Source organism: Protopterus annectens, chromosome 12.part0 (assembly GCF_019279795.1).
Source record: "Protopterus annectens isolate FY-2018-M chromosome 12.part0, PAN1.0, whole genome shotgun sequence".
NCBI lineage: Eukaryota > Metazoa > Chordata > Ceratodontiformes > Protopteridae > Protopterus > Protopterus annectens.
Genome location: NC_056746.1, coordinates 1,420,155,377 through 1,420,227,465, shown reverse-complemented (window position 1 = coordinate 1,420,227,465; position 72,089 = coordinate 1,420,155,377).

Genomic DNA, 72,089 nt, shown 5'->3' with positions numbered 1-72,089 from the left:
ACACACACACACACACACACACACACACACACACACACACACACACACACACACGTTTATGTTTCATTTACTTTTACTCTCGCTAAAGAGCAAAAGTGCTGCTTAGTGAGTGTCAAATAGTGGCTTGATTGATCTTGATTACTCACACGCATGCATATATTAACACAACACAGACAGATATAAACACACACTTTTTTTTTAATTTTCTTTGTTTTTTTTTTTTTAATTTTACTCTTGCTAAACAGCAAAAGCCATGCTTAGCAAGCATATGATAATAGCAGCCATTTGATTACTTTTAATCTGAGCTCCATGGCAGCTTGATATGCTACAATGAAACATTAGACTTGTTTTTCAGTGGGCATTACCTGTAGATTAACACCCTGCTGCAGAACATTGGTTCTCCAATCAGGGTGCTGATGTAAATGTCACCCGTTCTCTAAAGTCTAATAATGAGTCTTCTGTGGAGGGGTAAACCTCCAGATGTCAGTCAGAGGTGGCTGATGTTACCGAAGAAGAGGAGGATTTGGGCTTGCAGACTGGGATGTATACGGTAGGTCCATCATCAGTTAGCACTATGTTAGTGTAGGAGGCACCCTCAGCCTATTTGGCTTAAACAGTAGAACTACAAGAATGGTCTAAAAAAAGTAATGCAAATCTGCACTTATCGCACAAGGTGTGGGATCCAGGTGGATTAGATTGATGATTTGAATCCAATGCATGGCAGTCAGACAAAAAAGTGTGCTGCCAACTCACACCCCCCCCCCCATGGCACAGTGCCCTAAGTACAGACAACCAAAAGCCAATATAGTAGCCAGAATGGATTCATTCAGTATTATGTAGGAGAAAGATCTAATTTCTTTTCCATCTTGCAAGACCTTGACAGTAGAAGACCTCCACTCACATCTCCCAGATATTTATACTGATCTGCTGTACTTCAGCCAACTCTCCCATGTATTAAGTAGAAATAATGCTAGTAATGGAGTGAGTCACTGCCTGATGAAAATATTATTCTACTTTACCCCTTGGAATAAGGAAATTAGTCCTAGGTTCTTAAAAAAAGGTTAACAATATTATGTTGTCACTTAAGCTCAAATGTTCTAACTGTTGCAATTATGAGATTCCAAACAACTTGTGGGCTAGATGTTTACAAGAGGCACATGATAAGAGATTACCAGAATGATCTAAATTTTCATTATAAAAGCTTATCCATAATTGGCAACTTAGTCTCCAGCAGTTAAAGTGTAGAAATGCACATTACTGCGATGCATGTGTTGGAGATGTGGGCATACACCCTCAGATTATATTCACAAGATGTGGCACAGCTCTGAAGTATATATCCTATGGCAAAATCTGGCTGTGGGAATTTTCCATGTGGTCTCTAGCTTGGTACCCAAGACACAAAAACATACAGTTTTGGCTATTGGAACTGAAGTCGTAGTCAGCTCTCCCAGATAATAAAATGTCTTTGTGGATCAAGAATGTAGTATCAGCAATGCTGACTTTGTAGTTTCAGCACTGGGAATCAATTCCCAGTGAATGGTTCATACCCATTAATATACTCAGTTATAAGCTTAAGATATTGCACTGTAATTGATTGGATATGCACTGGTGGAACAATGCTTGGTCATTACTACTTTTTCTATTGGACATTTCTTAGGACTGCAAATGGATCGTCTACCATCTAATGGTATCTTGATGTTATCTAATGACATAAGTCTTGTTAAGTGTTTTCAATTTCAATATTGATGCTAAGATAGGTAAATTGTTACATATTTTGAAAGAAAGTTGATTACTTCTGGTTTTATAAGTGTTTTCTAATTATCTGATAAAAGTTTTTCTATAGAAGAAATACATAAATAGATAAAAATATCCCCTCTTCTTCTCTGCCCCCATTCTTAGTTCCACTTTGAAGGGTGATCAGCAATACCCAATTGATTTCTGGGGAGTGTGTTGTAATGCTACTTCTTCACACTGTAATGCTTGAATTGTCCCTGTCCTTTTCATGGCTTTTACAGTAGCCTTGGAATGGAAGAGAGTCTTTACAACCTTATAGTGCATCCAGTAATTCAAGCCTTTGAGAAAGTCTTGTGTTGAAGATATCTATGAACTTGCTAGAGAAAGTAAACATCCTAGAAAATTCAGTTTAAATAAACAAGAAAAGGCAGTCCTAGATTCTGTGACTAAGGATAGGACAGTTCGGATTATGAAGCCTGATAAGTGTGGAGGGACTGTCCTTTTTGAAGCTATTGACTATACATGTGATATGTTTAACTTTCATCATGACACCAGTACATATATTCCAGTCTCAAGAAATGGAGTTAATATTGCCTATAATAAAACTGACATTACATTGTATAACTTTTTATTAGATAATTGAATATGTGAAGCTACTTATGAATTTTTGAGGATTCATTAACCTACAATCCCTATAATTTTTGGCTTTCTAAAACTCCAGAAGGATGTAATAAATCCTACATTTAGAGCAGTTATAGAAGCAGAAGGGTCTAAACATGTCCCTTGATTGTATTTATTGATAGGCTTTTCTTAAGCCCACGTTAAAGTACTCATTAGACTTCCTTTGTACGCTTACACCTGACTTGTGGAATAATGACATAGAATTTCTTCCCATAAATGCAGTGAATCTTTTCACCATCATGCCGATTGAAGAAGGCTCGAACCTATTTCATGATCGTTTGGTCAACTGTGACTTTTTATTAGCATCTAAGATTAAATTAATGAAGGAAATGGTTTCCTTGGTACTAGATAACAATTTCATATTTTTGAAAAGGAGATTTTCAAACAGATCAAAGGCATAGCCATGGGGAACATTTGCACCCTGGTTGTTGCAAATTTGGTTTTGATAGCTTGGGAGAAGCTTTATGTGTTTAATTCCATTTTTTTAAGTATTGCAGGCTTTACTTGATGTATACCTTGATAATATTTTTTTTCATGGGAAGGTCCTGAGAAGACTATTCCTAGTATTGTTGATTACCGCATCTGCTCAACTAATTATTTTATATTCACTTTTAATTTTGACAAGAATGTTATGAATTACTTAGACAAAACAACTCTGTGTTCCAATGAAAGAGTTACATCTAAAATTACCAGGAAACCAACTTTTAGTAACTCCTACTTACATTATACAAGTGCCCACCCTTTCGCTTAAAAAAAAAATAGTAAAAGAGCAATGTATACAAGTTGTTAGAATGACCTCTACATTTGGAGAGGCTTGTAAAGAAAGGAAAGCCTTTGCAATAGGTCTCTGTATAGTGGTTACCACAGTGACCTTGTTAAATATATTAGTAATGAACTGTTGGGGGAATGTGGTAAAAGATACAAATCCATTTTAGGCATAGGGTTTTTGAAAATCAAGAACCTAGTACTGTGCAAGTTAAAGAACATGATCCAATTTTTGTAACAGCTCTGGTGATACAATGCAAATATTGTAAATAAGAACTGGAGTATTATGCGGGCAAACTCAATGGTATATGAAGTGGTGGGAACATATCCCGATTTTGTGTTTAAAACAGCATGTAATTTGAAGATTATTTTTGATAGTAAAAATAGTAGTGATTTTATTAAAAGTAAAAGTAAAAGAAAAAAAACAGGGACCACTAAATGTGTTTCCTGTAAGCAGTGTTCATTTATTTTGGAAGATGAATTTTTAACACTTGACAGTACATTTAATTCCATCTTTTTACTTCAGAAATGTAATTGTTCAACTGCAGGCATAGTGTTCTGCCTGCTCTAGTTATTATGTGGGCAAGACTGAAAGTCCACTTAGAAAGAGAATTTGTGAGCACTACAATAAGATAAAGAATATAAACAGTAATAATGCTTTATTTAAAGATGTGTAACTGAGTGGTGGAAATAATGAATTCATATTTGCCATTTTAGAGAAAATTAATATGAACCTGCATAAGGGAGACTGGGAAACAAAACTTGAATAAAACAAATAATGTTGGTAGCTCCAGCTTAATGCCAACACCCCACTGGGTTTAAATACATTTTTGCCCATTCATTCAGTGCTGAAACTTCATTCAGCAAAATTGTAATTTATTACTTTTAAAGTTTTAATAACTATTTGATAGTTGTTGATTATATGGTATATTTATATGTTATACTAATTTTTATTTATGCTTTTGCTAGTGTGTTGTATTTTATATTAACGGGGAAGATAGCTTTAAATGTCTAATTGATGACATGAAGTACTATTATAATAGGAAGTGGTGTATTATTTGTCTTTGATCCTGATGAAGTCCCTCGGTTGTTTTGGATGAAAGCACTCAAATGGATTTATTAAAAAGTGTTTTCTGCTTCAGCTGCACCATTTGATTAGTGACCTCCCCCTTGTCTTCCAGAGTGTTACTCTCAGTTTGGTTGCTTAACAAATTATATCAGGAGCTGGAGTGCAAAGAAGGACTTAAAGCAGATATGTTCAGTGCCAAGATAGTCTTTTTATATAAAGTTACAGACCAATTTCACTTTTAAGTCTAGAAGTAAAGATCTTTGCAAAGATTTTGGAAAATAAATTAGAAGTAATCACATCCAAGGTTATCTCTTGTGATCAGCAGGGATTTTTCAAAGGGAGAGTTGGCAGTCCTGATTTAATTAGATTGTGGCTTAATATTCATTCAGACATATGCCAAATCAATGAATATCTCTATGGCAGCTCTGAGTGTCGACTTTCAAAAGGAATTTGACTCCGTAAAATGGGACATTTTGTGGTGCACACTTAAGGTATTGCAATTGCCTGAGAATTATAGAAAAAAGCTTCAACTCCTATATAAGGCCGCAAGTACATATATGATCACCAGGGGGTGAGGTCAGATATCATTTATCTTGAACAAGATACTATCAAATGTGTCCACTACCAGCTATGGTCTTTTTGGTATAATTGTTAACATGACACTTCAACAACATTTATGGCATATGGGCATAACAGTTCAGGGTATAAGAACTTTAATTAGATCTGATTTCTGGATAATGCAGTATTCTCTATTTCTAAGGCTTGCAAAGATTTAAGTGAAATATTAGAAATTTTAAATAATGTGATGATGATTTCAAAACTCAAAGTTAATATAAAGAAAATTGTATTGTTTCCTATAAATGATGCAGGATCCAGAAAATGGCAAGGAAAACACAGACATCTCCTTCAGATAATGGATTAAATGCAATATTGGGTATTTATATTATGTGGAATTTAGGGATAATTGTTCAAAGGAATGCTGAGATATTGATAAAAGATATAAAAGAGAAAAGAAAATGTTGGAAAAAGATGTGTTTGATTTTTGTGAGTAGAGAGAGAGCAATTGGAATGTAGTTACTGCCCTGATATCAGTTTTTGGGTGGGCATCTACCTCACATTGCCCTCACCAAATACCCACAAAAGTTTCAAAACCTCAGGATGATTTTCTTATAGGATGCTAAGATACTGAGAACTGGCAGAAAGAAGTTATATGTTCAGTGGTAATTCAGACTTGGAGGCCTACTCAGCTGCAACAGCAGGCGGTAGATATAGAGGAGATAGTAAACTGATCTGATATATTTCAGAGGCATGGACTATATTCATTTGGGAAAATAACACCCAAAAAAGTGAAGATACTATAACTTGGGATCTGGGTGGTATGAAAAGTTGGTTTGAAGGGAAATGGCTTCAAAATGTTCTATGAATTAAAGTTTGGAGTAGAAAAGTAACTATAAGGAAATAAATAATGCAGATTAGAATACAGAATAATTTACTGGAAGGATAGGGCAAGGGTATTTATCACATAAAGGCACTGTCAAAGGATGACACCTGAAACTTCCTAATGTGCCAAGAACTATCCCGGAAGCTGGCTGTAAGTCTGTCTTCCATGGTGGCAGTACTTTCAGTTATGAGCAGCAGCTCAAAATTTGGCTTAAAAACAGCAAGAAGATTGATGGAAAAGATATTAAAAAGTATAGTAAGATTTTAACTATGAACTATGAACCCCTCATTTGAAAAGCTGTCTGCACAAATAAGGGATGGTATGGGAAACCAGTTACTGCAATTAAAGAACAAATGGAAAACGATGATGTGGGATATTATTGACGATGAGCATTAGGGAAAGATAATATGGAGATCCACAGACAGCAACACACCTGTCGTTACATCCTTAATTCAGTTTAAGATGGTATACAGATGGCACCTGACACTGCTTCAGATGAAGGACAGAGGGGGGTCATCAGATGATGGTTGTTGGACATGTAGAGAAATTAAAGCAGGATACTACACATTATATGGCATTGTAGGGAGGTACAAAAGATTTGGAAACAGATAACTGAAACAATTAGAATGGCCACCAAAGATTACATCTAGCAGAAGACAGAGATGTACTGCTTTGGTTGTTTGGTATTAAGACAAGGGGGAACTGATAGATATGCCATGAGGACATGGATCTTACATATTGTAGCTGTGCTTCTTTCAGCCATATTTAAACACTGGGAAGCTCCTGGATAATTAGGCAAAGGAATTGCTAGTATTTTTGGATAATTTCCTGTTTCTTCTTTCAAAAAAACTAGAACCACTTAGTTTGAAAAATGCAATTGCATTTTATAAAATGGTTATACATCTAAAAATGGGAGGGAATTCAAAATGGAAGGGGTGGAATGTCTAATCTACTCAACTGTACAACTGCTTACTAATGCTTTTTCTTCCTTAAGTGCAAATGTAGTGCATGTGGTTAATTGTTTTATGTTTTGTGTACATGTTCAAAACATTGGTTGGACTGTTATGTTTGTTTTTTTTTCTTTTATTTCTTTAATAAATATATTTTATCTTTAAAAAGTCAATACAAAATTAACTCCAGCAGATCAAAGGCAGTTTTACAGGTATTTTGATGTTAACTTTTTCTTCATGTAATCCAAATAATTTTAAGTTTGATCTCAGAATCAGTAGATTTCTGCACCCTTCCTGATGAAAACACTTCCTTTCTTTATAGGCTTACAGATATAAACTCAGAGAACATGCAAGGCATGTTTTGACCCACATTAAGTGTGTTGTTTAATTATAATTATTGTTTCAATCTCTGTCTTTTAAGACTTTCTATCTAGATTTACATGTGGTAAACTATGCATATCATTTAAAGATTTTTTTCGGCTACCGCATGACCCATACGATGGCTTCCCTACCTACATGCTCATTTGTTCCTTTAATGAGAGTAAGAGCCAGGTCTGTTCATTGCCTGTCTCCCTTATCAGTAATCTCCTGATGTGCTGAGATGGTTGACCCAATAAAACTATTCCTATTGGAAGATCATAAAAGTCAAAGACACCCCTTTCAGCCAATGCATTCCCCTGGAGATGAGACTCAGGTGTGGGGAAGTGGGCTGGCAAACCACTCGTGTGTTTTTTATAAATGTTTAAACCATCCTCATAGTGACCTCTAGCTACTCTAGAGAGGTCTTCTTTATGCTCTGCACATATGTGCCTGAATCTGTAGCTTACATGTGGCACACTGTCATACCAGCTGAATGGCTGATGACCAGTCATTTGGTCACTAAAGGAATTTAAGCCCTAAGCTGGGGCAAAAGACCGGGTCTGTCCAAAGTGAAGACAGTGCCAAGACTCAACTTGGTGAGGACAGTTTAGGAGGTATTATTCATTATTGCCTGAATATGGTAATGGGCTTACTGGAGAGTCACAGACTAGGAAGTAACTTTATAATGAATATAGGTTGCACCTCAATTTGGTCCATAAGATGTTGAGTCAGTTGGTGAAGGACTGCATCAGGAAGCACAGATTCTGTACACAGCCTTAATCGATGCTGAGCTTCTCATTGATGTCCACATTAAGATACCTTTAGCCAACAGTGATAATGGCACTGAGTGATTTAAAGTAATGGGGAAGGGTATGAGTACAAAGATGATGGTGTTGCAGCTTAGAAAAGTAGATTGTGCTTTGTTGGATAAATAGTCAAGAGTGAGAATCTGAGCAAACTGAGAGAGTAAAAAGGAAATGGGAATGGGTTAGTAATGGAATTCACAGGGTTGTGGACAAGGTAGTAAAGAAGATGCAAGAAGTCAAAAAAGAACTCCAATGTGTTACATAGGAATGTGACAGGAGCAAATATTGGAAACTATAAGGCTTACAAGATATGTGAATGATATGGTGGGGGGGTTGAAGAGGTGTATTACTATGAACTGGGCAGAAAGGCAACAAAGATGTTTAAGGTAGCAAAGGCAAAAGGTAAAAGTGAGTTAGCTGAAGGAACGAGGAAGGTAAGCAATGACTTTTTATGTACATAGCAGAAAGATGGAAAGGCTGGACGCAACTGACTAGGTTGAACAGAGATGTGATGGATATTATGGAAGAGCAGTGGTGCTGAATAATTACTTTGATCTCCTCTTCACAAAGGAAGGCATATGGTGAGTGCCATGAAGGAAGGAAGGCCAGAATGTGGAGAAGAGCACTAAGAAAGCAGGATAAAGAGAAAACATGTAGGGAGAGAACTAGTTGTGGTTAGAGAGGACAAAGCACAAGGACAAGATGCTCTGTTTCCCAGAGTCCTACGAAGTTTGGCTAGTGTGCCAATAGAACCTCTGAAGGAGATGTTTAACAGATCACTAGCTAGTGAAGAAGTGCCAGATGATTGGAAGGCAACAAGTGTTGGATGTCTGCACAAGAAGAAGCAAGAAAAATCTAGAGAACCACAGACCTCTTATCATACCAATAGTGACAGCAGAAGTCATGGAAAAATCCTGAGGGGGAGAATGGGAGCATTTCTTGAGGAAAACAGCCTTTAGTATAGTAACCAGTATGGGTTTATGACCAAAAAGAGTGGTCAGTGGATAACTGCTGAAAGGGAGTACCATCAGATGTTGTCTAGCTGGACTAATAATGAGACACTGGATAGCTGCATAGTTGAATGTCAAGACTAATAGGGTTTTAGTGAGAGGTACAATGTCAGTACTGCAGGAGTTTGTCCTGTGATCATTATTCTTGTTGTTGAAGATACATGTGAGGGGCAGTCAACAGGATGAACATCTCAGTAAAGACACATAGCAAATGCAGCAGTGCAGGATGAGGTGAAGGGTCTAGGGAAGGCTTGAAACCATGATCATGCAGGGAGAACGGTGACAGCTGAGGTGCAAACAAATGTAAATTATTGCATTTAAGCTACAACAACCTTGTTGTCCAGTATCAGCTGTGGTCAGAGGAAATGACAGCAACAAAAGGAGGAAATGGATGTGTTGGTGTTGATCACGCTTGGATTGGAGTGAGATGAAAGTAGCAACAGCAAGAGGAATGTCACGTTGCATCCTTAGGGGTATGGATTCCAGAATCAAGTAAATAAAACATCTACACTACAGGTCCCTGCTTAGATTACATCTTAAGTACTGGAAGTAGCTCTGGATGCCATATAAGAAAAAAGGACAGCGAGCTGATGTTGGTAATCCAGAGTAAAGCAACCAAAAAGATTCATGAAAGGGACGGTAAGGGATATGAGCAGAGGCTAGAGGAATTGTGGCTCTTTTCCTCTGAGTCCAGAAGAATTGTAGGAATATGATATTGATGCAGCCATCCTGAACATTAGGCACCATGTGGGGAAAGTAAGGAACACAGGCAGTATATTATAGAGATGAACTGCTATCTGGGGTACTTTTTTTACAGACAGGGTTGCAAAGCAATGAAACATTCTGTGACAAGGGTGGTAGATAGGGAATCCACAGAGGCATTCAAGATAACTTGGGACAAGTAGAGAAAGGATTAGGGGAATAGTATTAGTGGATGGGATACAGCATGTTCAATGCATTTATTTATTTATTTATTTATTTATTGCAGTTGGTTTACCAGGATAGTCCAATGGGCCAGAATGAACCCGTTTTCAATGGAGTCCTGGGGAGAAAAGCTCCAAACAATCAAGATTACAGTAGGTTATGAATGATAATTATACAAATGTAAAAATGTAAAAAATATGAAAGATAATTATACAATTTAAAAAACAATTCAAGCAAACAATAACAAATAGTACACAAAAGTTACAAACTAATACAAAGTAGTGATTGAAACTAACAGATGATACAAACTAAAAAGGAATAGTGCAAGTAAATATTTAGAAGTCATTTTGTCCTAGGATTCAAACACTTAAATGAGCAGCATCATATAGTCATGCAAATATCATAATAATATTCATGCAGATATCATAATAATAAGAATGGATGAGTTAGGAGTAATGAAACAGAGAAATGCTGGTGTAATCAGGGGAAGTAAGGAAGATGGGAAATGCCAGTGCTAGTTATGTGGGATGGGAGCAAGAGCATTCCCAGAGGGATACTAGATGAGAATGAAGAGATTTTTTAAAAGTAAAACGGTTAGAGCTGATATGAATGGATGGTGGCAGGGAGTTCCAGAGGCGAGCCAGACCATAGGATAGAAGATTTTTGCCTGGGGGACGAGTTGGTTTGTACACTTCTAGAATATTTTGGTTATTAGACCTTAATATTCTACCAGGTAGGTGCATTTTAAAGGCAGTAGAAAGGGAAGGACAGAGAGAGGGGTTGAAAATCAGTTTGTGTGCAAGAGTTAGTTGAGTATAGGTGAGAAGATTTGGTAGTTCTAGCCATTTTAGTTTTTGGAGAGAGGAGCAATGGTGGGTAGAGGACTTATGGCTGGTGGCAAATTTTGCAATTTTGTTGTAGCAAGAGGAAAGTTGTGTTTTCAGAGAGGACTGCAGATTAGTCAGAAGTGGAGCTCCATAGAGAAGGGAGGGGATAAGAAAGGAAGTCGAGAGAGTAATTTTGGTGGCAGGAGTAAGGTAATGATTTTGTCGATAGAGCATACTGAGTTTTTGATGTGTTTTTTTATATTTAGTTGTAAATGAGAGTTGAATTTGAGCTGGTTGTCAATTTGGACCCCGAGTAATTTGGTCTCTGAGACCAGTTCCAGAGGTGTGTTATTTTGACTAGTAATAGAGAAAGTGTTTATATTGAGGGAGGTGACTTTAGAGGGTGTAAAAACCATTAGTTTGGTTTTAGAGGCATTGAGTGCTAGGTGATTTCATTTCATCCATTGCTCAGTGTTTGAAAAAGCATCTTGAGTAAGCTTTAGAAGTGTAGGGATAGATGTGGCAGAGCAGATGATAGTTGAATCATCTGCATATTGGATGATGTTTGAGAAAGGGATAGAGTTGCGGAAGTCATTTATGAATATGTTAAAGAGGAGGGGACCCAATATGGAACCTTGGGGAACTCCGGTTGGGGTATTAAGAAATGAGGAGGTGGCCTTTTTCCATTTTACTGCTTGAAATCTATGGGATAGGTAGCTGGAGAACCAATTCAAAGATGAAGGAGATAGGTTAAGTTTTGAGAGTTTAGATAAAAGCAGGCTGTGTGAGATAGTGTCGAAGACCTTAGAGAGGTCTAGTAATAGGGTAGAGACAAATAGACCAGAGTCCCGGGCTTTGTTAATAGTTTCAAGGAAGGAGAGGAGGGCTGTCATAGTGCTGTGATTAGGTCTGAATCCATGTTGTGTGGATCCATCTCAAGTGAGAACTGCTCTCTCCAAAGCAAAAAACACAGCATCCATGGGACCTGATGGTGTCCCCGGCTGTGTGCTCCACGAACTCAATGAGGAATTAAACCCACAGCTAGGACAGCTGTTTAATCAAAGTCTTACCTCTGGATACGTACCCAGGGAGTGGCACACTGCAACAGTGGTCCCACTTCACAAAGGCGGTGCCTCCACCGACCCTGGAAATTACCGGCCCATTAGCTTGACAAGCCTTATCTGCAAAGCCATGGAGAGGATCATAATGGACCTCATAAATAAAGACATTGGGAATTTGCAGACTTTGGATCCAACCCAGTTTGGCTTTGTCAAAGGAAGATCATGCCTTTTAAACTTGGTTGACTTCTTCGAAACAGTCACCAAAGCCATTGATGAGGGAAAGGCAGTCCATACAGCCTACCTCGATCTGGCTAAGGCCTTCGATACAATACCCCACTCGGGTATCATTGAAAAACTCATCAGCTTAAATGTTAACCCATACATCACAAGATGGGTTGCAAACTGGCTGAGTGACAGAACCCACAGAGTCAGAGTTGCTGGCGCCATGTCAGACTCAAAGCCTGTCACAAGCGGTGTCCCACAGGGCTCAGTCCTGGGCCCACTCTTGTTTGGCATCTACTTTTCCGAAGTACAAGCAAACACAGAAGGGTTATGGCTGACAAAGTTTGCAGATGACTGCAAACTGGGCGCCATAGTAGAAAACACATCTGACACAGATATCCTTCAGAAGGGTCTCACAGAAACAGATAAATGGTGCCAGAGCCACGGCCTAAAGTTAAATGCCAAAAAATGCATAGTCATACCCTTCGGGAAAATCAAGGTTACCCCTAGCTACCAAATAGGTGGCAATCCACTGAGCACAGAAGAAGTTATCAGGGACCTGGGGACCCAGGTTGATAGTAGTCTGTCATTCGACACCCATGTAGCTAAAGTAGTTAGGAAGACCTTCTACATTGCCCACCTTATCATGAAGGGATTCTCATCTAGATCAAGGGAGGTCATAGTCTCCCTTTACTCATCACTCATCAGACCAATGATTGAGTACAATGCCCCATTCGGAATGTATCTGACCCGACACTTGCAGCAGCTGGAGAGGCCACAAAAGTTCCTCACCAAAAGGATAAAGGTTCTCAAAAATCTGTCCTATGCTGCCCGACTGAAAGAACTCCAGCTCTATTCAGTCGCCACGCTTGCTCAGAGGTGACCTTTGCCTGACATACAAGGCCATGTCAAACCCAGATTTGATGAATATGCTTCACCTCAAAAAATCTAGATCCATCAGAGCCACAAGGGCGGGAGACTTAAACCTTGACACGGCTATTAATAGGACGTGCTGGAGGGATAGATTCATCACCCAAAGACTCCCTATGCTGTGGAACAAAATCCCAGTACATGTGAGGCAGAGCACCTCGCTGGCCTTGTTCAAGAGAAATCTTGACCAATGGATGGGAGATCGCAGCTATACCCCAGGGATTACCTCAGTGTCACTGCTCGACAGAGGCACAGCAAAATAACGGGTATAGTTCCCCATACTTAAGGGGTGGCGTAAGCCACAAAACAATGGGCTAGGCTTGCAAATGCCCTCGGGCAGATAGCCTAGTATGAACCTATGAACCTATGAACCTATGTTGTGTGGGAGTTAGTAGGTGATTATCTAAGAGATGTGGTAGGAGTTGAAGTTGGATACACTTTTCAAGGAGTTTAGAGATGGGAGGCAGGATAGCAATGGGGCGGAAATTAGTAACATTGTTATTGTTGCCCCCTTTATGTAATGGTATGATAAAGGCTTTTTTCCAGATTTGGGGTACTGTACTTTCTTGGATAGAGTGGTTGATTAGAATGCTAATGGGGTAGGCAATCACTTCAGCTGCTGTGCTAAGAAAGAAAGAGGGGATATTATTAGGAGCATTAGTGCATGGCTTCAGTTTTAGAAGGAGTTTTTTGATGGTAGAAGTGGGTATAGGCTTAAGTGAGAATAGTGGGGAGTGGGAAGAGGGGATATTAGAGGGTGAAGAAGGTGAGGAAGTGAGAGTAGGAGAAGAGGAAGAGGGTAGAGAGTTAGTGAGCGAGAATGAGGGAGTGGTAGGGGGGGTTGGGGGTGAGTTGGAGCATGTGATATTGTTAGGGAAAGAAGAGGTTAATTTAGAGATGGATTCAATGAAAAACGAGTTAAATTGTGTGGCTAGGTCAGTATCAGGAGTATTAGGGTCTGGGGTGGGGGTGTCTGGTTTGCTGGGGTTGAGGAGGTTAGAAATACTTTTCCAGAATTTCTGAGGATTTGTTTTGTTATTGTTTTGGAGTATGGAGAAGTAATTTTGTCGATCAGAGATGATGAGTTTTTTTACTTTATTTCGAAGTGTTTTGTATTCATTATGGTTGAGGGCGGTTCTATTTTCCCGGAAGTGTGTCCAGGCTTTATCTCTATGCCGCATTATTGCTAGTGTGTTATTGGTAAGCCATGGGGCAGTTTTAATTTTTATTCTCTTTGTCCTTAAGGGAGCATGAAAGTCTAGAACTTTTAAGAATGTTGAGTTGAAGTGGGCAACTGCATTGTCTAGAGACAGTGTTTTTAGACATTTCAAAGGATAAATTAGACAGACCTTTTTCCTTCGGCTATCAAGCAAATGTAATGTAATGCAATTGTTAAGATTAATTTAACACATAAGTGTACATTATTTTGTCTTTAAATTGAAATGGAATGAAAGCAAAAAAGAAAGCTGTTGAAGCAGAGGAAGAAGGGCAGGACAACATTGTGAAGGGAAAAAGAAAAAATGGGAAGAAAAAGTGAAGGGTATTCAGAAAGGTAGGAAAAAGAAACAGGAGGGAAAGAAGAAAAAACAGGTGGGAAGGTGATGCTACGCAATGCTAGGATTCTAGAAAAAATGAAAACAAATAGCAAGCCATCCTAGAATTTGGCAAGATGGGCATTGTCAGTATTACAGGGCCTTGGGAAAAAGTGGAAGAAATGGCTTTGGGATGGGAATAGAGGAGATTGCGGAGACTAGGTAGGCACAATGCAAGTCAAGCTTCACAGAGAGAGTGGTGAAAATTGGTTTTTGAACAGCATATTCTATCCTCCATGCAAATAAGTGGTGGAAGACATTCTGGTGGAGTTCTGAAGCTGGGAGCACAATGGAAGTTCTCTTTTTTCCAGAAGCAGATTCTTTAGTTGCTATTTTCAAAGTATAAAAGGAAATGCTTCTGACAGGAGCTCTGGATGAGGATGAATTTATTGATTTGGTAGAAGACGGTATCACTCAAAACAAGATACATACTTAGTCCCCAACCACTTGGTGATGCTCACAATGTGCAGGTGAGATCATCAGTTACCAGAAATGACCATACTGCTGTATGGGTCACAGTGGACAGAGCATCTGTGGCCCTGGGGACAGAGGCATGAGCGTGGAAGTAGAGGAATTAGAATTACAAGCAGCTGAGGGGAAGTATGTAAAGATCTAGGATATTGGGAATAAGTGGAGGACAGAAACATCATGAATAGGGATACCTTACTCCCACTCTTTCCCATGGTGGTGAAACTGTGTCTAGCTTGCAGTGTGAGTTCTGGTAAAGCCACACATAAAATAATGTAAAAGAACTGAAAAGGACCTAGAGAAGGGCCACGATGTTTATTAGGGAATGTTAGGAAATGAGCGCAAACATTCCGCAGAATTGATGTACCTGAATTCATTAGGCCCCAAAAAAGAGAAAGGGGGACTATGAGATCGGAACACAAAATGCTCCATGAGAAAATTGAAACTTGGGCACAAGGACAGAGGACAAGAGGCATCACATGCAGTTTGAAGGTATTCACTGTAGCCAGGGCCTGAGAAAATTTTGTCACTGACAAGAGTTACAGAACCTTGAAGACACTACCTTAGTGGCTTATGATTTGCAGGGATCTTTAAGCATGCATCTGGTACAGTTGGAAGGGGTTGGGCAACACAAGGTGGGATGAGGCAGTACCTGCATATCAGATGCAACTGAGTGGGCACAGAGTGAGCAATCTGAAGAGACATAATTCCCCTTTTGCTATCACATTATGGAATATAATACAATCTGGAAGAAAAATGTTTTTGATCTTGACCTTCGTAGCTTTTTTTCATAGTTTTGTGTTCTCATGTTGCTAATCTGCCGTAACAACTTTTAAATGGTTAAACTCTAGTTTTAAATAAATCCGTTTCCAAATGGTAAAATAAATAAATAAATAAATATAAAGATTAGCTTTAATTTTTGCCATTTTACAACTGTTGGTTAGCTTTGCAGCTAGCAGTAATGTTAATTGACTGTCTCATGTATACGTGTTTTTCAGATTGATATTTTGGTGGCTGTGACAAATTGCTGCCATGCATTTAGATGTGATATAGTGGAATCACACTGTTGTATTATTGTATGACAAATCAGATATTACTAGTGAGTACTTATTCAGGATTATTTAGTTACACAATAAGTACCTCAGCAGAGCAATTCAATGGAGCTGATTCAGAGGCAGCTGTGCTTTTGTGTTTGTCTAGGCTCTCCCTCCCTCTCTCTTGTTTAATGTGTAGTGCTATGACAAATTGCATACTCCTGAATGTCAGAGGACAGACAACATAAGAATGAAGAACACCACTTAATCCAGGTCATGCACAGTGCATTTGTTTATCATAGGTCATTCTTTTCAAACTTCTCAAACCAGGTGAATATTTGCTGTGCCAAGGAATCAAGCAAGTGAAAATTGCTGTATTTTATGAGGTTATTTTATTTATTTTAATTTTATTTTTCAGAATAGAGTACTTACTGGGTATGATCACTTTCAGGCTCAGCCCTGGGTTACATAACAGAGATGGCAGAAAGAGGCACATGCCAATGTAATCTTACCTTTTTGTATTCTAATGTATTGTAGATAACTCTTCCTTGTCCGATTCCCAAGTTCGACACCAGTTCTAGGAAATTTTCAATGATTCCTGGGTGTTGCAGTCCATGATAGTGCCTGATAACCTGGTCAACTTCTCCACCATTCTTTTTCAAAAAAGTACTTTTCTAATATGCAGACTGTAGTCTGTGTCTTAAATTTGGCAGCTGTGTTTCCGTCACCCACCTTGTCTTGTAAAACATCTGACTTCACACTGCTCCGTCCTGATGTTATGGATTAATGTCTTGTACCCTATCTCCTTCCTGCCCTCCAACATACAAAGTTTACCTCCTTTAGTCTCTCTTCCTGTCTGTTCACTACCAACCCCTTATCACCCTGGTGCACTTCCTCTGAAAATTAGTCACTTGGCTGAGAATCTTTTCTCATTGTAGGCAGCCAAATCCCACTATGCACTCCAGCTGAAGAAAAACTATCATTGTTATAGCAGGGTGAAGAGGGTGGAGTGAGTGCAGAAACTGCACTCATTTTTGCTTAAATGAATGTGTCTGGTTGTATGTGCATGCTATAGCAAGGATCTAGTATAAGCCTTTTGCTACAGTTGCAATGGGACCTTTTTTCCCTTTCACAGTCAATTTGCATAGTATGAAGCATGCCATGACATGAGAAGTGACTATGGTCAGGTATGCTGTGACTCATAGTGCTAGACAGATCTGTGCAGCAGAAAGCAAAACAGCATGGACAGTGGTTGCACCAATGACTGCATATCGACATGCAAATTAGGGCATGCAGTTTAATGAATAGATAATGAGATGTAACTGAACACCTCTGAAAGCAGGTCATAATTCCTAATTAAGGGCACATTAGGTGGGCAGCATTTTGCATGTTACTATAAGACCAAACCATATGGAAAAACATTTTGAATTGTAACACGTAAATGTGTTCAGAATCGGAGTATTCTTGAACCAGCACTTAATGGCTATAACTACTACTACATGTCGCAGCAGGCAATGTGAAGGAAAATGGTACAAACAATGAATTACATTTCATCAACTAACCAACCAGCAGATGACAAACCACTCTTGTGTGGACAGAGATATCATAAAGGCACTGAGTAACAAGATTAACCCACAAACAAGATTGGGAAGATGGAATATGTAGTTCTCACCATGTTGACTACAGGGTGTAAAGCTGTACAGCTATAAATATCGAACCTAAGAGAAACAAACAAGGACACATTGAGTATGTCTCAGATATCAGCCTGCAGAATACAAGCACATTTCTTGGTAAATTACTTCCACATATGGATGTTTATATCTGTTTTCTTGCAAAGTAGGGAGAGCCACACCATGTGTGACTTTTATGACATCACCTACCTAACAGAAGTAAGTAATGGAAACTATAGATTGGATACATGTGACAATGAAGATCCTATGTGGGGTCCATAGATGGTGGTAGCACAATAGGAAGGGCTGCCTTTCCATCAACTGCCAAGTATTACAAAAAGCACATGAGGTGCCAACATGTTTAACTTGACCGAGTCTCTGATGCCCACACCTGGCATACAAGACATTTATATTACTGCTTCCTGCATAAGGAGATTTCACATTGCTACATGGCTAGTAAGTGCAGGTACTGTGGTAAGCTACAGGGATGCTGTGTATACATGTTTCTCCCTAATGTGTTCCCTCTATATTACAAGTGATGTAGTACATTCAATGGAGCCCTGGTTGATGATGTGTGTGTGTGTGTGTGTGTGTGTGTGTGTGTGTGTGTGTGTGTGTGTGTGTGTGTGTGTACCCATGCGCATGCTCGCATGCACATGTTTGCATGTAGGTGTGTATAAAATAATGAAAGAATGGTTCTGCTGCCAAAGTATGGCTCTGGGAGGGTCTGCAGTATACCATTCCACCACTTCCAAGATATATGTTGCATGCAGATATTCATCTGTCCAAGCAATGTCTGGATCTACTATCCCTATCACATCTTGTGTGCCAACATCATTTAGTGATGAATGCTAATTCTAGAGACAATATGTATTAGCCACATCACGCTACAGGCATTGGTAGGTACCATACAAGGCAACATAGGCAAAGTGGCAGCATGTGATCCAGCTATATGAGCTACATGGAGGCTGATAAGCCCAGAGTGACTGTGCAATTTAACACATGATGTACGTGATGCATGCAATGTTTGTTGAAGGCTAAGCTAGTAAAACATGGTTGAGTCACACTATCCATCAGGCGTTTCCACATACGTATATCACTCAGGAGGAAGGTTATAGTGGATCATAGTCATCATCGTTTGCTCAGGTGCCAAGAGACACAGAGATACATGTCTGACAACTAAACCTGTGTGAATGGATGTCATTGGGGACTGAGATGTGGGTCTTGTGACAAGGTGCTCTCTGTGACATAGATAGTGTTGTCTAATGATAGGTAAAGGGAGGAATCACAAGACTGTGACCAGAAAAGAGTACTGCTATATGCCTGTGTTCCGAGTTCACTACACTGGCATGGTGTTGCAGCCCTACAAGGCTGCTATGACAGGGATGTTGTGCTACTGTGAGAATGGGGCCTGAATATACTCCACTGGCAAGGTGTCCTGCCATTGGAGGCTGTCAGTTATTGCCAGTTATGACATGTGGTAGTGGAGTGAGATAGCTCCTACCTCAGATCAGCAGACTGTGTACTCTATAGGGGACTCCAGACATGATGATCCCATGTATCAGCACTTGACCATGGAGGACACAACTAGACAGGGTGCTGGGTACTGATGGTGGCAATTTCTGTCCTTTACACTGAGGTGGGTATGGAAGCAATGTCTTCCAGCACAGTCTAACATCGTATCATCCATGGACTTCACGGCCTCACCAAGGCATTGTCAGTGATGGATGACATCCTCATAGAAGACACTCACTACATCAATTATCCATATAATAGTATGGGTAACAGAAAGCTGTGCCCTGTCAAAGACCCGCACATCTGCTGATTAAGCCCTAATACTACCTGCATATCAAGTTGCATCTGTAATGTGCGATGGTGCTGGAATTCCCTATTAGGCTGCCCGGTGATCACATGTCTACACTGCATGCAGTGAACTCCTTCGCTTCTGCCACTACAGGGGGAGCAACATTGATGCTCTTATTCATTGTGGAGTGTCCACCAGTCAGAACGGTAAGCACTCATATTGTACAGGCTGTAGATTAGGTGTGGGTGAAATTATACTTTTCCCATGAATAGTGGAGGACCTTCCACAAGGGAAACAGACAGCATCTGTGCATTATCAGACTATACATCATTCTGTATCATGGAATCATCATCAGACCCTGCATAGGTGCTCAGATCAGACTGTTTTCCAGTCCTAGCCTGTAGGGGTGCCATGGTGCAATAGTCTGACTTATGAATATATAATACAAGACAGACTACAGAGAATCTGAGGACCCAGGCTACATGTGAGGCCCTGTGTTATGCATGCAAACAGAGATACAGACTATACAGCTATATTACAGAGACATAGCTCTGCTGTCATTTCAATATGTCTGCATACTTGAGGTACTTATGGGAAGCATATGCAGTAGTATCTGTGGCCTGATAACACAGGGCACAGTTACTATACAGACGTATGCAGTAGTATCTGTGGCCTGACAACACACAGCACTGTTACTATACAGATGTATGCAGTAGTATCTGTGGCCTGATAACACACAGCACTGTTACTATTTAGACACGCCTTATGGTTACTGACCTGGTGTGTTCGCCTCTAAGACACACAAGAGTTGGCCATTCCTGAAAACATTGCTCACTGTTCCAGGTATGGCACCTGTGCCTTCACCATTTCCATGCAGAAGCACTAGGAGCCCCTCTTTGTCAGTTAGGCTTGCAGAAGGAGATATCCCATTCCAGTGGCTGACTTCTCTGCTGCTGTGCTGTATGCCTTCTTGCAGCCCAACCTGATCCTCTTGGTGACCTGCCTCTCACATTGCCATATTATGTGATTTTTTTTTTCTGTCAGCAGTATTGCTATCATGGACCATTAGACATGGTCTTGTATTAGGCCCCTGAACACTCCCTCTCCCTATCTAGAGCAACTTATCTTGAGTATCTGTAGCAATATGCCATTTTCAGCTCAGCTGAAGTCCTCCTCTGCTGTCTGTCCTCTGTGGAGGACAAGAGGACACTTCTGGGAATAACAAACATAGCTGTAGGCCAGTTATGGTGAGGAAAACTATGCTACCAATTACAAACAGTGATTTGCCATAGTTATACACAAAGCTACATGCTTGGACTGGGAGAGGAACACAGCAAGTGTTACAGATATGCTATGCTATGCTTCTCTATGGGCAGTGGGGTACTCCAGTCATACTCCAAACCAGAGACAGGGCAGATATGTGTATGCTCACAGCTAGGGTAGTTGTCACACAGACTTCCACATGGATATGCAGGTGAAGGACAAGCTTCACTGAGAACATGCGTAGCAGGTAATCATGCTTTAACCTTTGACATTATGATGTCATGGTATGAGGCAGGGTTATAAATGGGCAGCTCATGACAGGCATCTCCACGTCATAAGCTTACAGCACATAGATGCAAGTATAGGGATAGGTACTCCTGATAATGGGCTCCCTTCCTTCACCTACAATGTGCAGGTACAATTTGCAAGAAACAATAATACAAATTAATATATGTACCAAATTCTGTTTCAAGGCAAATGTTCACATGCATAACAGCAAACATATACCTGTTAACACAGTGCTGCAGGTAACTGTGCAACTCTTTATGGCTGAGTCTTCCAAAAACTGCATCCTGCTAAAAGAGACTTGCTTCTGGGATTAGGGTGGAATATGGAGATTGCACTGTTTGCTGGCTTAGAAGGATGACATCTGGATACAGAAGATGGTTCTCCTGCTGCAACTGCTGTGGAGTCTGCATGTCCTTCCTTTGTTTGTGTGGGTTTTCTCTGGGTGCTCCAGTTTCCTCCCAAATTCCAAAGATATGCAGTAATTGGATTAGACACTCTAAATTGTCTATAGGTGTGAGTGTGTGGTGTGAATGAACTACCTTGGCAGGGCTAGCCTGCCAGTGGTGTAAACCTTAGCTCTAGATGATTGTCTCTGGTGAAATGGCACACTTACCCCATGTGCAAAAATGGGAAAAAGGGAATGTGGATGGATGGATGGTTTTGTCATTTAAAATTGGGGATCATCCACTAAAGCTGCAAATAAGTAATGATTTGTACTATATGCTTTCAAATTAGGATATTTCCATGTATGCTTATACTTGCTATATTTTTGAGACATGCAGGGTAGAGGGGCACCTCCAGGTTCTTTTTCTTGCCGAGGCACAAGAGAGGCACAGTAGCTAGTTGGTGGGGCATGTAGGGTATGCAAAAAAAAAAAACACATACAGTTAAAGTATACAATACATAATACATGGCAAGAATCACCAAAAATCCTCAGTTAAAAATGAAAGACCATTTCTATACAAAAAAATATAAATGCCATAATCTTTCAAATACTGGCAATAGTCACAGTAAAGAGACACTACTAATTCTCAGGCTCAGAAATTATAGTTTGGATGAAGTAATAGTATTCTTTGTGTAACAAGTCAAGGGCGTATCTACAAAACTACAAAAGAAGTGGGAAAATGCGATGTGCAAAAATATTTATGCTCAGTAGAAAGAAAAAAATATCATTAATCTAAATTCAAAAATAGAAAGTAGGACTTGTTTTGCTCTTTGCTGTTTAGTAAGGAAATATTTCTATAACAAATACAGCACATTTTGCCAACATTCAACATAAAACACATCTCTCCCCCTGCAGACACTGGTGAAAAGCAAAGTAGTTTATACGCCTGTTAATAGTTCTTTGAAATAGGTGACAGGCTGAGAGTGCAGTTATAGCATGGATTAACTCGGCAGTTTGTATTTTATAAATAGGTGGGAGCTGTAGGTTTGACTCTCGTTTCCTCCTCTTTTTACAGTAATCCTCGTGTACACAGTACTGAAATTGCATCAGCAACGAGGAATCTGCAAAATGTGATATTGTATTTCATGTCAAGACTAGCTGATAAATTATACCCGTACCTCTTAACTGTCCCTGATTTCCAGGGACGTCCCTGATTTTGACTCAAATTCTAACTCTCTCCCACTTAATCCCTCCTAAAACTAGTGACCGTTGGAGGAAAGGTGGTGAATTACATGTAATGAATAATGACAACAATTAAGAGTTATAAGCTTAATTTACCTCAGAAAATGTGCATTAATTCATATGCTCTGAGTCTGTCAATGTGTCAAGTTAATAGCACTAATATTTTAAATGTGTCCCTGATTGTCCCTGATGTTGTCATGACTTGTCCCTGATTCAGTTGATATTTGTCCCCAATCATTTGAGAGGTCTGATACTCACTATTAAAGAAGTTGAGGGTTGGCATAAGGGTTAAGCTGTTTACCTCACAAACAAGAAGTACAAGGTTTAATTCTCACTAAGGAAAGCTAGCTCAATTTATAAATGACCACAAGGACAGCCAGCCTACTACTTACTTAGGGCTTTTTTGTTCAAGACCCCGAAAGGTGTAAATTACAGGTCTTTCATCAAAAGGGAAGAAAAAAAGCTTTTTTATTTAAATTCTGCTTAAATGTTTTAAGTAGCATTTAAAGTGACCAGTGTGGGGATACGTTTTGTACTTCTCTGCTTTTTGTCCGTGGTTTAGCCAAAAAAATTTGCATTTTTTACAGTTTGTTCTGGGCCCTTAGTCTTGTAGCTTCATTTGCAGTTGTGTGAAGATTGTTTATTACTGAAAGACGTTAGCATTGTTTATAAATTATACTGCATTTCTGTTTCCATCATCATCAGCATCTCCTTTTTGTCCATGGTTTATCCAAAAAAAGTTGTTTGCATTTTTCTTAGTTTGTTCTGGCTTCAGTAAAAAGCTTCAGAACTTTTTTTATAGCTGTATTTACCTGCTCAAAGTTGCATTGCAGTGCCTTTTGGTTTAACTTGCTATTGTTTTTTCCCCTGTTCTTTGAGTTTTCTCCACCCTAACTGAGACATTAAACTAAACGTTTCTGAAGTTCTAACCATAGGACTAGAGCTCCAGTTTGACTTTTTTCCAACCCACCCATTTCTTGTTGTAGTTTTAAAAGGCTGTGTCTCTGGCTTCTGCCCCCTATGGTAATCTGACTTTCAAAGTCCCAACCTCACTCCCCTCTTACATTGCCATTGGCTGTTATGTAACCTCTTTAAGTACTTTCCCACCCATTGTTTTCCATATATCCATAATACTTGTTTGCTGGCTGGGCACTTAGTATTGCACTTGAGTAAACCTTCCTTACAACATACTGTCTCTTGCTCATTTTCCCAGAGATCCTGTTTGCTTGGTACCCTCATCATACTCTGAGGGGTTTCTGAGTTACTCCTGTCCCATCCATGGCAGACAATAAATTTATACTATTGCTTTGCACTTCATTTAACCGTTGAGAGTGCTACTGCTTTATTTTTGCTTTATTTGTTGACTTTGCCTTTAAATCAACCTAAAAATCCCTAATACTTGAAATTGCCTTGTCTAGGTAGTTTGTTTAAGTGGTTTTGTTGAAGCATTACACTCGCAAGCAATCTTCAATGGTGTTATTACATGAAGAGGTTAGCAGTGCCCTATAAAGATATGAACACCCAGAAAGTACATTTTATTTATATAGCCTCTCTTAAAACTGAAACTCACAACCTAGTGTGGCTAAAACAAAGCCTCTGCATGGGCAAGTTTAGAACAACTAGTTTGCACATTAAACAGCACTACTATCAAATCTTAGCACAATCCAATCTAGTCTGGTGCCATACCCCAGGGACCACCCAAGGAGACCTTTGTATAACCCAGTCCACGACCTGCAGAAGCCCACCCAAACATAGCTCTGGACAACATAGATATGCAATATCCAAATGTCTCTGCAGCCAGCTTGGTAGATATGGACATCCTGAGACAGCGTTGCAATGGGTCCTTAAAAAAACAAACAAACACAGTATGTAAGAGATACACATACACAATTTCACTGCAGGCAAATATTTTGCATGCAAACAAGGTTGTCAAGAACACACACACTATGTCCACCACACATAATGTCCACCACACACATAGACCAACCTATGCTGAGGGAGTCTATATTAGGTGATTGAAACTTTAGGAAATCGAATACCTAAAGATTGACACCTAAACAGAGAAAGCTGTGAATATTGAATGGCCACTTCCGCAAATTCTTTCGTAGTGAAAGAATTCACTTGGTCGTTATCGGGGATCTGCCCTTTTCTCCACTGCAGAGTGATCTCAGAATTGGTATATTTAGTTGGGGGGGGGTGTTAGGGGGGCAAAGCCCCCCACTCAATTAGGGTTTGAAAATTTTATTTTCTCTGGCCAAGCAAATTCTTTCCCTACAAAAGAATTTGCGGAAGTGGTCATTCGATGTTTACAGCTTTTCCTGTTTAGGTGTCGAGCTTTAGGTATTCGATTACCTAAAGCTTCGATTTTATAATATAGACCCTGCTGAGGCACTAAAAAGCTATCTTACCATTCCTCAAAGACCTCCTAAGCCTTTAAATGAAATGCCTATCATCAGCAATCTGTAATGCACTATCCACAAGCAACACCAAATACCACACATATACCTGCATTCAGTGAGCCGTAAGAACAAAGCCCATAAGGCAAGTCATCGCATTACCCAGCAGTCTTATCATAGGGGACTCCATTGTACAGCACACGGATGTCCCACTCAGTAGCCTGAACAGGGAGAAGATAAGGAGTTATGCGTGCATTCAAGTCACTACATGACAGGCACCAGTACGTTCTATTACAATCCATATTTATTTATTTTTTGACATTTGATTACTGGGAAAGCCCAACTGGGTAAAATCCCATTTTCAGCTGAGGCCCAAGGATTAAAGTTCCAAACTATTACAAAACATTTTAATAACAATTTTACAATCTTTAAAAATAAAACAAAAACATCTGCAGTTTAAATAATTATAACAAATTAGACATATAAAAACATTGGTTAAAAGTGTATATAATTTATATGACAATCATTTAATAGTTAGAGGATTTTTAGACAGTTTATACATAAATTAAAGGTAAGTCTAATACAAACAGGAATTGCAATATGAAGTGAGGGAAAAAACAGGTTTATGGTATATTTAGAGAGAAAGTCAGGGAAGAGAATTTGATAGAAGTAAGGAAGGAAGTGAAGAAGGGAGAGTAAGGAAGTATAAGGAATGAAAAGGTACTTGTTCATATTTAGGGATATAGTTTATCCTGATTTTGGATGGGTGTTAATGACCTGAGGCATACTTTCCTGGACTATATGAAGAGAAGCATTGTTGATCTCTCTGAATATGTATCTCTGGTAGGTACATGCCTTGCACTGAGTGGCATTCAACCTTCACCAAGGATGATGCCACAGTATGAGAAAAAGGCGATTGACTTCAATAATTATCTCAGTTTCTCATCTCTTTTCAAGGGGATTCAATATTTATCAGCATGGGAGAACATGGTTAACTGACCACATTGGTTTGCAAAGGATGATCTGCACCTGTTTCCCTAGGCTTCCAAATATTGGCTAAAACTTTAACCGTTGCCTTAGACGGTTTTCATGGAATGACAAATTGATAAACCTACTGACATAGCAAATAAAACCCAAACAAACCTAAAGGTGCTGCTACTCAATGTTAGGAGTATAAACAAAAAGCTCTACACCCTACAAGTCTCTCTACTCTGGGGAATTTAGACATCCTTGCCATTACTGAGATGTTGTTTAAATCTACAGAGAGTACTCTGTCAGTGCAAGGCTTCAGTGCTTTCCACACATTTAGACCATCAGTTGCACAGACAGGGAAAATAAGATGGAGTTGTCTACATCCATATTTGCAACAAGCATAAGTCTACTTTGGTAAAACTGGATGATGCCCTGGAATTTATCCATGTGCAAATCACCATAGACATATCCTAGCAAGCTACAGGCAGTGAATGAGCACATCCATTCGTGCATAAATCGTGCCATCCCAAATAGAACCAAGATGCTCTCCTCCAAAAAAAAGGAAGCCAATCTGGTGGTCCCTGCCATAAACAAACTTTACAACAAAAGGAAGAAACTGTTACAGAAAATAGGAAAATCCCAGGATGCAAAAAACTCCCTTACCACCCTCAGTAAGAAGCTGGGCTCCCTCATAAAATCGTCCAAAGCTAGTTATGAAAATAAAATTGCCAAAGATTCCAAAGACAACCACAATGCATTCTATAGCTATGTCAAGAATCTAAATGCCAATCCTCAGATCTGCTCTGAGCTACAACAGAATGGCATTGAATATACTGATTCCCAAGGATATTGCCAATATCCTGGCAGATCGATTCAGTGCCAACTTCACCCCCGTCTCACCCCCTAAAGAGTCCATCTCAATACTTAAAGATTGCCAAATTCAAGTAATAATGGCCACACAGGTAAAAACCACACTCTCCAAAGCTAAGAATACAGCATCCATGGGACCAGACGACATCCCGGGCTGTCTACTACATGAACTACAAAATGAACTGATACCTCACCCAGGTGTCATGTTTAATCATAGCCTCACCTCAGGCTTTGTGCCCACTAAGTGGCACACAGCTACAGTTATCCCACTCCACAAGGGGGGGTCTACCTTGGATCCTGGGAACTACTGCCCCATCAGTCTGATGAGCCTGATATGCAAGGCCATGGAACATATTATCATGGAACCTATAAACAAAGACATCAGCAACCTTCAAACACTGGACCCCACCCAGTTTGGGTTCATGAAGGGCTGATCTTGTCTCCTGAACCTGATTGACTTCTTTGAATCAGAATCCAGAGCTGTGGGCGAGGGTAAGGCAACTCACACAGCCTATCTGGACCTTGCCAAGATCTTCAACACTATCCCCCAGTCTGGAATCATAGATAAACTTATTAAGCTGGGCATTAATTCCTACATCACTCGATGGGTTGCCAACTGGCTTACTGACAGAGCCCACACTGTAAAAGTATCTGACTCCAAATCCAGCTCCAGACAAGTGACAAGTGGAGTACCTCAGGGTTCAGTCCTGGGACCGCTCTTGTCTGGCATCTACTTCTCTGAAGTACAGGCCAACACTAAGGGACTCTGGCTAACAAAGTTCACAGATGACTTTAAACTGGGAGCGATTATTGAATCCCAAAATGATGTGGATATTCTACAAAAGGGCCTTACAGAAACAGATGCTTGGTGCCAGAGCCATGGGCTCAAGCTCAATGCCAAGAAATGCATAGTTATCCCCTATGGGAAAAAACATGTACCCATGAATTACCACATAGGTGGCAGTACACTAAACACTGAAAGTGTGATAAGAGACTTAGGGACACAGGTGGACAGTGGTCTCACCTTCGATAACCACATCACCACAACAGTCAGGAAATCCTTCTATGTGGCACACCTCATCACTAAAGGCTTTTCATCCAGAAAAAAGGAGGTCATTGTCCCAATGTACTCATCCCTCATTAGACCCATTATAGAATACAACTCCCCGTTTGGTATGTACCTCTCAAGACATCTGCAACAACTGGAAAGACCGCAGAAATACCTCACTAAAAAAAATCACAGGCCTAAAGCAGATGCCTTATGCTGACCATCTAAAAAAACTCCAGCTATACTCTGTTGCATATCATCTACTCAGAGGTGATCTCTGCTTAACATATAAGGCCATGTCAAACCCAGCGCTGTTGGACATGCTACACTTAAAGAAATCCCAATCCCTCAGAGCCACATGCTCCAAGGATCTAAACCTTGTCATTGCAATGAACAAAACATGCTGGATGGATAGGTTTCTGACCCAGAGACTCCCCAGACTCTGGAATAGACTGCCCATACATGTCAAGCAGAGCATCTCTTTGGCCCTCTTCAAAAAGAACCTTGACGATTGCATGGGAGATAGGAAATTCACCCTGGGGATCACGTCAGTTGCCCTGCTTGACAAGGGTACAGGGAAGTAAATATTGTGGGAAGAAATAGCCAGGGAATTGTTATGGCTAGGCTTGTATAGGCTCTAGGGCAGATAGCCTAGTACCAACCTATGAACCTATGAACCCTCTATGTCCCTAAAATCCCATAGCTTGTACCTAGACCTACTGAAGCCACTCACCATTAAACCTAATACACTATTCGTGGGAGACTTTAATTATCCCCTATAGATTGGGAAACATGCACTGCCTCATACTGTCAGGTGCAACAGTTCCTGGTGTTTATTAACATAAATACCCTTGACTAGTTAGTGCGCACACCCACCAGAGGTTCAGACATAATGGACATGGAACTCACAAATATGAGAGAGCACTGAACTCAGGAGCCACAGCAAACTTTGTAACAGTTAGGAACCATTCCAAAGCAAACTACTTCCTATTAAACAATAGTTTGTCAAAAAAATAACAAGCAAATGACTGCTGTGCAAAGCAATGAAGGGTGCTGGAAAGTCTCAGTTTCTATCACAAATTCAAAATGACAGTCCAAATTCTCGCTGTAAGATGCTCCAAAGATGAAGTAGTCAGATAGTATAAAATACTCAGGTTTATTATAACAGAGAGGTAAGCGCTTTCGCAAATGCTTCTTCAGACCTTACTACATAAAAAGCAAAAAGCTAGCGATTTAAATATATAAAAAGGCGCCAAAACAGAATACAATATTTAAACGGAAATGCAATAATTAAAAAGACAGGACTCATTTACAACATCATTTAAAACAATTCAAGAAGATCATAGCCAACTATTTTACTAAACAAAATCTATAAAAAATTCTCATACAATAATAACACTGTATAGTTAATAGTGAATGAATAATTAATGAATGATAACATATCAACATCTATGATGTCCTAGTCTCCTAGCTTTCAAGAGTGGGCGTATAGGGACTCTGCCATTCAACCCTGGTGGTAAGTCAGCCCTGAACTTAATGATCCAATTGATTTCCCTAGTCTCCGTATAATTCTCTATGTCCCCTCTCCTATGTGTGGTAAAAATCTGCTCTAAAATTCTAAACTTAAACTGATGTTGTATACCTGCTTCACATGTATGTTTGGCTAGTGCATTGTGAAGGTTGCCCTTCCTGGTGTGGTATACATGCTCACGTATCCTGTCTCTCAAAACACGGTTCGTTTTACCTACATAGTAGGCTTGGCATGAGGTACAGGATGCGAGGTATACCACATCCTTGGACATGCAGCTGCCCTTAGTACGGATGTGAAAAATGCCTGGTCCATGGGGGTACACAAATACTGGGTCAGACTGAATGTATGAACAAAAATTACATCTGTGACAAGGAAGCATTTGGGGCCCCTCTCGAGGGGGACTAATATGATTAATTCTTGGATAACAAAGTAGTTGTTTCAAGTTCTTCTTATTCCGGTAGACGAATCTAGGTCGGTCACCGGTGAGTCTCTTGACAATGGGATCTACTGAAAGGACATGCCAGTGTTTTAAAAAGATGTCCTTAATAGCTCCAATGTCCCTAGTGTAAAAGACTGGAAACACAACACCACTGCTAGTGGAAGTGTGGCCCTCTATCCGTTGTTCACTTCCACTATTTTGATGTACATCCAAGGCCCCCTCAGAGAAGTATGGTTTCGCTCTATCTACCCTAATGGTAGAAATGCCTTCCATCCCCCTTGCCACATCTAACTCACTGTATCCACGTGCCATGAACTTAGTTTTCAAATCCTCCAGCTCTTCCTGAAAATTAGAGTCTATGGGTGTATATCTAGACACACGCATAGATTGGCCCCTAATGATGTTACTATAGACAAAGCCAGGATGCATGCTGGAGCGATGTAGTAGTGTGTTCCTATAACAGGGTTTCCGATAAACACCTGTATTGACTATCCCACTAGGTAGTTTGTCTACATACACATCTAAAAAGGGGATTGTGGTATTGGACCATTCCATAGTGAAATTCAGGAACTCTAGGGAATCATTCACTTGTTTGAAAAAGCATTCCAATTGCTCAGGACTACCCTTCCAGATCAAAAAAAGGTCGTCAACAAAACGCCTATAAAAGGGTACAAATTCCCTATACAGGGCATTCTGAAATAAGTGTCTGTGTTCCCATTCAGCCATGACTAGGTTGGCGTAGCTATTGGCACAAGAAGTGCCCATAGCTATGCCATCCCGCTGCAAATAAATGCTGTCATGGAAACAGAACAAGTTGGACTCAAGCACCAGCTTCAGCAATAACAGAATCAAATCAACATCTTGATTCATGAGAGGGATGGACCTCCTCAAATGAACATTGATCATCTCTAGTCCCTCAGCATTGGGTATAACGGTAAATAAAGATTGAACATCCATCGTTACCCATAATAGACTATCTAGGTCATCATAAGAACTCAAAAACTGATAAAAATCCAATAAAAACTGTTTAGTGTCTCTTAATATAAAAGAGTTGGCATCAACTACAGGTCTAAGCTGAGCTTCTACAAAGATGGATAAGGGTTCCGTTGACCATCCTCTCCCTGCAACAATGGGTCTCATCGGGGGGTGGAGTGAGTTCTTGTGAACCTTGGGAAGACCCTGAATGGTTGGTAACAGGGGGTGTTTAACTAATAAAAAATCATAAAGAGTATTATCAATCACTTCAATGCTTAAAAGCTCAGCAAGAGTGCACTGTATTTTATTAATAACTGCATCAACCCTGCTATTAGTAATAGGTTCATAGAACTTTGTATCTGCCAACATACGCATCATGTCATCCCGATATCTTTCTACATCTAAAACAACTACCCCACCCCCTTTGTCCGCAGGACGAATAACTATGTTATTGTTGTTGCGGAGGGAGTCTAGTGCCTCGCGTTGTTTAAAACTAAGATTGTACCTTTTCTTGCTATTGGGGCCATGATTCTTATTCATCTTATAAACATCGTCCTCCACTAACTTGCTATAAGCTGCAACCAGTGGGTGTACAGGTGGAATAAAAGTACTTGGTTTTTTAAAAACGGCTTCACCATTGAAATTTCCTGAGTCTCTAAAGAAAATCTTTAATGACAAATTCCTAATAAACAATTTAAAATCCCTCAAGGTCTCTTCTTGCCTACTAAACATAGTAGGAATAAACGTGAGTCCTTTAGAAAGAACTTGTGTCTCATAGTAACTAAGGGAATAATTGGATAAATTAAAAACTAAGTCTACTTCTTCCCTTCCCACATCTTCTTGATGCTCTGATTGGGAAACTTGTCCGGAGATAGTTTCCTCTTGTATCGCCCCTTCTGATGCGATTGCATCCCCTCCTGGTCGGTATACACTCTGATGGGAAAAGGATTCCTGCTTCCAGAAGGAACTGGAGTGTTCTGAATTGGCCGATTAATGCCACGATCAGAGTTGGCACTGTCATTGGCTTTGTTCCCAGAGGAAAAAGAAGTGGTTTTCCTCCGGACAACTGGTTCTGAACAAGGAACTGGAGGTTCACGTATCTGTTCATTAGTCTCCACTTGCTCATTCAATGGCACATTCAAAGCATCATTAGTGACAACTATATTCCCAATAGATTCACTCATTATAGACTCTACAGCAGGTTCAACAGAATCAACAGAATTAACTGCATTCACAGCAATCATATTGTCGTTCTGAATGCGCGTCACATAATTACCATCTGTGCCTTTAACAGAAACAGCATCAACAGCAGAATTGTTATTACAGTTATTAATACTATTCAAGCTATCATTATTTACAATCACTCTGTTAGTGGAACCAGTGTTCCCATTATGTCTGGGCCAGGTGAAGATATGGCCCAATCGAAAGTCTGTGCAGTCTCTTTGAAGCTTCGCTCTTTTCTGGTTGAAAAGGCGTCGCTCATACAGGGAAACATTGTCCAACATTGAGTTGAGTGCAAGCTCTGCCGCTGAAGCAGGGAACTCACTGAATATTTTAAATTGCGTTGTTTTAATGTCTGCTCTAAGTTTCTCTTCCAAAGGAAGAAAAAAGTTGTTCAATAACCTCATATAGTTGAGGCTTACCTCAATATTGAGTTGTTGCCAGTCAAAAAGGAGGTCTGGATAAAGGGTGCCCGTGGTCGGCATCTTGAGCACCCTAAGTCCTCTAGGTACAAGCCGACGTTGGATGCAGACCTCGAAGTGTTGCCGCTGCGTCTGCATACGCTTCAGCTTAAACAAATCCTGTTCAAGTGTTCCTATAGCCAAGTGTAAACTCTCCCGATCAAATATCAAGTTGCTAGTAGTGTCTACATCCTCCACTTGTTCACCAAATAACGCCAAAGGATTACGCTCCATTCTCAAACAGTCAGCAAACCGGTCAGAGGTCAAGCGTGACATCACTGTAGGTTCCTGTTCCCTCGATACAACGTACGGTAGTTCTATAGATGGTTGCTCCCCTTCTATCATGCCTCCACAAAGCTAAAAAAGCTCACTGTAATAACCAATATAAAACAAGCCTTGCGGAGTAAATGCTCAGCAGCTAACAGCAAAATTCAAAAAAATAACAAGCAAATGACTGCTGTGCAAAGCAATGAAGGGTGCTGGAAAGTCTCAGTTTCTATCACAAATTCAAAATGACAGTCCAAATTCTCGCTGTAAGATGCTCCAAAGATGAAGTAGTCAGATAGTATAAAATACTCAGGTTTATTATAACAGAGAGGTAAGCGCTTTCGCAAATGCTTCTTCAGACCTTACTACATAAAAAGCAAAAAGCTAGCGATTTAAATATATAAAAAGGCGCCAAAACAGAATACAATATTTAAACGGAAATGCAATAATTAAAAAGACAGGACTCATTTACAACATCATTTAAAACAATTCAAGAAGATCATAGCCAACTATTTTACTAAGCAAAATCTATAAAAAATTCTCATACAATAATAACACTGTATAGTTAATAGTGAATGAATAATTAATGAATGATAACATATCAACATCTATGATGTCCTAGTCTCCTAGCTTTCAAGAGTGGGCGTATAGGGACTCTGCCATTCAACCCTGGTGGTAAGTCAGCCCTGAACTTAAGGATCCAATTGATTTCCCTAGTCTCCGTATAATTCTCTATGTCCCCTCTCCTATGTGTGGTAAAAATCTGCTCTAAAATTCTAAACTTAAACTGATGTTGTATGCCTGCTTCACATGTATGTATGTTTGGCTAGTGCACTCTTGAAAGCTAGGAGACTAGGACATCATAGATGTTGATATGTTATCATTCATTAATTATTCATTCACTATTAACTATACAGTGTTATTATTGTATGAGAATTTTTTATAGATTTTGTTTAGTAAAATAGTTGGCTATGATCTTCTTGAATTGTTTTAAATGATGTTGTAAATGAGTCCTGTCTTTTTAATTATTGCATTTCCGTTTAAATATTGTATTCTGTTTTGGCGCCTTTTTATATATTTAAATCGCTAGCTTTTTGCTTTTTATGTAGTAAGGTCTGAAGAAGCATTTGCGAAAGCGCTTACCTCTCTGTTATAATAAACCTGAGTATTTTATACTATCTGACTACTTCATCTTTGGAGCATCTTACAGCGAGAATTTGGACTGTCATTTTGAATTTGTGATAGAAACTGAGACTTTCCAGCACCCTTCATTGCTTTGCACAGCAGTCATTTGCTTGTTATTTTTTTGAATTTTGCTGTTAGCTGCTGAGCATTTACTCCGCAAGGCTTGTTTTATATTGGTTATTACAGTGAGCTTTTTTAGCTTTGTGGAGGCATGATAGAAGGGGAGCAACCATCTATTGAACTACCGTACGTTGTATCGAGGGAACAGGAACCTACAGTGATGTCACGCTTGACCTCTGACCGGTTTGCTGACTGTTTGAGAATGGAGCGTAATCCTTTGGCGTTATTTGGTGAACAAGTGGAGGATGTAGACACTACTAGCAACTTGATCTTTGATCGGGAGAATTTACACTTGGCTATAGGAACACTTGAACAGGATTTGTTTAAGCTGAAGCGTATGCAGACGCAGCGGCAACACTTCGAGGTCTGCATCCAACGTCGGCTTGTACCTAGAGGACTTAGGGTGCTCAAGATGCCGACCACGGGCACCCTTTATCCAGACCTCCTTTTTGACTGGCAACAACTCAATATTGAGGTAAGCCTCAACTACATGAGGTTATTGAACAACTTTTTTCTTCCTTTGGAAGAGAAACTTAGAGCAGATATTAAAACAACGCAACTTAAAATTTTCAGTGAGTTTCCTGCTTCAGCGGCAGAGCTTGCACTCAACTCAATGTTGGACAATGTTTCCCTGTATGAGCGACGCCTTTTCAACCAGAAAAGAGCAAAGCTTCAAAGAGACTGCACAGATTTTCGATTGGGCCATATCTTCACCTGGCCCAGACATAATGGGAACACTGGTCCCACTAATAGAGTGATTGTAAATAATGATAGATTGAACAGTATTAATAATTGTAGTAACAATTCTGCTGTTGATGCTGTTTCTGTTAAAGGCATAGATGGTAATTATGTGACGTGCACCCAGAATGATAATATGATTGTTGTGAATGCAGTTAACTCTGTTGATTCTGTTGAACCTGCTGTAGAGTCTATAATGAGTGAATCTATGGGGAATATATCTGTCACTAATGATGCTTTGAATGTGCCATTGAATGAGCAAGTGGAGATTAATGAACAGATACGGGAACCTCCAGTTCCTTGTTTAGAACCAGTTGTTCGGAGGAAAACTACTTCTTTTTCCTCTGGGTATAAAGCCAATGATAGTGCCAACCCTGATTGTGGCATTAATCGGCCAGTTCAGAACACTCCATTTCCATCTGGCAGTAGGAATCCTTTTCCCATCAGAGTGCATACCGACCAAGGGGGGATTCAATCGTATCAGAAGGGGCGATACAAGAGGAAACTATCCCCAGACAAGTTTCCCAATCAGAGCATCAAGAAGATGTGGGAAGGGAAGAAGTAGACTTAGTTTTTAATTTATCCAAATATTCCCTTAGTTACTATGAGACACAAGTTCTTTCTAAAGGACTCACGTTTATTCCTACTATGTTTAGTAGGCAAGAAGAGACCCTGAGGGATTTTAAATTGTTTATTAGGAATTTGTCATTAAAGATTTTCTTTAGAGACTCAGGAAATTTCAATGGTGAAGCTGTTTTTAAAAAACCAAGTACTTTTATTCCACCTGTACATCCACTGGTTGCGGCTTATAGCAAGTTAGTGGAGGACGATGTTTATAAGATGAATAAGAATTATGGCCCCAATAGTAAGAAAAGGTACAATCTTAGCTTTAAACAACGTGAGGCACTAGACTCCCTCCGCAATAACAATAACATAGTTATTCGTCCCATGGATAAAGGTGGGGTAGTTGTTTTAGATGTAGAAAGATATCGGGATGACATGATATGCATGTTGGCAGATACAAAGTTCTATGAACTTATTACTAATAGCAGGGTTGATGCAGTTATTAATAAAATACAGTGCACTCTTGCTGAGCTTTTAAGCACTGAAGTGATTGATAATACTCTTTATGATTTTTTTTAGTTAAACACCCCCTGTTACCAACCATTCAGGGTCTTCCCAAGGTTCACAAGAACTCACTCCACCCCCCGATGAGACCCATTGTTGCAGGGAGAGGATGGTCAACGGAACCCTTATCCATCTTTGTAGAAGCTCAGCTTAGACCTGTAGTTGATGCCAACTCTTTTATATTAAGAGACACTAAACAGTTTTTATTGGATTTTTATCAGTTTTTGAGTTCTTATGATGACCTAGATAGTCTATTATGGGTAACGATGGATGTTCAATCTTTATTTACCGTTATACCCAATGCTGAGGGACTAGAGATGATCAATGTTCATTTGAGGAGGTCCATCCCTCTCATGAATCAAGATGTTGATTTGATTCTGTTATTGCTGAAGCTGGTGCTTGAGTCCAACTTGTTCTGTTTCCATGACAGCATTTATTTGCAGCGGGATGGCGTAGCTATGGGCACTTCTTGTGCCAATAGCTACGCCAACCTAGTCATGGCTGAATGGGAACACAGACACTTATTTCAGAATGCCCTGTATAGGGAATTTGTACCCTTTTATAGGCGTTTTGTTGACAACCTTTTTTTGATCTGGAAGGGTAGTCCTGAGCAATTGGAATGCTTTTTCAAACAAGTGAATGATTCCCTAGAGTTCCTGAATTTCACTATGGAATGGTCCAATACCACAATCCCCTTTTTAGATGTGCATGTAGACAAACTACCTAGTGGGATAGTCAATACAGGTGTTTATCGGAAACCCTGTTATAGGAACACACTACTACATCGTTCCAGCATGCACCCTGGCTTTGTCTACAGTAACATCATTAGGGGCCAATCTATGCGTGTGTCTAGATATACACCCATAGACTCTAATTTTCAGGAAGAGCTGGAGGATTTGAAAACTAAGTTCATGGCACGTGGATACAGTGAGTTAGATGTGGCAAGGGGGATGGAAGGCATTTCTACCATTAGGGTAGATAGAGCGAAACCGTACTTCTCTGAGGGGGCCTTGGATGTACATCAAAATAGTGGAAGTGAACAACGGATAGAGGGCCACACTTCCACTAGCAGTGGTGTTGTGTTTCCAGTCTTTTACACTAGGGACATTGGAGCAATCAAGGACATCTTTTTAAAACATTGGCATGTCCTTTCAGTAGATCCCATTGTTAAGAGACTTACCGGTGACCGACCTAGATTCGTCTACCGGAACAAGAAGAACTTGAAACAACTACTTTGTTATCCAAGAATAAACCATATTAGTCCCCCTCGAGAGGGGCCCCAAATGGTTCCTTGTCACAGATGTAATTTTTGTTCATACATTCAGTCTGACCCAGTATTTGTGTACCCCCATGGACTAGGTATATTTCACATCCGCACCAAGGGCAGTTGCATGTCCAAGGATGTGGTATACCTTGCATCCTGTACCTCATGCCAAGCCTACTATGTAGGTAAAACGAACCGTGTTTTGAGAGACAGGATTCGTGAGCATGTATACCACACCAGGAAGGGCAACCTTCACAATGCACTAGCCAAACATACATGTGAAGCAGGTATACAACATCAGTTTAAGTTTAGAATTTTAGAGCAGATTTTTACCACCCATAGGAGAGGGGACATAGAGAATTACACGGAGACTAGGGAAATCAATTGGATCATTAAGTTCAGGGCTGACTTACCACCAGGGTTGAATGGCAGAGTCCCTATACGCCCACTCTTGAAAGCTAGGAGACTAGGACATCATAGATGTTGATATGTTATCATTCATTAATTATTCATTCACTATTAACTATACAGTGTTATTATTGTATGAGAATTTTTTATAGATTTTGTTTAGTAAAATAGTTGGCTATGATCTTCTTGAATTGTTTTAAATGATGTTGTAAATGAGTCCTGTCTTTTTAATTATTGCATTTCCGTTTAAATATTGTATTCTGTTTTGGCCTTTTTATATATTTAAATCGCTAGCTTTTTGCTTTTTATGTAGTAAGGTCTGAAGAAGCATTTGCGAAAGCGCTTACCTCTCTGTTATAATAAACCTGAGTATTTTATACTATCTGACTACTTCATCTTTGGAGCATCTTACAGCGAGAATTTGGACTGTCATTTTGAATTTGTGATAGAAACTGAGACTTTCCAGCACCCTTCATTGCTTTGCACAGCAGTCATTTGCTTGTTATTTTTTTGAATTTTGCTGTTAGCTGCTGAGCATTTACTCCGCAAGGCTTGTTTTATATTAATAGTTTGTCAAAGTCCAGTGCTCCTCCCACCTCTGAGTTCACAGCAACCTCTGCAGAATGTTTCACAGAGACCTTGTTCCAGCACGTAAGTTCATAAAAAAATTTTAATATAATTTTTTTGTAAAAGTTTTATAAATATAGGTACTTAGTATCATTTTTAAGTTACTGGTCATTATTTGGGGTTGGCTTGTCTAATAACTGGTGTTACTGGTACTGTTTTGTGATTTGGAGACATGGAGAGTTTTACTTCCTCACCTCGGCAGGAGCAAGGAAGGAGGGATGATATCGGTGAAACTAGAAAGCTAATTGGTCAGCTTTCCCAACTTGTCAATCTTCTGACACCTATAGGCCTATCACTGGCTTCAAGTTTTAGTAAGGGCTCCCTACCAATGAACCAGGAAGCTCTAGGAAGTGCTACAAATGGAAATACCCTTTTCAACGGCTGCAATGGATCCGGGGAGCAAGGTACAGTTACAGAACCACCTAATAACCCTGAGAACAACAGGAACAACTTTGAGAGCCAAGACAGTGGCATTCCAAGGATATTTTCTCTGAATAGTAATGCTGGGAAAGCAAGTGACGGTACATGTACTGGAGGAATGAGATCCAGATCTCGGTAAGGTGACTGTCAAGTTTTTTCTGTTGGTTTTAACTATGGAAGTTGTACTAAGAAAGATTTTTGTGTTTGGTTAAATGATAAACAATTCTTTAGGTCTGATACTAGCACAGTAGATAATAGGACCACCATTGAGCTGGACACATACAATTGTTTAAGTAAACTTTTCAACTTACTAGGAAAGTTTAAGTCACTGTAAATTGACAATGAATACCTTAGAGAATGTTTAAACAGAGAAATTGTTCCCAAAGGGTTAAGGGTATGTAAATACCTAAATAACATCGTGAAGGGTTCTGAATTGTATAACGAACTACTTGAAATTTTTGACAGATGTAGTCTTGACATTGCTAAAGTGATTATTAAGCAAAATAAAAGTTGTATGGTTGATTTACATATGCATACAGAGGTACTTAATAAACAAAATTATTACTGCTCTCATGTATACTATTGAATTGGAAAAGATGAAATACTTAGCCATTATGGAAAGAATAGATGAGAAATGTGCTGTGATTACTAATAGAAAGATTAAAAAATTGGATAGGGATATTCGTGAATATAAAGAAAGAAGAGGTTACCCTGAGCCCAAGAGAAAGACGAGGGTGGGTTACAAATCCAATCCTGGTCAAGTAGGAGATTTCTGGACCAATCAATGCAACAATTTGAGAGACAATAGTAGGCAAGAGGACCCCCTGGACCCTTTGGAATATCCACCCCTTCACAGTTCCAAGAGAGTACTGAACATCAAAAAGACAGCTTGGAAACATCAAGGCAAATTCTCTCTCAGTTTAATTCTCTTTCAGTTTAATGAAGTGCTTTTCATCTTGCACATGTGGCAAGACTTCATCAGACAGTCTGATGAAGTCTTGCCACATGTGCAAGATGAAAAGCGCTTCATTAAACTGAAAGAGAATTAAACTGAGAGAGAATTTGCCTTGGTGTTTCCAAGCTGTCTTTTTGTTTTTCGCTAGTTTGTCTGACTTTGGTTTCTGTCTGTTGGAGAATACTGAACATGACCATCCACCATTATTACCAGACTCACACTCGGAGTGAAAAGCAAGGAGGGAGAAGAGGCAGAAGGAGGTTCTGATACCATCTACTGACTTAATAGTGAACAACAATTGTAGATATACTTACAATAACTTTAACATTTTTAACTACAGTAACATCGAATTGGCCATTGATCACTTTAAACTCTTTTCTAAAGAGTTTAAATTCATTCCAAATGGGAAGTGTAATATTACTAGGTTGATCTTAGGCCTTAAACTTTTTGTAAGGAAGGTCAACTTGGAATTGATGTTTCAAGGGCAAGGCAGGGTTATTGATTTGGGTATCATTAAATGCAAAAGTATATTCAACCCACCACTGCACCCACAATTAAAAAAACTTTGAGCAGTTGGTTGATAAGCAAATTAGGAAAAAGATCCCTAACAGCAGTAAAATTAATTTTAACCTCAATAAAAATGAATGGAAAATCTTGAAAAATATAGGATCATTCGAGTGATGAAACCTGACAAGGGTGGGGGGAACGGTACTCATGAATTCTCTCATGTATGAAGGAAAGGTGTTTGACATTTTAGGTAATACCAACACATACATGAGGGTATCGAAAAATGAAATCAACATAGTATACAAAAAAAAAGACCTAGCCCTAAGTGACTTACTCCTTGAAAGGTTGATTGACTTGAACACGTACAACTATTTGACCAACACTAGGCCTAGGATAAGGACTATTTTCAGTATCCCAAAGGTGCGCAAGCCAATTGTTGCAGCCGAAGGGTCCAAAACAGCCCCACTTGCAAAATTTTTGGATAACAAACTTAAACTACTATGGGGGACTGAAAACCAGATCCTTAAAGATTCATGGGATTTTATAAGGGGGATAGATGTTACTCAAAATTTTGAAAAGGTCATTTTTGTCACGATTGGTTTAGAATGGTTGGAGGTCATCTTAGTGGATAAACTTAATATTTCATCAAATGACTTGCATGTTGTACTGCATTTAGGTTCATAGGTTCATAGGTAGGTACTAGGCTGTCGGCCCAAGGGCCTAAGTAAGCCTAGCCAAAGAGATTCCCTGGCTTACGCCACCCAAGAAAGTTATTTTCCTGTGCCCCTGTCGAGCAGAGCCACTGAAGTGATCCCCGGGGTGTATTTTCTATTTCCCATCCACTTACCAAGATTTTTCTTGAAGAGTAATAATGAGGAACTTTGCTTGACATAGATGGGTAGCTTGTTCCAGAGTATGGGAAGTCTCTGGGACAGGAATCTATCCCTCCAGCATGCCCTGTTTATTGTGGTGACAAGGTTTAGGGATTGGGATTTCTTTAGATGCAGCATGTCCAACAGCTCTGGATTTGACATAGCTTTATATGTTAGGCAGAGATCACCTCGGAGTAGGTGATATGCTATGGAATAAAGCTGGAGTTTTTTGAGACGGTCAGTGTAGGGCATCTGTTTGAGGCCAGTAATCCTCTTTGTGAGGTACTTCTGTGGTCTTTCCAGCTGCTGCAGATGTCTTGTGAGGTACATTCCAAAAGGGGCATTGTACTCTATAATGGGTCTAATGAGTGTTGAGTAGAGGGGAATAATGACCTCTTTTTTCCTAGATGAGAACCCTTTTGTGATGAGGTGTGCCATGTAGAAGGATTTCACTGTGGCGATGTGATTATCAAAGGAGAGACTACTGTCCACCTGGGTCCCCAGGTCTCTTATCACACATTTGGCATTAAGTAGACTGCTGCCTATGTGGTAGTTCATGGGTACAGAGTTTTTACCAAAGGGGATCACAATGCATTTTTTGACACTGAGCTTGAGGCCATGGCTGTGACACCAGGCATCTGTCTCAGTGAGGCCCTTCTGTAGGATGTCCACATCATTTGGGACTCAACTATGGCTCCTAGTTTGCAGTCATCTGCAAACTTCGTTAGCCAAAAGCCTTCTGTGTTAGCCTGTACTTCAGAGAAGTAGATGCCAAACAGCAGAGGTCCCAGGACTGAACCTTGTGATACTCCACTTGTCACTGGTTTGAAGTCAGATTTGGAGTTTGCAACTTTTACAGTGTGGGTTTTGTCAGTGAGCCAATTGGCAACCCATCTTGTGACATAGGGATTTATACCTAGTTTAGTGAGTTTAGCTATAATTCCAGAATGGGGGATGGTTTCGAAAGCCTTGGCGAGGTCAAGATAGGCTGTATGAACCATCTTACCCTTGTCAACAGCTTTGGTGACTGCCTCAAAGAAGTCGATCAGGTTCAGGAGGCATGATCTGCCTTTCACAAACTTACAGACCAAGCTCATCAGGCTAATAGGGCGATAGTTCCCGGGATCAGTGGTGGCTCCCCCTTTGTGGAGTGGGACAACTGTTGCTGTGCACCATTCAGTGAGCACAAAGCCTGATGTGAGACTAAGACTGAACATGGTGCTTCGGTGGGGAGCCAGTTCGTTCTGAAGTTCGTGTAAAAAGCAGCCTGGGATGTTGTCCTAGCCCTAATGGTTTTTGGCTTTAGAGAGTGCAGCTTTTACCTGCGTAGTTGTGATTACAGGGACTCTGCAATCTTCCTGTATAGATATGGGCCCTTTAGGGGGTGAGAGGGGGGGTAAAGTTAGCACTGAACCTATCTGCCAGGATGTTGGCAATAACAGGTGGTTCTGCAATTTTCATGCCGTTGTGCTGTAACTCAGAGCAGATCTGGGTGTTGCCATTGAGATTCTTGACATAGCTATAGAATGCTTTGTGGTTGTCCCTAGAATCAGTGGTGATTTTGTTTTCATAGCTTGCTTTGGAGGATCTTATAAGGGATCTCAGCTTCTTACTGAGGCTGAGCAGTGACTCCTCCAATCATGGGATTTTACTCTTTTTTGCAACATTTTCTTCCTTCTGTTGTAGAGTTTGTTTATGGCAGGGGACCACCAGAGTGCCTTCCTTTTTTTGGAGGATAGTGTCTTGGTTCTGTTTGGGATAGCATGATCCATGCACTCGTATAAGTGCTTATAGAGTGCATCTGTGAAGGATTCAGCAGTTGTAACTGTACTGTCCATCTGCATGGGTGTCATGACGTTCGCCACTTCTGTCTTAAGAAGCATGAAGTTGGCTTTGGAGAAATTTTTTACCATGATTTCCTTAATGGGGAGTGGGGTGGGGGCAGGATGAGGACATCTAGGGTGATTAGCTTATGGTCGGATGTGACTAGGTCTAGGATATTGTTGCCCCTGGTGGAGGTGTGGATAAGTTGATCTAGGGCATTGGAATTTATAAATTCCAGAAAGTGTTGAGCAAAGGAGTTGGTAATGAGTAGTTTTCCCAGTTAATGGTGGGGTAGTTGAAATTGTCCATTATTAGGGTTTTTGATTGAACCCTAATATTTTCCAGTATATCAAGAAAAGAGGAGTGAGAATCTTGGGGCATGGTGGGGGATCTGTAGCAAGCTACAGTTTGGATTGCAGTTTTTCCCAGAGTTAGTTGCACTTGGATAACTTCGGATGCATTATGCTGAGCAACTAGCCTGGAGGTGTGGATATCCTTAATGAATATGGACACACCCAAGGGAGCCCGCAGGATTTTTTGCAGGGGGGTGCAAACCCAGAGCCCCACCCACATAGTTTTCCCCGCCCCCTGCCAACACAGCCCCGCCCACATCCACCCACCCCAAGCCCCGCCCACACAGCCATTCCAGTGTCCCATTACTTGGCTATTTCTCCCCATTTGCCATAGACACTGTTCAAATCTCTGTGTGCATACTGTTTTATGCTTTAGTTGTACAATGATTACAAGCAGTTGGATTTAATTTACAACTTTTATTTCAAACATTATAGCCCAAACACTGAGACATTTACTAAACCTAAACAAAGCAATAGTCTTACAATGAAAACAGACTTGGCATTAAAGCTTCTCTACTTTTGAAACTCACATTCAATGAAACAGCATTGAAACCCACATTCAAAGAAAATGCATCTGGCCAGTGGCAGGTTATTTACCTTTGAACTGTTTTCAAGCAATAGGCTCTTTGCACACTGTTAAGACCATGCAAAAGATTTGGTTTACCTGATTGTATTAATTATAATATGTAATATATAATTGAATTATATCCCTTGTATTATACAGCAACACTTGTTTGTCTCTGCCGAAGTAAAAGTAATCTGAATAATTCCACATTAAAGATATCTGAAACTAAAGATGTTGTTGCTAGAAAACTGTATATTTCAGTGTTTCATCTACAAATTCAGTGCCTGCTTCCGTCAAAGAATAAATTGCCTATGTTAAATTAAAAAATGGTAAGCTGGTATATTGCAATAGAAAATGGATGGGAAGCTGAAAAACAGGTTCATAGTTATTAGGCATCTCATCCAAAGGAGGACATCCTCAAGGACTGCAGCATACAGATGTACATGCTGTAGGAATAGAACCTCAATCCTCTCCATTAAGATGCAAGTATTCTACTTGTGGCGCTACTAACATAGCTTTAAAACTTTATACCACAATAGAGATACCATTTGCTAAACAAAACAGTTGCACATTATAAATAGACTTTGCATGAGCAGCAGTAAACTTCGCTTCCCTTAAAACTTAGTTCCTTGAAAATTTACTTAATTCCACCTGCTAACTCTAACTTGGGCATTTCGCTTTCTCTCTCACAAACATACCACACAACCCTCAAGGCCTCAACCTTAGTGCAAGAAATCTGGACAAAGCCTAAAATAAATAGGGACAGATTATAAATATGGCTCTCATAAACTTAGAAAATTGCAAGAGTAACAGGACATCTAAAACTGAAACGTCTCATTATTTAGCAACTTCAATCCTTTTTAGGAGGAATATGGGGCAAAAATCTGGACATTCTGCAAAAAACCTGGACAGCTGAGGGGTATGCTACCTCCCTCCTATACACACACACACACACACACACACACACACACCAAATAATTCTGGTCAGACTTGAATTAGTTCTGGGAAGGTTGCACTGAACAGCACCGTGCTTGATCTGAAGTGGGTGAAATACTGGTAGCCAGTGATAACTGATCTGCAGCTCAGCAATGTGGAGCATTAAAGCATTTTTAGCAGAGCATTGTTTCATCACTACCTATTGTGTTTGTACATAAGCTGTAGCCATTTCAAATATTTGCCTTTTTTGATTACTACAGAGTACATTTACCCACCAGAGCTATTGTGTTTTGACTTCAGTGTGGAGCTTACCTAGTTGTTGCAGGGCTTGGCTTTTAAGTAAGGTAGCAATGCTTATTTACCATATACCATTAAAGCCACCCAACTACAAGTGTACTAACACACAGACACTGCTATAAGACACTGGTCTCCAATAAAACGTAATGAGCTTCTGAAAATACTGTAATCCTGTCCTTTTATTACAAATACTGTCATATGCATTTCAATACCCAAGGCTTATACATTATCTAGTTATGTAAATATTCTCTGCATGGCAACAACGAAAAGGCTTTCAATGCTGGTAATTCTTTAACAATATGCTTACTAAAGCTTACTGGCATCTTACAATCTCCGACAAGCTTACCTGATGTTCATTAAACCATGGCTACTTATACAGTGCAACAGGGCACTGTGACAGCATGCAGTTCCTGAATAATAAGAAGCATTAATCAACAGTATAAAAATCTGATAGAAAAACAGAACATTCTGCAAAATCAAGGACAGATGAAAAGCCACGGTCGTATTTGTGATCTATCTTGGATGGGGGAATACTCTGCACACTTACACTGCATAACTACTCCTTGCCTTCCTTGGACACATCCAGAGCCACTACAATGGGGGATGGGGTGCAATAAGTATGTCATAATTTGAAATGTCTCTGGCTGACAGTGATGGCTCTGACACTCATACCTCTCAACTTCAGAGCAAGAAATCTGGACAAAGCCATACATAGAACTAGAAGTGGGACACAGGCCCAAAAATAAGGCCAATTTTTAAATAGAACAGTAGTAGATCTTGCATTAGTACGAATTTTCTGAAGGGTATAAAATCTGAAACTCAAATGTCTGCCATTATTTTCTAACTTCAATCTTTAATGACTTGCCACTAATTTGCCAGAAAACCACAATTTTATGAAAAACAGACCAAAATGTGATGCAAAAATACCTGTCAAAAAAGGGACACCTTTTTAATATTAACACTGTTAACTTGAGCAGCTAACAAAATAAGAGCATCTACATGCATTTCTGAAATTAAAGTAATCTACAACTCTGATCATTACAGTTATATATAATTGTAAACTCTCCACATTTTCTTCAAAAATTGCCATTTTGGATGAGGGATTGTTAGGGAGAGCAACATTTTGAGCCAAAATTGGGGACAATTGAGAGGTTTGGATATTCCTAATCTACAAAGTGATTTGCACGTACCTCTTAACCTCTTAATGCAGGAAATCTGGACAAGGCCCAAATATGTTGGGGGGAACATATAAACACTACTAAAAATTGCCCTTGTATAAACTTGACAGTCTTGCATTAGCAGGCATTTTTTTCTGAAGGTTATGACGTCTGAAATTCAATGTCTGTCATTTAGTGACTTAATTCCTAAATGATTTGCTAGAAAACCACAAATTTTATGAGGAACAAACCAAAAATAAGAAGCAAATATCTATTCATTCTGCAAAGATGGACAACTGAGAGGTATAGTTCAACCGGGCTGTCTGAATTTGCTACCCCTCACAAAATCATGGTCAAATGGAGCCTCCCCCCTGCAGCCATTCCAATGTCCCATTCCTTGGTTATTTTGCCCCATTTACCATAAACACTAATGTGCATACTGCTTTACTTCTGCGATGATTTAGGATTTCATTTGAAAGTTTTATTTTGCATTTTACAGCACAAACCCTAATACATATCTGTTAAACAAAGCAATGCAGTCTCACAATGAAAATAGACTAACATTAAAACTTCTCTGCCCTTGAAACTCACATGCACTGAAACAGCATTGAAACCCACATTCAAAGAAAATACATTTTGCCAGTGGCAGATAAACTCTGGGCTGTCTTCAAAATCATAGGCCCCTCGAACATAACATACACATGCTCTTTGATACACCTTCCTGACTGTATTACATTATATTCCTTGTACAATACAGTACAGTTGTTAGAGGGCATTTTAAATTTGTTTTGAACATTTTTCCAGTAAACAATGAAACAAAATGCACAAGTTAGTAATATCGCAATAGGGAATGGATAGCAAACTGATAACAGGTTCATAGTTACTAGGTATCTTTGCCAAAGAACTGCAGCATCCACCCCCTTTACAACACAGTACAGTATCAGCAATGCATCTACCTACTGTGGGAGTAGAACCCACAGCCTTCAGCATCAAAAGTAAGTATACTATCCTGTTGTGCTATTAACAGTGTGAACAGGCTAAACATAAGCAGCACTAAACTTTTGCTCCCCTGCAGCTCTCAGCTCCTTGTAAAATCTACTCGACACTCAGCTGTATCTCTGAACATTGCAGCACAAGAAATCTGGAAAAAGCCAAAATTTATTGGGGGGGGGGGGCAAAAACCAAACATTGCTTGTATAATGTTGGAAAGTTGCTAGAATAAAATGCTGCATTACCACCATACATTTCACTGCCACGTCTTGAACCCAGGGGACCCTGTGCAAAACAGTCAGAGCAACATACCACTACGCCAAATCAGCTGTTTTGTGAAAGAGGAAGACTGAAACTTAAATGGCTATCATTTAGTGAATTCAGTTCTCACCATAGCACAGCTGTCAACCTCTTAGCACAAAATACCTGAACAAAGCCAACAATGGGTGAATACAACCACCAAACATTCAGTGAATTCAGTTCTCACCATAACTCTCAACCTCTTAGCAAAAAAACACCCAGACAAAACCAGTAATGGGAGAATATAGCTCTCAACCTTAGCACAATACCTGGATGAAGCCAATAAATACCTGACTAAAGCCAATACTGGGTGAATACAGCCCCAAACATATTCATTGAATTCAGTTCTTACCATAGCTCTCAACCTTAGCACAAAACCTGGATGAAGCCAATAATGGGGGGAATACATTTCAAATATCCATCTTGTACACTTAGAAGAAAATTGCTAAAATAAAAGCTTTTGTTACCATGCACTTTCTGAAGAATATGTAGTCTGATATTGAAATGAGTGTCCATTTTTTTAACATTTGTTAGCCAGGAAAGTCTGACTTGGAAAAAAAGCTAATTTTTAGCAGAGGCCCAGGGAGAAACACTCCAGACAGCCAAGAATCAAACCAGAGAACATGTAGCTTTCAGGCAACAAGGACACATACAGAAACCACAGATTTTATGAGGAACAGAAAAAGTATGAGGGAAAAACCTGCAACGTTTTTACAAATGGTGGTGGGTAGGGAATTCAGGCTTTTGCCACTTGGGCCCAAGGTATAGGGTTCAAGCCTTATTCTCTACCCACCACCATGTAACACCTGAGGCATTTTACACACACACACACACACACTGTTAATCCATCTTGCAATGCAACTTTTCTTCCTTTTGTCTTTCTGCAGCTTTGCTCCAGCTTCTGGATTCATTAAGCATAAGTGCATTTAATTCAGTGTTACTGCATGTCTGTATGTACTTAGATACAACTTTCAGAATGCCTTATATTAAATACCAACTGTTTACTTCAGCTGCATTTTCAAATTTCTTTTGTTGGGTAAGCTGGGTCACTTCATTATTGTGATTGAGTTTATGTACAGTTCTTGACTTTGTTTCCAGTCTCTTAGAGTTGTACCTTAAGTAACTTACTCTCAGCTTGCACATTCCAACAGTTTAGTTTTTAGATCATGCAGAGCACTGTTAACATTAAGTTCCTGTCGCAGTTCTTCATTTTCACTCTGTAAATACGTAATACCAACCAGAGTCTGAAAAGGACTATTTTCTTTTTCAGGTTCCAACACTGGGTCATGTCACTCTTTTCTCAATTTATACATTGCTCTTTTTCTAACAACTTTAAATAGTTTTTTTCTTTTTGTCTGGTGTGTCAACCTAGAATTCAGGTTTACTCTTATGTTACTCTGATTCAATTTGTACAAAATGGTTCAGGCAGTCTTGGTGGAGTAAAATTTTCTGATGGCAAAGTCAGCCAATAACTTTTTAAAACTGCCACTTTATTTTTATTTTCAGAAACCATCTATTCCAAATTAGGTATTCATCCTCTTAACTCCTTCCAACTGACTTGGCATTTTCTTACCCTTAAATAAGGTTTCACTTTGCAGTGTTGTAACACTTCACTGTAAAACAGCCATTTGATTCTACTATAAAAATATGCTGATATAAGGTGTTCTCATTTTGCTGTACCATACACTATCTGTGACTGTGACCAGGCCAGTTAGTCAGTACCACTTTACCGTGGTATGTGCTATGTTGCTGTATCAAAGCAGCACCTAACATCTATTTTCCTTCAATGACAACAGCACATATACCACATATAGAGTCATGCTTCTTATCTATCTTGCCTTTCATGTTTCAGTAAAGGCAATTCACAATCAATTTCACCAGGTTTGCACAAAACTAACTTTCTTGCTGTGTATCATGACAAACCCTTTTTATTGTCACAGGGTTTGATGTTTAGTGGCAGCATCTTACAAACATAGTTTCACAGACTGTTACCAGAAAGTTTTGACATAATACACAACACAGTCTAATCAAATGGCAATAAATAAAGTCCTTTTCCAAGCAACCCTTTAATGGACATGAAGACTCACTTTACTGCTATAGCAAGTCTTCATACAGGCATGGGTCAGTATTTCTTGAAGGTACAACAGTTTTGCACTACTTACAGTTCACTGCCCAGGAAGACTCGTTTTTATTTATGCTTCTCATGCATTTTGAGAGAGATTTATGCTATTGTTTACTAAACAGAAGCAGATAGAGGTATAGACAGCACTTAGTAAGATTCAGTGCTGTATGAAGTTCCAACACTTGTAAAGAATTTCAACCCACTGCACATTTTTATTTTATTTTTCCCCCCGCAATCCAGCAAGCTTGCTTACAGACAGACAGACAGACACACACACACACACACACACACACACACACACACACACACACACACACACACACACACACACACACACACACACAGACACACAGACACACACACACACACACAGACACGCACACACACACACACACACACACACACACACACACACACACACACTACTCACTCTGAAAGTGTCCCATCTTCCATCCGTTTCCTCCCGCTTGCAAATCCATCCGCTTCAGGTCCCATCTTTCATCCGTTTCCTCTCGCTTGTAAATCCGTCCGTTTCAATTCCCGCCTGAATCTTCCCGCTTGCGAAACCGAAACGTCCGTGAGTTCCCGCTCGCAAACTTGTAAATATGAGCGAGAGGCCGAGAGCGATGATGTCAGCACGCCTGCGACTGGACTGTCAGCACAGACTTTTTCTTAAAGAAGAACACACTAAAAAAAAAAAAAAAAACTTTTTTTTTCAATTTACAGCATTAACTGGTCAGCCGATTCCAGGGGGGTGCAAGTGCACCCCCTTGCACCTGCCTGCGGGCGCCCTTGGACACACCTCCACCTTTGGTGTTCCGGTGAAGGTTAGGTGGCCGAAAAGTGTGGTATGAGTTTTAGCCTGGTAATGCAGGGGTGCTCTCTGGAGCCTTGAACCAGGTCTCAGTCACTGCACAGATAATGGAACTTGTCCTAAAAAAATTATTTTATATTTTTTGGTGGAGAGTTCTTCCATCAAACTAAGGGGGTTGCTATGGGGGTAAACTGTGCCCCCACCTACGCCAACATTGTGCTGGCCTGGTTGGAGAAAAAATTAATTCTTGAATTGAAGTTCAATTCATGTTGGTCACATTATACAAGGTTTATTGACTATATATGTTTATTTTGGGTGGACACCGAAAGAAAACTTGAAGAATTTTTGACTTTCATTGACTCTATGACTGAATTTTTACAGTTCACTAGTACAGTTTCACATGGCATGTGCATTTCTTTGATGTTATCATAGAAAAAAACAATTTTATTGTCAAATCCAAGGTAACTCGTACTTGCACTTTAGAAGTGCACGTACTTTTTTTCAGAAAAATAGTTTCCTCAAGGGTTAATACATACGTGTGAGTAGGATGACCTCCACTGACACTTACTTTGAACTTGAATGTGACTATTTGGGAGAGCTGTTTACTAAAAGTGGTTACCCTACACAGCTACTGAATGAGAATAGATGTGATATAACAAAATTTAGAAAGGGAAAATGTTTTCCTTTATTAGGAAAAAATGCTCCCATCATGGAGAACAAGCATCATATTACGCAGGAGTCTAGTGAGTTTAACAGAGCTTTTCTTTGGAATATAATGCTCACTCTGGTATTGTTAATGGTATAACTATAAATGAATGGGAGAGATTTATGGATCTAACGGACCTGGCCCTTTCGGACAAGGACCTGTTGAAAGTTATTTTCAGAAAGGGTAGGAAACTTAAAGGTCTGTTCAAAGGGGACAAAGGACCCAAGTCAGGGGATAGTAACAAAAGAAAGGGAACCTTCAGATGCAGAGCTTGCCCACAATGTGAACGCATTATACACAAGGAGAGTGTGCAAATTGAGAGTAGGGATAGGACCAACTTTGGAACATCATACAATAATTGTAATACCTCAGGGGTAGTATCTTAAAAACTTACGTTCATCAAATAAACTACTTGTTTGCACAAGTAAATCCAACAACTTGGCAGGAGACTCTCTGTTCTCTAACACTGTTGGGAAAAACTGGAACCTACTTCCCAGTGAACTTTCATCACTGTCTTCAATATCACTTTTCAAATATAAACTGAAACTATAACTTAGAACACATTGGTTATGCCCCTGTACTAACCCTGACTAACTCACTCCCCGGGATTCATGAAGCTTGCATCAGGCACAGGTGTAGCATAGGCGGTATAACACCAAATATGGCCGCCGAGTGATTCAGGTACGATCCAATTCCACGTGCACTACCGGTGTATGCCAGATCTGCACAGCCCTTGGCTTAGGTATGCTAATCACCCCATGGGCAGTGCCGCACCATGCAAATGAAGGTACATAGTGATTCATGAAGTGGTGCAGGTATAGCGTAAGCCCACAGAAATGTAAACCAAAAAACACGGTTTACATTTTTCCAAACAGAACATCAGAGCTATGAAAGCAGACCAAACTCATGTATTACAAAGTTAACATATGCCAATGGCATAAGAAAAGATGCACAACACCTAAAAAACAAAATTTAATGGCATGTCCACAGTAACGCAAAGTACAACCACAGGGCATGCGTGCACAAACAGGAACACAAAGAAAATATATACAAATGTCATAAAATCGCAATGTAATACAAATCATGATTTCACCATAATACTCAATGGTATGCATGGTACACTACAACCAAGCTGCAAGGGTTGCTAAGGGTCTGTGACAGTGTTTGGCACGGTAACTATGAATTAGTAGTCAATGCCATGCAAATGAGGCAGGTAATAGTGAATCGCAAACGTCCCGCCGTATTAAGGATGTACCATATGGCACAGCGCTACAACACCGAGGAGTGGCTCAGAGGTATACATGACATCAGCAGTGGGGTGTGCCACCGTAGCTGTAAGCACATTGGAGCAATGCAAATCTGGCCTGGCCATTGCTAAGCAAAGCCACAGGACAGGGGTGGGGAGGTAGGTATAGCATCATTTAGCTAAGAGCACATATGGTGCCCGAAAGCGCATGTGTACAGGGATGAAAACATGCCCAAAACCCGTTAAGCGGATGCACGCGCCTCGCATCATAGCACAAACAGGAAGGTCAGGGGAAGAAAATAAGGAAATGCCGCAGTAGGGTAATTGGAGTACAATTGAGCAATTAACACCTATTAACTCACAGCGGGCAATTGACGGCAGCTGACAAGTCTGCTAGCAGAAACCTGCAAAACAGGATAGGGGAGGTGTCGGCTTGCAAAGAAAAGAGAACTGTCATAGCAGAACAATGCAAACCTGCAGTAGACCGGCAATAGAACACATTACGCAAGATAAGCCAGGTCTAGGAAAGTACAAATGAAAGCAGGCTGCTGGATGCATGCCAGAAAATGGTAGGTAAAACATGAAGAAATGTAAAGGGAAGGGCAAGAGGTAATCCACGGCAGCCAAATGTAATTCAACACCAAAGGTACCACAATAGTAGTTCCTGTCATAAAACACATAAGATATCCTGTAGCTACGATCATACCTACACACCCTATGACATCATCGGTGTTCACAGCACAATAGTATAAAGTGTGAAAGCACCCCACACACACCTGTGTATTCCCAAACAGTGCACCATACATGTAAATATACGGAGAACTTTTACAATGTACATGTTGGGAGCTGCCATAGCTGTGATTCATCACCATGTGTTAGAGACTGACGGTGTTGTGGAGGATGATGCTGACAACCACCGCAGGCCCCAGAGGAGGAGAAGAGTGTTCAGACCAAGGGTAACCTACCAGAGGCTACATGATCTGGAGATAGTAGAGCATTACAGGGTGGACAGGGACATCTTACAGCAAATAGTTGAGCTGTGCCGGCCACGCCTGAGATCCAGAAACAACAGAGGGGAACCCATCCCAGTGGACAAGAAGGTATGTGTAAGCTTGCGAATACTAGCCACAGGTACCTTTCAAAGGCCAACTGGAGATATAATGGGGATCTCACAGGCATCTGCATCCAGGGTACTACACCAGTTCCTGGATGCCATGTTACGACATGCCAATGAGCATATATACTACCCCCGAACTCAGGAGGAGTTAGCCAGCAATATGCGTCACTTCTACCATGGGGCACACTACCCGGAGGTACTGGGTGCGATAGACTGCATGCACATACATATCAAGTCACCACCCGGTGAGCATGGTAGGTGCTACATAAACCACAAGGAATACCACTCCATCAACTGTCAGGTCGTGTGCAATGCCCAGGGCATTATCATGGATGTGTGTGCTGGCAGCCCTGGAAGCTACCATGACTCCCATATCTGGCATGCCTCACAGCTGTATCAGGTATTTGTCAGGGGGGAAATCCCACATGGCCACCTTGTGGGGGATGCTGGCTATGCACTGGAGCCGTGGATGATGACTCCCATCAGAAATGCACACACACCCATGCAAGAACGCCATAATGAGGCACACACACAAACCAGAATCATCATAGAGCATGTGTTCAGGATGCTGAAATCATGGTTCCGTTGCTTGGACATATCTGGTGGAGCCTTGCAGTACTCTCCAGGCACGTGTGCCCACATCCTCATAGTATGTGCCATGCTACATAATATGATCCTGCGGAAACAGCTGCAGCAGGGACAAAATGGTGAAGGCCCTCACAGCCCACCGCAATTGCCAAGGCCATCACAGGCACAGGGGGATTCAGACCATGCACACCCTGTGCCAGCCCCAGTAGGCAGATGGAGGTGTGCCCAATATGCCTATGCCTTGGCAAAGAGGGAACGTATAGCACATACTCTGACAGTGTAGGCCCCTATGGACTGACACACCTCTCCACCTGCACTCACAGTAAAATGGATGGCACACACACACGACCACCTGTAAATTGTAATGTATAGGTGGCCTACTGTGTGAATCCTACATAGGCAGCCCTCAACCATTGTACACACAGCAGCTATTGGAATAAGGAATGTCAACACCTGAACAGTACACGCACCTATCAGCATATGTTGGTACTGTGTGTATAGGTTCCTAGGTACATTGGTAGGTACACACCCGATTGTCAGAGGCCATACATCAATCGAGGCAAACAGTGTCTGCTGTCACCACAACATTGAGTAACCAACTGTCGCTCAGTGGAGCAGAGTCAATTGTGGGATCCATGTGTGTAATCACTGTTCCCCACATGCTCTGCATGGATTCCCTGGTGCGTTAATGAGGGACTCCACATAATGTAATCATGGACGTCATGTCAAGGCATGGGATGTACCCATGACAGGTATCTGTCACCCCAGCATGCTCCACCTATGGTCGTGTGAAGGTATAGCACATTATAGTGTGTGGCTCACTGTGATATACATACCCAATGCTGGAGCACATCCATTAAACATCACATGGACATACCATTAATAGGACTCATCCATATGTAAATTAACTGAGTTACCCATTTGATTGTAGTATGGAGTAACAGCCGTAGTATAGTCCACATACAAAACGCCATAACACGTGTACAAATCCCAGATGCCCAAGTGGTAAATGCAGTGACAGTCGTTGCATGTTCCCGGTCCCACGTCCTGCAAGGGATGTAATGTAATCCCGAAGGCACGAATAACGCATGTTGGATGCAGGTCATCAGATCATGTTTAGCACATGTTAGCGGGAATATGTGTTGCCCAGTGCTGGTAAGCGTCATTTAAATATGACTATACGGATATGCGCGAAACAGGGCTAAGCTTCTCTGAATATCTCACAGATCACGGTCAATGATGTCCAGAACAGGTGAAACCAGCATTAGTCACCCCTGTACTAATAGTGCCTGCTCTGATGGGTAAAACGACCACTGCCAGGAGTAGAACATGCAGTCATGTACACAATCACCTAACACTAAGCTGCCCAAGATGTACCTATTGCAGGTGTATAATGTGACAGGTTCAAACACAAACGTGCGGAGTCCAGGAAACAGTATACACCGACATGTACCAATGAAAGGTGTATTCTGTCTGTCACTCTCTCTGTCAGAGAGAGCTATATATATATATATATATATATATATATATATATATATATATATATATATATATATATATATATATATATATATATATATATATATATATATATATATATACATATATACATATCTATAATACAGATAGAAAGGGTGATAGAGAGATATATGTTGATATAGACGGATTCACCGATATCTGCAAATATATAGATAGGTCAATATGTACACAACCATGGAGGTACAAATAAATAGGATACTGATAAGTATGGAATGTGTCACATACCGACACACGTAACCACGAGGCTGAAAGACCGAAAGAACACAGTACTGGAACACTAGAACCAAGTGTAATATTATCACAATATTAAGGGACATTTATTTACTGCTGCTGTTGTTGCGGTCCACTTAGGTACTGTGTTCAACTGTGTTTGTGATTGCCGTAGTCTGTGTATGTGTGTGTTGAGGGTGCCGTGTGCATTTCCGTGTGACTGTAATGTGTGTGTGTGTGTGTGTGTGTGTGTGTGTGTGTGTGTGTGTGTGTCTGCATCGTGTGTCTGTTAGTGCTAACTCGGAGGTAGATCATTACGGTAGGTGTGGTTATAGCTAGCCGTAGGCATACGGTTACCACCTGTCCTACATTAGGAGGGACAGCCCTTCCCTGGGCAGTTGTGCCCTGACGTAAAACATTAAAAAGGGCAAATGTCTGAGATTGTAGGACATAATTATGTCCCATATATTATGTAATAGTTGCATTAAATAGTTATGCCTGTATGTAAGAAACGTAAATGTTACATGAAACATGATAAGTAGCTAAAGTCCTACAAGAATAAGTATGTATTCAGGATAAAAGTATGTGCTATCCTGTGTACTGACCATGGGTATGTGTCGGCCTGTAAACACTGATGTGTGTCCCGCAAATGTCCCACTATGGCCATTTGAAAAGGTGACAACCCATGCCAAAGAGGTTCAGTTACCAACACAACTGCAATGAATGCAAATATCTGGGGCAGAAATACACAGGACAGCTGTCATTTAGTAACATTCCTTTACATATCACTGTATTTCCGGAGGTATGGAAGTATCAACCTCACCTGCATACTATATAGAAACCAATTAACAACGGCCCACTGTATATGCTCGTAACAAAAGTCTACTAACTGATAGGTCTTTAATTAGGGAAGGAGCCCACACACATATATGGAATATGTAGAAATGCAAGCCCCACAAACTGTATATGCTATGTACACCCACCTACATCTCCCACACATGAAACAATAGCAATACAGACTGTAATAACATCACAAACATCCACTCACTCAATTACTTCTGCAGAAGCGTTAATATACCTTGTGAGAGACACATTTTTAAAGGCGCCATGTGAAATCGTAGCCATTGTATAATGGAACAGATGGCGATGTTACAGGTTTTGTTTGCAATAGACGGTTGAGATGACGGGTACACTCACATGTAGAACCACATACTCTAGCCGTCACACACAATCCATGGGGGACATGAATCCAAAATATCCGTGTCTCTACAAATAGCAGTTGCAATTCCACACAGCAAAACACATACAGGCTGTTTCCCCGAAGGTAGGGCAAAAGGGCAACACCCAAGTGGAGAATTCAATTTTACCCCGCTGTTGCTGCGTTATTGGCAAATGGAGTAGCTGCACAGCTGATGTGCATGTAATAATTTACTCAGGAACACTAATTGGTGGCAGGAAACTACATGTTACAGGTATCGACATATATAAGGATGACTTGCCAGACATTCAAACCATATGCTCATACCATAGAACCGTTTAAACAGTGTAAGAGAGATAGTTACGAAAGTTTGGAACGCTAACAAGGTATGTAGAACACTCAGTATGTTAGTGTATGTATAGGCTGTTTTGTATTAATTAAAAATGTCCGCAATGCATAAAGTGGGAAAAGGTATTATGTAGTGATGTCTTGCTGAGCATAGTAATGCTTGTAGAAATTGTGTGTCCTGCAGTGGGCCACAAGGTAAACATCACAGACACCACAAGGGATGCTACATGAGGGCTTTAAACAGAACAATTCCATACAACCCGCTGTCAGTGGTAGGGTATGTCCAACAAGTACGTGCCATAGCAGGGGATAGTATATGTTGATATACTGTCACAGTAGGCATGTGTATGGACATATAACAACAATGACATGCCTAAGGTGGTCCTACTGTGCAAGTATGCTTTGCATTATGGGATAATATGTAAAATATGTGTAATGTACAGTATTGTAGGTAGATATGTCAGATATTCTACACAGCATAACTGTTATATCATGCAAACAAAAGGTATCGTCTATTGGCATGTACAATGTACAATAACAGAATACATATGGCTTGTAGTCACGGGACACTGTAACAGCATGATAGCTAATCAAAATGGAAGAGCTACTCAATTAACCATGCACAAAGGACATGTAATAGCTTCACAGGTTCATAGTGGGGTACTATGCTGTCTGGCAAGTCTATGTGTAAGCCCAACTACAGTGTTTACACCAGCGGCACCTCTCTAGGGTAGTGTCCTGTCTGTGAACAGCAGAGCCATGTGTTACCTGCACCTCTGCACAGTACAGCCACTGCAGTGATCCCTGGCATACATGTGTGTCTCCCATCCACCAAGTGAGGTATCACATGAACAGTGCTACTGAGTGGTCCTTCGTGATGTACATAGGAATCATGTTCCAAAGCATGGTGATTGTCTGGTTTGGGAATGTAACCCTCAAGCACATCCCACTCATCGTTGCATTTGTGCACATATCCATGAGCATGTTGCTTTCAGTGGCTTTTGCTTATGTCGCTTATGTGGAGTATATCCATGAATATTATTGTGGACATGGGCCCTGTATGTTCAGCAAAGGTCACCCCTGAGTATGCAGTATGCAAATGTGTACAGTCGTGGTGTCCGTAGTTCTGCCACATACGTCAATGTTCGGAGCTCAATAATCCTCATGGTGTGTTAATGTTGTGGTATGTAAAGCCATAGCTGTTCTGTAAGGTACACCCTAAATGGGGTGTTGTACCCTTGAATGTGTGTATACGTCAGGAGTTCAGAGGTACAATGGGTGCCTTTGTTTCAGCTACAAACCCAGTACAGATAAGGGTGGCCATGTAGAAGGATATCCATGCCACATTGGCAATATGGTTATCAAAGGAGTGGGTGCTACATACATGTGTACTACAATCCCGTACAATGTGACATGTATGTAGGGGACTACCACCTATGTGATAGTCAGTGGGTGATTGGTGTAATGCAAAGGGCATGTTCATGCACCTTGTGTCATCAGCTTGAGGCCATGTTATTGACATCAGGTATCCATCACAGTGACACCCTTATGGAGGGAGTCTGTATCAGCTGGTGGATCAATCATGGAACCTTGTATGATGCAGTTGTCTGCAAACCTAGTCAGGGAAAGTCCCTCTGTGCTAGCCTGTACCTCAGGGAAGCATATACCGAACATGAGGAGCCCTATGACTGAGGACTGTGGTATGCCAAGTGTAAGTGAAATACAGTAGGTACTATGGTATGCTACCCTCATTGTGTGGGTCCTGTCTGTGAGCCACTTTGCATAACATCCTCAGATATAGGGGTCGATGTGCAGGTGGATGTGTATGTTGTCAATACCAGAATGGAGAACGGTGTTGAAAGCCAATGAGAGGACAATGTAGGCTGTGTGGACCTCCTTACCATCATCAACTACCCTGTTAACAGTATCAAAGGAGTCCACCAGGTGTAGGAGCCATGGTCTGGCCCTAACAAGTCCAACCTGGGTGGCATCAAAGGTCTGGAGCCCACCAATGTCTCTGTGAATGACTTCCATGATGATGTGCCCCATAGCCTTGCAGAACAGTCCAGTCAGGCGTATAGGGCAATAGTCCCTTTGGTTCATTGTGGCGCCACCTGTGTGGAGTGTAATAACTGTTGTTGTGTGCCATTCAGGGGCCACAATATCTGATACAAGGCTATTACTGAATCTGTTGGCCAAGTGGGGAGACATGTCATTCAGAGGTTTGTGTAAATCACAGCCTGGGATGTTGGACGGTCACATGGAGTCAGTGTTCCAGGCCTTAGAGAGTGCAGGTTGGAACTGTGTAGTTGTGACTGCAGGGACACCGCAATGTTCCTGCATGGATTATGGCCCTGTAGGGAGTGAGAGGGTGTAATGTTAGCATTGAACCCATCCGCCAGGATGTTGCCAACATCACTCGGTTCTGTAATGTTCCTGAGTAACCATCGTATGTCAGAGCAGATGTGGGTATTGCCATTGACTACTGACATACCTCCATAATGCCTTGTGGTACACCCTGGAATGTGTCACAGTAATGTTTATGTAGCTAGGTTTGGAGTATGTGATAAGGGATCCCATAGCCCTACTGAGGCTGACCAGTGAGCTACCCCACCCATGGGATTGTACTCCAATTTGCAACAGTATCCACCTTTTGTTGTACATTATGTCCATGGAACTGGACCCCCAGAGTGTCGTCCATTATCTTGTGGGTACCATTATGGCTCTGTTTGGAATAGCATGATCCATGCAGTTGTGTAAGTGCTAATGAAGTGCACTGGGGTATGTTTCAGTGTTTGTATGTGCATTGTCCATCTGCACGGGTGTCATGACGTTTATTACTGCTGTCATAAGATGTCTGTAGTAGGCATTGTAGTAATCTTGTGCTGTGTATGCCATGAAGGGTGTGGTGCTGGGATGTGGATAACAAGGGTGATTAGCATATGTTCGGAAACTACCAACGAGGGGATAACCCCAGGTGTGGAACACCAGTCACATGTTGGTAGTGTCCATGTCTAGGATATTGTTGGTCTTGGAGGTGGTGTGTATGGGTTGATCCAGCCGAGTGGAGGTTATGAATCCCGGACAGCATTGGCCTAATGTGTCAATACATGAGTGGCTATTCCAGTTAAGTGTGGGGTAGTGTCAGTCTCACATCAGTAGTACCTGTCTGAACCCTACTATCCAGTACACCAAGAAATGAGGGCCGGTAACCATGGGGCTATGTTGTTGAATCCGTAACATGTTACAATGTGTATAGCAGTTCTGGCTGCAGTTAGTTGCATGTGGTTCACCTCTGATGCATTGTGCTAAGTAACTAGCCAGGAGGTGTGTACAACATAGTGGAATATGGACACACTTCAGCCGTGGGTGTTCCGGTCCAGGTTACATGACTGAAAGGTGTGGTCTGCGTATAACCTGTCAGTGCAGGTGTGCTCTGCGGAGCCTAGAGGCAGGTCCCAGTCACTGCAGAGATATTGAACTGGTCCATTATAAGGAGTGCCTTGCCTGATTGCATCAGAGATGAAGATGTCAAGCATTGAGTCACATGACCCCATGTTTTGCTTGCCGGTTCCTGTTCTGGTGGTGAATGTTATTGGAAACTGTGCAAGACAGGCAGTATAGGAGCAGCAAGAGCCTTACATGTTATCTGTACTCCCAGGGCTGAAAGATGCAGGTCATCTGTGCCAAAGCATTGTGTTTTGTTGACCATGTCAGTCAAAGCGGACAGATACTGGATGCCTGTGGAATGACAGCAGAAGCATAGGCAACTGTTGAAGTGAAACAGTCAGTCATTGTACAGTGGTATCAAGTCTGGATGAATGCAGAATGCTCCCCAGGGCTTGGCTGATACCTTCTGGGCTACAAGACTGGAGAGCCATTGCATGTCCCTGCACATGTAGTCTGGGAAGTTGCATCTCAGTGCAGTCACACTAACATGGAGAATGACAGTCAAATTGTACCTGGTGAGGTGTGGCATGAGTGCATAGGTTATGTTGCAGAACCAGTTACCCGACAGCTAGATGTAAGCGACTATCACCTTGTGTAGCCTGCTGAGTGGGACATCAGTGTGACCGCCTACAGAGTCACCTATGACTGGTGTGTTGTGTATGTTATAACAACCTATTGGCTGTATGTGATGGGCATACATGAGTCTGTGGGCTATAAGTAATTGTTGTTGTGTTTGGTGATGGGGGCTGCCTTTGGTGCCTACACCGAGTAAGGAGAGGTTCTGCAAAAGTTGTACTCATACTATGTGTGGCCTGTGGTGGTGGAGATCTTGTGAGACTATGTGGTAAGTGGGGTGTGTTGCAAATTTTACGTGTCCTCACATGACTGTCAGGTTCAGTCTGGGTTGGCGAGAGCATTACCCCCAGCATGGCTACATATGTGCATCTCCCACAGGCTGTAGTGTCATATGTTGGGAGGTGAGCATTGACTGTGTACATGAGACAATTGCTCTGTTGCCACATGTACGCCATATTCATCATATAGACAGGCAATAGCACTGGTACGTGGCAGTTGGACATGCCTGTCTATTCAACCATGTCTCACAAGATATGTGAGTTACGTGTGTACAACAGCTGTTGTACTGTAAGCAAGCTGGAAATGTAAGGACAGACAGTGTACTTGTGAGAAGTGGGTTGGAAATGGTGCTATATTAATTAGTAGCTCATGAAGTGCTCACAAGTTCTGAACAAGTGCTGAGCGTGAAAATGCAATACAGATAGGGTGTTGGATAATATCAACCCACAAGTGGTGACGACAGTCATAATTGGAGGCACTGCACTATTACCCTGCTGAGTATGGTCTGCAAGTCCATGAACCTTTATCAATGTAGATGTTAGCAGTACAGACATAGATGACAGTACGGATGTTTTACTAGATGTACCTTCGTATGTCACAGGAGTGTTCTACCAGTGGCCTGTTGACAGAATCAACACTACAAAAGGTGTCAGAGTGACATGTGCATATCACACCAGTGGCAGGTACAGTAAAACAGGGTTAATGTGTTGTACTCCCCCCCCTCATTGTAGCCCATACCACACAGACAAATGTGAGGCATCTGTGTATGTAAGGATGTGAATGGCCATGACCTATGAGCAATAGCTGTCTGTGTTGTGAACAACATACAGAATGGGCTTTGTGGGTGAGGTGTGTGACATATGTGCACAATTTGACAGCTGCTATTAGCATTGTCACTGCTAGGTGAATATCCCTGTATCCATTAACTACCACCTAGGCAGTGGTCAACATTATGGACACTGTGTAAGGGATGGCGCTGTGCAGTTCACCTCCCTGAGTTGGTGACATCTCCAGGCCTATTAGGTAGTCATATGAGGCACCCATGTTATGACAGGGTGCCATGCATGAGCATGGAGATCATTGGACAGGCATACTCAGCACTTGGATGATCAATATTGGATCACATATCACCTTTAAGGGGTATTGGCCATGCATGGATGGGCGATACCAGCCTTCACAATCCTCACCTCCATTATGCAGCATGCTGGCTACCTTGCATAAAGACATGTGCTACACTATGATGTTGGACATGCTACACGTACATATCCTGATCTGAAAGACATACGTCATGGACAGCCACCGTCCTACTACTAGGATCACCACATGCTGGACAGATCCCTGTGCCATACATGTTACATACTCCTGCCATACCATGCAACTCAGTCCATCAAAGCTGCACATGTCATCTCTGTCATACATGATGTCATGACCGCATGGGAGATGCATTATCAACTGTCTGGATCAGTAATATCGAACAACCACGAACACTTAACACACCAAGCACTTTATTATAAAGCTTTTGGGTCTACACCCTTCATACTTATGAAGAGTGTAGACCGAAAAGCTTTATAATAAAGTGCTTGGTGTGTTAAGTGTTCATGGTTGTTCGATATATTTTGGAGCAGTATCACCAGAGTTGACTATGGATCAGTAATATGGCACTGATGCACCTCATGGTGGCAAAATGGCTGTCAGATACAGCTAGGAAACCTTGCCCGTACATGCTATAGTTGATAACCATCTCTGCGAATGATGTCCGGCTAGCCATTGTCCCATGTCTATCACATGTGCAACACAGGCGATCCATGGCAGGATGTTGAACTGCTGTACAGTGCTGTGTAGATGTATATGGCAAAACACATGCATGTAAAGGTTTCCGTGCGTATGTGTGCATTGTCACTGCTCATGTCGATTAAGGCAGTGTATGTGTTGTTATGTGACATATACACAGCATCAAGGTCAACAGCATTACTGTGGACACATCCAGGCATGTGCTGATAGGTAAGAACACCAGTGCAGGCAAACAGACATGCCCACATCAAGACAGCATTCACATGGAGTATGAAAAATGTAATGAGGTGACACACATATATGGTGATGATATCCAATGCACAATGGGTGTTACATGTGTGTGACACAAACATGTCAGTCATGTCAGTGTCATGATGATTTGCAAAGATAACTGTGCAGATGTACTAGATTTAATACAAATGTATGTGCAGCAGTATCTCTGTACATCTCTGTGATACTGTGACCTGTCACCATCATTATGTCTTACAGATAATGCCTCGTTCACTCCTGCCAGCGTACAGCCACCAGGAGGATGATGTCCTCATCCTGTACTTCCATGTGAACTATGAGGTGTTGTTCAGCCATGTGCCACAGCATGCCCAGCAGCATGACGACCTGTTGCAGGACCTTTGCAGGAGGGTTAATGATGTGGGTGGCCATAACCGCACCTACCAGCAGGTGCGCAGACACTGCACAGACTTGATACGACATGCAAAACAGCGTGCCACTGCAATCACCAGGGAACAAGGTGGAACAGGTGGTGGGCCACCACCCAGCCCCCACTCACACCCACCGAGGAGCTATTGGCCAGCCTGGGGACAACCTCAGAACAGCATCCACAAACACTAGCTGCCATCGTGGAGGTGGGTGTCTCCCAACAAATGAGCCTGGAGTTGCCTGGTAAGTCAGTACTACACATATGAGTATTATATCCCATTTAGTTGCATGTGTCACTGTACATTATGTAATGTAACATCATATGCAAGTTATGTTTACACACATGCTGCATACTACAGTATGCTACCCTGTGTATGCACACATGCGCATACTATATGCTATTTTACAGGCGAATGTGTTAACATGCACAGTGCACCCTGTGGCTGTTATACAGTCATGGATAATGTTCAAACTGCTGTGTCACCCCTATACAGGTACCTCTGGCGTGCCGCACAGACATCAGTCCATTGCAGGTGAGACTGTCATCAGTATCAGGCATGTTAAAGCATAGATCTATTCACCATGTGGCCAGTTAACACTTGTACACTTGATGTTTAGTCCAGTCACGATATACAGGTTGCATCTCCCATCATTCACACTGGCTACCCATGTGCAATATATACAAATTAAATGATACACCAACACGAAACCACAGTATGTGTCATTGCTACATGTGTGAACAGCTGTGCATACAATGGTAGAGGTGTTGTTCAATGCAGGCATATGTACTATACATTGGAACAACACATGTGTGGTACGCAAACAGTACCACACAGTGAGCTGAGATATGGGCAGTTCACAGGAGTCACCATTATGTTATATGCCCCTGCAATGGGTGCACACATTGTGATGTGCCATCTGACATGTCCCAGACATGTTGTGTTCTGGCTGCAATATTGTCACACTATCCCATAACACATACCCCACATACCAAACATACAACCCGTTGTCTGCATAGCCCTGTGGATGGTGACATATCCGACATCTATGGGTGTATGTCATATGGGACAACACAGACATGTGAGATAGATGGCCATCACAAACATTTGGCCAACACATGTTCACACATGGCCATGGAGGATGGCCAGGGACATGTAGCCACACAGTAGATGTGATGTGTATACACCCTGTTGCACATTGTCCACACATGGTCCAATTATAGCCTTATTTGACTGATTATACAGTTGATGTGGTACACTGGACATCCTAAAAGCCTGTGTATAGCTAGTGGAGGTGTCACTTAAGTCGACCATATAAGATGTGTTGAACATCACGACTGTATCATAGCATGACAGTAGTCACCTGTACAGCTTCCACAGACATTGACACCACATCAGGCCACAGATTCCATACCTTTCCCTTGCTGCTGCTATAGGACATCACCGTTAGCTGTGCACCTCGTGTGTGTGGTACATCAATGTCATGTGGGACATGGTGAATTGACAAGTCTGCCATGTGTGGACATGGTTTCCAGGCAGCTAAGAGTCTGTAATAGTTGTGCAGGGGTGTCATCCGTAGGTCTTCCAGTGACCTGTCACATGACACAGCATGGTTTGGTGTGTATACACATCAGCAACATGGGTCACAATCCACAGTTATGTCATGGGTATGCACGCAGTTATGGCTATGCAATGTGTGCATATTATGCACTGTATAGCAATATAGATGCCTCATGATGCAATGGCACAGTGTCTGTACTTCACACTGTATAGCAATGTAGACTCCTCACACTACCCTTCCATGCTCATGCACATTTGCTAGACATGCATTCTATCTGTAGGGCATACAGACAACACTGCAATGTGATACCCATTACAATGCTGTACATGTGTCAGGACACCATTGTGTCAGACATGTATGCATGTTAATGCACATGTCAGCAGATTACATGTCAAGGGCACTTCAGCCATGTGTACTGTTAACCTGTGCTGGTCCACATGGTGTATCACAGGGATGCATGCTTACTACCATGATTATGCGAACTGCATGGCTACTGATATGACACCTGCTTGCTTTTGTGTGCAACCCAGGGAGGTATGTTAACTAACACTATTAATGTCTGAGCTGCATGCCATCTGCTGTATCACATGCATGCAGCATGCCATCTGTCAAATCACATGCATGGTGTGTGTGTGTGTGTGTGTGTGTGTGTGTGTGTGTGTGTGTGTGTGTGTGTGTGTCTGTGTGTCTATTGTAATGTAGAGTCTTTCTTTGCATTCACAGGTGATGTAGGTGCATTACCCTCCTGAGGTCCATCTGATGTTAGTGTCCCCACAGATACTAGCAGTGATGAACATATGCATGAGGTACAGGCAGGGTTGTCAGGGGCTGAATCTGTGCCAATGATTGCCATACCAGCTATGTCCCCCTCTTCCCCGCACACAGTTCTGCTGCCAACACATACCCCATCACCAGTGGCCATAGAGGAAGGACAGTCAGCGTCTGTTAGTGTGGAACAGGAACATGTGGTGGTTACAGAAGGTGTGTCTCCACACCATGGTGTCAGTGTAATGACTGCAGATGTGCCACACAGGCATGTGGCCAGTGCTGCTCGTAGGAGGACCTCTGGCAGACATGCACCTACAGGACAGAGCGCAGCAGCTGGTGTCACCAGACGCATGTTCCAGACTGTAATGGCAGCACAGGCATGTGCTGAATGGCAGAACAGAGAAGGGCAGAGGCTGCAGAGGGCTGCTATCCGTACTCTAAACGACAACATCCAGGCATTAGCAAATGCTCAACAGCAGATTGCTGATGTTCTGGACAGGCAATTGGGTGACATGGTCGAATCCCTGACCATGGCATGGCAATACGTGAGTGTGAGCTGTCTGTGCTGGAACATCTGATAGGAGTGAGGCGTAGGCCACGTGGACATAGGCCAGCTACACCACCTAGTGCAGTTCAATGTGAGCGTGCCACCTCACATGTCTGCTCCCATAGTGCCGGTAGCAGTAGCAGTGCAGCTGGTGCTGCGCTGTCCACACCAGGACACAGCAGGCCATATGGACATGGCCCTGGATGTTCCCAGTGGGGACACGGTTCCAGTGGGCATGTGTCGTCAGACAGTAGCCAATTTGTACCTCCACCTGGTAGTGCCTGTGCAACCTCTGGCAGGCACAGGTCACGTGGCCATGGCTGGACACAGTGAGCTGTACATCCTGGTCTGTACAATCTGGAGCTGTCAACAATACCTACCCCTGTGTAGGCCTCACAAAAGGCAGAACTGTGGGCACACATACACGCACACAGTAAAAACATCTGTAGGGCACCGCAACACCCACATGCATAATGACCACACATGTCAAATCAGATCACTGGCCTTTACCCACACACATGATGTCATCTATTGGTGCAGCCTATGCCCCTGGCAAACATTATCACCCTGTGCATATGATGTAGCCTGTGCCACATCCCTATCATCCACACCATCGGTGCAGGGACATGCTCAAATGGTCTGATGCACAGGGTGAACAGAATAGTGAGAGAAGTGTATATTACATTAGTTGTGTACTGTTGACATGCACCAGACATACCATGTAGTACAGGTTTATCATGCATTGTTATATGTTCACAGTATGTGTCTTGGTAACAACAGTAACAGCATGTTGGTAATTATTCCCTGCTTCCCTCACTATGGTCTAATTGCATGTGCCATTACGTTACAGTGTTTGCAGTTGGAGTGCATTGTTGTATGTTCACAGTATGTGTCTTGGTAACAACAGTAACAGCATGTTGGTAATGATGCCCTGGTTCCCTCCTTATGGTCTACTTGCATGTGCCAACAAGTAGCAGTGTTTGCAGTTTTCCATGTGTAAATGTGGAGTACTCACAGGCATGCATGGCAATATCAGCATGCTATACGTAGCCTCAACCTGACTGCTGGAAAGGCTACCATACCACAGATGTCCACACATCTACTGATCCAGAAGCATGTGGGCTGTTTAATAGGCTACAGTGGCTAGAGACGTGACATCCATACAAGGTCACATCACAGGTATGTTGACATGGTGCGGGGGGTTTACACAGCGGTCCGGCCGATGATAACATTAGAGGCCACTTGATAGCATGAGGCCTCACTGTGTAGCAGTAATACCCTGTCACATTACAGGAACATGCCCACACTCACGGGGTCAACAACACTATAACACACACTTGATAGTGTTGAGGTGAGGACCCCTGCCTATGTGGTAATCACCCTCACAGTACTGTGCACCCACACAATGCGACACAGAGAATGAACATGTACAGGTAGCCAGTAAGGCTGAGACCGATGGCGTCAACAGGGTAGTAGACTGCATCACCATGAGAGGTTAGGGATCCTGTCTGTTCTGTATGGTAGCATACACCCTCACTCCATGCACCAGACAGCCATACATACATACATACACACACACACACACACACACACACACACACACACACACACACACACACACACACACACACACACACACACACTGTGGAGTCCATAGATGTCATTCACATACAGATAGCTGACATGTGTGTGATACACGCACCACCCCTGCTTACGTCATGCTGTTCACATTGCAGTATGTACAGATCTCTACAACAGTGTACAGGGGTGTGTAACAATTGGGATGCATTCCCCACCATATGTGGCATATATGGTCACAGGTGTCAAGTGACTTACAGTCAGTAACACCCTGATCGCTGTGTAGGTTATATGTCTTCACCGTCAAGTAACAGTAACATAGCGTACTGTTTGCACATATAATGGTAGGATGGCTTGTGACACACCTGTGAGCCATCCTTGGCAAACATCCATCTGCAAAGGTGGATCACCACTTTATGTACGCACATCCATCCATACCTGATGTACATCCTACCGTACTGTCAGTATTTAACCATATACAGGTGTCAATGATGAGGCTGCATTGCAACTGCATGTTGTAGTTAGGCACAGATGTATTACATACATTAGCTACTGCACATGCATGGTAGCTGCATGCACACCACTACATGTACATGTGTGTTGGTCCTACATTCCTGTCTTGTAGCCATGTTTGTTTGCATTGCAGTTGGTGGACATGTGTGATGACATACATAACACATGGACTGTTGTATGATAATGATGGGTGTCATGGATAACTAGTACAGAGGGAATGTTTCCTAGGTCAACATTGCTACCTCATGTACTGTTAGCATTCAACAGCCATGGACCTACCTTCCATGTGCATGCGTGTGATTGCTGTTGCCACTTGTCTGCATGGAGGACAGCAAAAGCTATGTTATGTACATATGTGTTGTGTGTATGTGGTCCATGCACATACCCACTGCGATTACATTTATGTCATATCCAAACATGTGTGTTCTTTGGTGTACAGCGACAGTCATCTGTTACAGCTGTGTAAGACCCAGGGCCTCTGTTATGTGTACAGCCGACCTGGTTATGTACAGTGGTATCATTGCATTGCATAACACATGCTGGAAGCCTGTCAGTACATGTGTAGTCTGCGCAGTTGCTGTGGACCTATGTACAGTCCACTGGTCATGAGTCACGCGGTGTTGTGGTAATGTATGGATGTGTGTTGCTGGTCCAAGGACATGGTGATGTCTGAGGGCTACATAGTAGAATGCGACATTTATCTCTGTGATCTGCACCTGAGACATCTGTGATAGCTCTTGAGTGTGTACTGGTCAGTACATGTGAGTGGCCTTCATGTACATGGGGACAGTAACACCATACTGTGCCCTTCCGTGTTTAGAATCCATGTGCATGCAAGACAGCCCTTTACTGTGTGAGCATGCCCAGTACGCCGTTGTGTAGATGGGCACACAGTACATTCAGAACTGTGCCCTTACGTGTTTAGAATCCATGTGAGCATGCCCAGTACGCCATTGTGTTGATGGACACACAGTACATTCCAAACAGACGTGTGATACTAAGTGTGTGAGCATGCCCAGTGATACCTTGTGTCGGTGATGTGCCTCTGTGTATGGGCATGGCCATTGACATCCTGAATAGCGATGATGGTCATCCAGACAACAGATGTCCATACCCCACGTCAGGATGGATTCCTACATTGAACACATTGGTTGACTGTCTTAAAGGGTGTACTACCCGTGGCACGTCTCGTATCTATGTAGTGTTGTAATAGTGCTCCGTAGATAGGCAGTTGTCCCGCTCACACCACTGCCATGTGTTTGTCTACGTGTACCTTGGCACAGTAATATGCATTTAGACTGCTCACTCTCTCGTCAGGATGGATTCCTACATTGAACACATTGGTTGACTGTCTTGAAGGGTGTACTATCCGTGGCACGTCTCGTATCTATGTAGTGTTGTAATAGTGCTCCGTAGATAGGCAGTTGTCCCGCTCACACCACTGCCATGTGTTTGTCTACGTGTACCTTGGCACAGTAATATGCGTTTAGACTGCTCACTCTCTATACATTCCCTATCAGCGTCTTTGCCTTTGTGGATGATGTCATCCACCTAGAAGTATGCCTCTGGGAGTGCTGTGTTCCAATAATCTCAGCAGCGCTTTCTGTAACTGTGTAATGCTGTAGTGTGATAAGGTAGGTATGTGTATGTTCAACTCCCAGCCCTGCCAAGTGTGTGTGTGTGTGTGTGTGTGTGTGTGTGTGTGTGTGTGTGTGTGTGTGTGTGTGTTTCCAGCTGCCTGGGGACAGAGTAATGCTTTTAGACAGCTCACTCTCTATACATTCCCTATCGGCGTCGTTGCCTTTGCTGATGATGTCATCCACCTAGAAGTATGCCTCTGGCAGTGTTGTGTACCAGTAGTCTCGATAGCATGTTCTGTAACTGCGTAATGCTGTAGTGTAATAAGGTAGTTAGGTGTATGTTCGACTCCCAGCCCTGCCAGGTGTGTGTTTGTGTGTGTGTTACCAGCTGCCTGGGGACAGAGTAATGCTTTTAGATGGCTCACTCCCCATACATTCCCTATCAGTGTCTTTGCCTTTGTGGATGATGTCATCCACCTAGATGTATGTTCGACTCCCAGCCCTGCCAAGTCTGTGTGTGTGTGTGTTCCCAGCTGCCTGGGGACAGAGTAATGCTTTTAGATGGCTCACTCCCCATACATTCCCTATCGGCGTTTGTGCCTTTGCAAATGTTGTCACCCACCTAGATGTATGCCAGTGGGAATGCGATGATGCTGGAACTCGGTAGCACATTCCGTTACTGCATAATGCTGCAGTGTGGTAGACTAAACAGGTAGGTGTTCGATTGCAAGGCATGGCAGGTGTGTGTGTTTGGCAGTTATACCATATGTGTTGGTATCTGTGGGTGGCTATCTGTGGGATGTGTTCAGTGTGTTTTGTTGCCAACCTATATGGTGTCCACAGCCTGCAAAGTCTGCCAAGACACTGGGTTGTCAACACATACATTCGCCAATAGGTATGGTGAGTAACTGTCAGCAGCCCTACTCTTACCCGTGATACGGTCTGACCCATGTGACGCAACATAACACACATGCCTTGATAGTAACAGCACTACATGATGCAGGTGGCACATGTAGTTTCCTTTTCATTCCTGTCTACTGCAGTGCTGTCATGTGGTCCGCTGTTGTGATATAAATGCCATATCAACATATGTGTGTACATGTATATGTGTATGTGTGTGTATATATCTATATATATGTATATTTGTATATATATATATATATATATATATATATAGATATATACATATATATATATATATATATATATATATATATATATATATATATATATATATATATGTATGTATACAAATAATATGTATGATATATGTGGATGTAGAGGTGGACATAGATGTGAACATATATGTCTGGGGACATCAGCCCTATTGAATGTTTGTGGCAGATGATCTGTAAGTGATAACCTGGGATCTATGTATATCCACCATGGCGTGGTGGTAATGCACATCGTCTGTAGTGTGCAGGGCCATGGGTTGTGGTCATGTAGACACTGATTATTTTGTTGCTGGAAAGACCATGGGACATTGAATATAGTGATAGTAAGGCACCTGTTGCCAGTTGTGTATGGAACTGAGCGACACTGAGCAGTGG